The 59,636-nt window shown below is 63.8% G+C and overlaps 1 long non-coding RNA gene across 1 annotated transcript; it reads right to left on the reverse strand.

Moving 5' to 3' along the window:
- Positions 1-4,140: 4,140 nt before the first annotated feature.
- Positions 4,141-51,015, reverse strand: LOC132246508 (uncharacterized). Its single transcript, XR_009457833.1, has 4 exons — positions 50,210-51,015; positions 48,588-48,643; positions 26,396-26,934; positions 4,141-4,730 (listed from the first exon to the last, which is right to left on the reverse strand). It is a non-coding gene; the product is annotated as an uncharacterized LOC132246508 (long non-coding RNA).
- Positions 51,016-59,636: the final 8,621 nt, after the last annotated feature.

The raw sequence follows: 59,636 nt of genomic DNA on the forward strand, positions 1-59,636 counted from the left end.
CGGATTGTGCGCGGCCCCCTCCTCCCGCCACGCTCGGGAATTAGCCGCGGCCAAGGGAGTCGCCACAATGGCCCCTTGTCGGCGCCCTCGTAACTTATCCAGCGCCCGAGGGGGTCCCCGTCCCCGAGGGCGCGTGCGGCCAGGTGTCCGCGCCGGGGCCCGTCTGTGCCCGCCTGGTGCGGAGGGCACTGGCGTGGCCGTTTTGGGTAACCCTCAGCTCCTGCCTTTGGCCTCCAAGCCCGGGGTATGGCCGGGAGCTCCCTGGGGCGAGTGCAACACGAGCAGCCCCGTGATCCCAAAGGCGTCTCATTCCCCTGGGCTCCCTGCCAAGAGACGCCCTCCTGGCATTCACGTGTCACCCGTGCACCCAGGCCCTCACGGGGACCAGGCGGAGGAGGCACCGAGCCTCTTGCCCCCATTGCAGGGCCGGAGACCCCCCAGGTAGCAGTGCCATGCTTGGACGGACGTGTCTAGCGCGCCCAGGGCTCGGTGCCTCTCCAGCCAGCATCCCTGGGGGCAGCCGCAGCAGAGGTACCAAGGACCCTGCACCCCGCAGAGGAGCCAGCCTGGGGAGGTGGGTCAGGAGCACCCGGTTGGCTCTGCCACGGCCCTTTGCAGGGGCATCCCGGGCTGCCCGCCCTCCCTGCCCCTCTCCCCTCCTGCACCCGGCTCCGTCCCCAAGCCCCTGCACCTGGCGGGCTGAGCCAGCCTGTCCCCCTGGCCCATTCACCCAAAATAAGTTTCCCATTTTGCACAAAGGCCGGCCGGGGCTGCGCCTGGCATTGTTCCGCGCTGCATTACATTACCCAGGGCTCCCGAAGAAATCGCTTGTGTTTCACGCTCCGTCGAGCAGCTGGCTGTATATATTTTCTGTGTTGCACTTTTAGCATGACAAAGGGAGAGGGCCTGTGAACTCCTTGCTCTTCAGACCTCTCCAACATGTCCCCTGAATGGAACCCCCCTCGGTTAGCATAACAAACTGACACGCTCCGCCAAAGCCATGCTTGAACTCCCTCCCAACCCGCAATCAGCGTCATTTAATATATAGCTCAATATTTGGGCGTCTGGACGGTTCCCCCTTTCCCCGCCCCCCCGTCCCAGCCTGGAGTTCCCAGACAGGGCCGGGCGCGGGAGCACACGGTGGGCAGCGGGGCCGAGCGGCTCAGGGCCAGGCTGCTGGGACTCGAAGCGAGGGGAAACCTCCACCCGCCTCCCCGGGGCACGAGGGAGCTCTCCAGGCCTGCCGCTCCCCTGGGCGCAGAGGCCTCGCGCTCTCCCTCCAGCTGTGTGCGAGGCACAGAAGTGCGGTGACCCCCGTCGTGCAAACAGGCACCGATTGGTGAAGGTGGGGAGACCACATCTGGAGTCCTGTGTCCAGTTGTGGGTCCCGCCCCCCCATTACAGAAAGGATGTGGGCACGTTGGAGAGAGTCCAGCGAAGGGCAATGAAAATGGCTGGGGGACAGGACTGGGGAGGAGAGGCCGAGGGACCTGGGCTGATTGAGTCTGCAGAAGAGAAGACCGAGGGGGATTGAATAGCAGCTTTCACCTCCCTGCAGGGGGGCTGCACAGAGGATGGACTGGGCTGGTCTCAGTGGGGGCAGGTGACAGGACAAGGGGCAATGGGCTCACGTTGCAGCAAGGGAGGTTGAGGTTGGATATTAAGAAAAACTCTCCCAAGGAGGGTGGTGAAGCGCTGGAGCAGGATCCCCGAAGAGGTGGTGCAGTCTCCATCCTTGGAGGTGTTTCAGACTTGGGCACACAAAGCCTTGGCTGGGAGGATGGAGTTGGGGCTGGTCCTGCTTGGAGCAGGGGGATGAACTAGATGTGACCTTCCAACCCTCACGTCCTGCGATGCTATGAAGGGGTTTGCTCAAGGCCGTTCAGGAACTCTGTAGCAGAGCTGGGCATTGAATGCAGCCCCCCGCAAGCTCCTGTCCTTGCCAGCAGGCCTGCGCCCTTCCCTCAGCCTCTCCAAGGGGCAGTTTGGGGCGTTGGGTGCTCCCCTATGAAGCTGCAAGCGGCAGAGGGCCTGCCCGGCTGCAGACACCAAGCTTGGCCCTCGGTGCAAGTGTTTGCTGGTGGCACCGGGGCCCCCCCGGGACGAGGCACCCCCCACCCCTACGAGGGGACACAGCTATGCTGATAAAACCTGCCGCACGGAGACCCCTCTCCCGGTAGAGGGGGGCTGGGGTGACTGGAGGCCAGCAAGGCCCTGCACCTCGATGCCAGAGGAAAGGCAGCCGGTGCCACAGAGCTACGAGCCCGAGGGGGCTTTCTGGAGGGCGGGGGGAGGCACCCCAACATTTTGGGATTTGTTCCTTTTCAGGCCACAGTGCAGAGCGAGCAGGCGGGTTATCCCCCACCTATTGGCGCTCACGCTGGGGCAGGAGCAGCAGCAGGGCTGGGACTGGGAAGGCGGGGGGTAGCAATGGGTGGGGGGAGGCTTAGGGTAGTTCTCCCCAGCTCCTGCCCCAGCACGGCTACAAGCAAGGGGCAAGCGAAAGCTTGCAAACCTGCACAGGGCAGAAAGCCACCAGGCAAGGAGACTTCCTGGGGCGGGGACTGGTGGTCTTCTCTCCCAGCCCCGACCCAGACAAGTCCTCCCCGCAGGGCCTGGGGACCCCGGGCGTCCTCACCTCCAAGCCTGAGGTGCCAAGAGAAAGCAGCCTCCTGGCTCGCGGCTTTGCAAAGCCCCTCACCTGAGCGCCTGGCTGGTCCCCAAGCCCGAGCGGATCCCGTCCGAGGCGCAGAGGAGCAGAGGGCGCATTAGAGCCGGGGTCATGCCGTGACCTTCACCCTGCCCTAGTGATAAACAAGGCCCTCCTGGGGGAGCCGCCTGCCCCCCCTGCCCTCTGGTAATTGATTTAACTGATTGCCAATTAGGCACTTAGCAGTGCAGGCTGGGCCGGGCCCGGGCCGCCAGCAGCTGCCGGCGTTGCACGCAGGTGAAGCCCCTGCGCAGCTCCGGGGTTGCTGCCCGGCGCAGCCCCCCGGGGGCAGGGTCAGTCCTGCCTCCAAACAGCAGCCTGCTTGCGCCCTCGTCTTTGCTGCCGGGGTCCGAGCCCTGGGCAGCGCGTTTGGTTTGGGGCATTTCTCTGCAGCCACGAAGGCTTTAACGGAGCCTGAACAAGAGGCCAAGGCTCCTGTGGGATCCCGGGGACCCCAGTGCCAGCGGCTTAGACCTGGAGTGACGTTGGGGTGACCGACTGCCTGCTCCTCCTCCACCCCTCGCTGCGTGCCCTGAGCAGGACCCCGCTTCGGAGGCAGCTGCAGGTCCCATCCCGCTGCTGGGACCCAGCGGCTCTGCTCAAGCAACCTGGCAAGAAACCTAATCCAAGGTTGGGGAGAGAGAGGAGAGGAGAGGCGCGAGGGATGAGCTGTTGTCCCCGCGCCGCCCGGCCGAAGCGCCACTAAGCCCTAAGTCTCTTGTAAACTCTCTATGCGTTTTATACTATATCAAGGATATAGCATGGCTGAGTGCTCCCTCGGTGGGTGGTCTGCGGGCTGTGGGCTAAAGCTGGATTAGCTCAGGGGATGGTCATGCTCTTTACGCCTCCAGCCAGCCAAAAAAAAAGGGAAGGGGAAGAGTTTTCCTCCGGGGCTGGAGCCTTCCCTGCTCAAGACGCGTCCTTCGCTGGCCCGCTTTGTTCTTCTCACGTGCGCGTCACCCCGGAGGCAGGGGGAGCGGGGAGCCGCCCGTGCTGGGGACCCCTCGACCAGGGCAGGGGAAGGCTGCCAGGGCCACGCGGTGGGGGGGCGCACCTTGAACTCGGGCCCCCAGCTCTGCCCCAAAGAGCCCGCGGCACCTACTCTTCACGGGGAACAAAGTGGTCGAGGTGGCAAAGGTGCAAAGTGGCACGGCCTGGAGGCTGCTCCGTGCCTGCAGGCTGGGTGCCCCGGGGTGGGGACGGGGATGTGGTCTGGGCCCAATTGTGGAGGCCGATTGCTTCCCGAGAGCCCCCCGCTTTGGGGGTACGTGTGTGTGGGGTGGGGGAATATGTACGTGCACGTGTGCAGGTGCTGTCTCTAGTCTCTCTCCGCATCCTCCAGACCAAGCAAGCTCTGCTTTACACCCCGAGGGAAGGCGGCAAGATCCGTGCGAGAAGCTTCAGCCAAATAAATCAACAACGGAGTCCGGTCTCGCTGGCAAACTGCTGCTTTTAATGCATGGCCAAATGTCACCTCCTCCCACCCGTCGGCCGCCGGGACCCTCACAACCCGTGCAGCCGTTCGCATCGCTCGCTGCAACCAGCAAGGACGTGGGGGGGACTCGCTTCCTCCCACTCTGCCTCTGCGCCATGCACCCCGCTTGGAGGCCGGGGCTTTTGTCTGGCCCCCGGGAAAGGTCAACGAGCCCGTCGCTGTCACTGGAGCCCCGGCTGGCAGAGGCTCGGGCTGTTCCCCACGGGAGGCAGCGGATTCGAATCCTGCCAGCAGCCCTGCAAGGCTCGATGCCAGCGACGCGGGCAAGTGACGGACGGCCCCGTCTCCAGCGGGCAGGATCCCGCTCTCCCAATGCAGCCGCCGAAGCTCTGCGCACCACGTGCTCCGCTCAGGGGGACGTGCCACCGATCTGCCCGCTGCTGGCATGGCTTTTCCCCCTTCCCTGCCACCGCTTCACGTGCTGCCGACCCCTGGTTTTATTCGGGCAGTGACCGGCGGGTCTCGGCCCGGGGTTGTCCACTTGGCTTCCGGGGCAGCCAGCTCCATGGCTTCAGATCGCGGCACCTGCCAAGTAGAAGGAGAGAGTTCAGTGAGCCGGCCTGGCATGCGCACAGCCCTGTCGGCTGCGGGGCAAATCCTGGCCCCGCTGCCTGGAGTGGCCTAAACGTGGCTGTTGCATCCCTGCGTGGACCCGGGAGCTCGAGGTGCTCAGCCCCTGGGGACGCCGGCCCCTTCCTAACGCCCTTCGGAGCCAGCGCCCCGGTCTGACAGCCGGAGCCGTTACTCTAGCCAGCTCGAGGACGGCCTGTTTGCAATGCCGCAGGCTCCGGCTGTCTGGCCGGCTCGTCGGGGCAGAGCCTGCTTCAGGAAATGCCTGTACGAGGCCCAGACAAGGTTCCTGGGGTAAATGGGAGATCTTTTATTAGATGCAATAAATAGTTGGAAAAAACTGTTCTTTGCAAGCGCTGTACAAGGAGCAGGCTCAGGGTCTCAGCGGGGCATCCCGTGGCTGCCCGCCTCAAGCCGTGTGCCCCGGGGTTGTCTGGCTCCTCTCACGGCACCTTGTTGGCTGCTTTGCCCCCTGGGCAGGGTCGATGCCTGTGGTGCCATGCAGTTGCCCCCGCTCCTAGGGATGCTGCTGGCACAGGTGAGCTCACACAGACACAACCCCCATGACATGCTGGCGCAGGGGCCTGGCACGCTGCCGTTCACAGCTCCTTTCAGACATTGCAGGTCTCTCTGCCCTCCTCCCATGGCAAAAGCCCTGGGAGGACTCACCCTCCTCCCCTCCCTGCCCAGCCGAAATAGCAGAGGAATGAGCACGGCCCCGCCGCGCTGCAGCAAGCGGCTGGTGCAATCAGGCGCTTCTCCTCGGAGCCAGGCAGAGGAGAAGGAGCTGCTCATAATGGATTTTATGCTTTACCTTGAACTTGTGGGCCGGTGACGGAAATCCCCCTTTTATTAATTCGACTGATGGGAAATCGTCATTTACAAATGCACCGTTCACCCGGCGCAGGTGGCCGCGGGTCAGGTGTCGGCAGCGAGTGGGAAGAGTCAATGCATTAAGAGAGACTCTGCCGAGAGGGTGTTAACTGCTTGGCTGCTGACAGATATCCCCGGCGGAAGGCACACGCCTGGCAGAGGATGCGAGCGGCGTGCTGCAGCCCTCACTATGGCACAGGGCCTTGCAGGATGGCTGGGGCAGGCTTCCCTGCAGGATGCGGCTCTGGCCCCTTCAGAGCAGGGGAGCATCTGTCTAGCAGGTATTGCAGCTGTGCTGCCTTTGGGCAGGGTGCACGGGCAGAGCAAGGGCTGCGCAGAGGAGCAGGCAGCGAAATGGCCAACATCCCTGACACCGCAAGGGAAGGGAGCGTGTATGCACACGTGAGCATGCACATGCATGTGCCCTGTGTGCGCGTGTGAGTAGGGGGACAAGCTAAAGTCGCTGGAACATTTTGTTTCTGGACCCGTTGCCTGCTCAGCGTGCCCCGGGCAGGAACAGGACCCAGCCTCTGCCCCACCGCGGCGCGGGCTCCCTTCCTCTCCTCGAGTCCTGGCTGAGTTTCCTTCCGGCTTGTCCGCGCCATTCATTCTCCCACCTGACAATAACCCCTCTGAGGCTGTGCTTCAAGAGACCCTCAAAGGAGCCTTGTGCGGCGTAGACAGGGATGGACGTCATGGGGGGCCGGGGAGGACTGAACTGCTGATGTGGGAGGTGGGCTGGTTGCTCTATCTGTTACGGCCCTTCCCTTTACAGCGGGGTCCCTGCACCTGGCTAACAGCCGGCCAGGCCAGGCCAGGGCCAGGGCCAGGTGCGGGCGCTCACGTGGCCGGGCGGTGAGCGTCTGGCCTGGGCGAGGGGTCCGAAGGGGAGTTTGCTCTGTCCCCATAGCAGAGTAGGTGCACGTCCTGCACCTTGCCCAGGCGGGACATCTCAGCACTGCCCCGTGCCTGTGCCCACCTGCCCTGGCGCCACGGACATCATCCAGTTATGCATCAAGGAGCTTGTTCTGGCTCCTCCTGGACCACGCGTCCCAAATCGGGGAAGTCTGAAACCACGACAGTTTTCACACCCTGGCCATCCCGGGAAAGAAAAGCGGCAGCCGAACTGCTCGGGGGCTTGAAAGCCTCGTTTAAAAACTACATGAGCTCAAAGCCTTACACAAAAGGCTGCTTGGCGCAGGGACGGGGGGATCTGTCCTTCTGGAAATGTCCGAGCCAAACATGGGGGTCGTTTCCGACGTTCTCCAACATTGAGGGAAGCCGCTCTTCCCCGGGCAAGGCGTTGGGTGGGGCCAAGCCGCACCTTCCCACAGAAAGACGGTCCAACGATAAATTCCCGGCCGGATCCGACGATGCCGATGGTGACGACTCCTTCACGTGGGAATCCACCGACATGGCGGCAAAAGCTCGGGGCAGCGCCGCCTCCTCCACGCTCCTTTCTCCCTTCCTCTGGGCCTCCCTTTGCCATCTCCCCGGCCCCCGCCCCTCTCCAACGTGCGCTGGGAAAAGCTGGATGGAGAAACAGCTTGAGATCCAGCCGGGGAATTCATTTAAATAAATTTCCATGCGGATTAATTTCCCCTCCCTGCTCCCCCTCCCCGCTCGGCGGTGGGAACCGGAGTCTGTTACCAAGGCTGTGGGTTACCGCGTGAGCATGGGTGTGCGTGCGCGTGCGTGCACACGCGTGTGGCACGGCCATGGGAAGAACTGCTGGGCGGGAGGGAGCGGAGATGAATGGCCGGAGCCCTTTGAGAAGGTGGCTCGCCGGAGGGGGGGAGGGGGTGGGCGATGTGTCTGGGTTGGGTGTTTTGCATGAGAAAGGATGAATGCATTTTGCTGGGGGGCTGAGACTGGACGAGGGGGCCCCGGTCCTGGCCCCCGCTGTATTCATCTCTCACTTCCAAGGGGGGTATCCCCTTGCAGGCCCAAGGGAAGGTGGGGGCAGGGGCCAGATCCTGAGCTCCGCTCCCCTTCCCGTGCTGCTCGGACTGGGGTCGCTGCCCCAGCTGGGCCAAGCCCGCGCGTCCCTAATCCCACTTCTGGACTTCCAGGACCAGGATTCAGGCTCTTGGCATGACCCATGATAAAGATGGAGCATGTGGCCAGTCTGGATTGGGACTGGGATTGGGGTTGGGATCTTCCATCCCCTGCACCAGCCACCTGAGTTGGGGACTCGGCGACAAGGCTGCCGTCCCTGCCTGTCGATACCTACTGACAGGACGTGCTCCTTGCTGTTTTGTTGCATCAGGAAAAGAGCCCCCAAAGCTTCGGAGGTGTCCCAGCGCGTCAGCAACGGAGAACGGAGACGTGGGACCTTTTCTACCAGGCAGGGCGGGGAGAGGAGCTGTTTTAGGAGACGGGGAAGGGGATAAAGGGCAGATACCCTCCGCCTGGTGGGTGCTGCAAGGCCGGCGCGAGGCCGGGCAGTCGAACGCTTAGATCAAGGGGAGGCAGGTTGCTCGGGGTCCCGGCCCCAGCACCGGGACGGAGGGTGATGCAGAGCCCGGGGCAGGGGATGCCTGGCGTCCGGATCTGGGCTTCTCCTTTCTGCCTCTGCTGCTCGCCCAGCAGCGCGACCGCAGCCAAGTCACCTCACTTCACTGCGCCGGCCGGGCGAGAGCTCGGGGCGCCGGGCTCCCTGCAAGGCGCTGCCAGGTGTATCCCCAGCACCAAAGTGCCCACACGCCCACACCCAGCAATTGGGGGGGTCCCAAAGACCCCGCTAGCCACCCACCCGCACCTCTGGCACCCAAATGCCATTCAAGATCCCAAAGGCTGCAAAGGAAACTGAACCCGGGTCCCAAACTAGTCACCAGCAGCTGCATCTTAGTCTGACCCCATCCCCCTCCTTTACCTGGAGCCTGCTTCCATGCGAGGCAGCCGGAGAGGATTCCCAGGTGCGAGGCCGCGAGGACACATCCCTCCGTGGCCAGGGCTCGGTGCCCTACTCTGCCCTGGGGGTTTCTTTCACCCCCGTCTCCAGCCCCGAGAGCGCTCCTGGGTGGAGGATGCTTTACTTCCCCAGTGGGAATGTGGGGGCTGCCCCAGGCTCTGTGCTCGGGGCCCTTCGCTCACGGCTTTAGCTCCCGCGGCCAGAGCGGTCTCGGCAGGGCGGCGCGCACAACAGTGGGTGGCAGGAGAACAGGCCTGCTGCGAGGTGACAACGTCCCTGTAGGCTTAAGGGCTGGCGAGCCCAAGCCACTGGCCGGCGTGCTGGGAGGAACGGTCGAGCCGCTCCCACCCTGACCGCAACCATCAGCATCCAGCGATGCCGGGCAGTGCCAGCACCTGGAGCTGGGCCCAGCGGGTCTGGGCAGGCTGGCACCAGCACAGGAAATGATATATATATATTAAATAGATTTCATATCCCAGGTCAAATTAGCCAAATCGTATTGATCTGAGCAGAACTCAATCATTCTGAAAATCCTATCGACGGAGCAGGCAGAAAGTCAATCGTTCCAAGCACCGTGTGAGGCGCTACAACCGGCGAGCGTCCTCCAGCCCAGTCCCATCACCCCGGGGCTTCAGAGGCTCCCAAATCCGTTGGCGGGCATAAGCCTGAGCCTGGAGATCTTGGGGTCCGAATGCCCCCAGGCAAGCATCCTCCATCCCAGCAAGAGCTGCCATTTTCAGCACAAAAAAGTTTTTAAAAGTCCGGCAGTGCCGTCGCAGAACGCAGAGGGTGGCCGACGGGCAGCGTGAGGAACAGCCACGGGAAAGGAGCCGGCTGGGCCCTGTGATAATGCGGCCCCGTGGCGGCTGGGCATCATTACCCCGTTTCACAGGTGAGGACTGGAGGCCCAGCGAGGTTAACAGCCTTGCCCAAGGTCACAAAGAGGGTCTGTGGCAGAGCTGAGCCCAAACCAGCCACGTCCCAGCCCACTTCCACCAGCCCGGGAGCACCCTGGAAGAAGCCAGGAAGGGCCCGGTTCCCTGGACAAACGGGTCTTGTGTCACCCTCCCTCCACATGAGCCCAGGGTCGCTTTCCCTCCCCTTTTGCACCAGCGTCTGCCAGGGAGAGTGAATGTGACAGGTGGCGACACGCCTCGCCATCCCGTGCCCTTAGCGTGTGTGCACATGTATGTGCCAGGGCTGGTTTGCAGCTATTTTGTTGGCATCGTGAGGGGTTTCCACGCTCGCGCCGCGGCGGCGTTGCTGAGCCGCGAGTGGCCTCCACCAAAAGCCCCTCGGAGGGTCTCTGGCTAAATACGTCTGAGGGGGAGCGCGGGGGGAGCTTTTCACTGGAGCCAATGAAGCTCACACACAGATGAATAACGCCATCAAGCCGAGGTAAGAACACGGGGCCCACAGGGATATAATCAGGTCCTTTCACCACTAAATGCTCCATCATTGCTGAGTAATTTAGTCCACCGAGGGGGATGAGCACCACATCTTAAAGTGACAGCCCTGCTAATTTTCTGTTCAAACATCGTCACCGGCCGGCGTCGGGAGGCAGGGCTGGTTTTGCTTTGCGCCGGGCTGCGGGGCAGAGGGTGCGGGGCAGGGGGTGCCCGGGCTGGTCACCTCCGGGGGCTCGTTTAACCATCACTAGCCTCCTGTTGAGCTAAAAAAAAAGTCCTGGGGTGAGAGTCTTAAAAACCAGCATGAAGGACATTGGGGACCAGTGTCAGGGCCGGATGCTCTGCACAGAAATCCCCGTCCTCCCTCCCTCCCGCCTGCAGCCATGCCCGCACACAGCGTCTGCCCCTGCCCGTCCTGCCCACATCACCTCGGTCACCTGCCGCACTGCTCTCAGCGGCGGTTTCTGGAGGCCGATGCTAGGAGAGCAGAGGCAGCAAGGACAGGGCAGGCCGGGAGCCGACTCCCCTCGTCACGGGGCGCCGAGGACGCCTGCCAGCACAGGACAGGTCGGCCCATGAACCAGCCCCTGGCAGCAAAATGCATCCCTACAGCATCGTCTAACCCAGCCGGCTCCAGCGCGTGGGTTCAGAGTGCCCAGGGCGCCAGAAAAGGTCGAATTAAAAGGAGAAAACGAGAGGAAACCATACCAAGTGCGGTTCCCCCCTTGTTTGAAAAAGGCTTTCGGGGCAAGAAGTGCCGCAGGCACTGGCTGCACGGGCCTAGGAGAGGATGGACCCACTCCCTGCTCTTCCTCGAGGGGCAAGTGCAGATCGCTCCCCGCAGGTTATCCCTGCCCAGACCGGCTGCCCGGGCCCGGGCACCAGCACGGCAGTCCCCGCGCGCTCGCACGCCGACAATAACGCCGTGCCCGTCGGGGGGAAGGAGCCGGGGAGGGGGATTTATTTTGCATTCCTGCTTTCGGAAGAAGAGAAGCAAAGGGCTGGAAGAACAGCCCTTCAGTTCTGTGCGGCCAGCGCCTCATTATGAAACCTGTGACCAGAGGCTCCCATTCACCGCCCAGATGAAGGACAAGGCTCCTTTTAGAGCCGCTCGAGGCTCTTTTTCTACGAGATGTGAAGGCAAATTCCGCAGGACGGCAAATATTTTGATTATGAACTGAAAGAAAGCGCCGTTCCCACCCCCCGGCTCCCCCCCTTGCTTTTAAGCCAAGTGCAGGGGTGGCGGCAGGGAAGGAGCTGAAATCACATTGAATTCTGCCTGTCCTTGAACACAAGGAAGGGGACAGGCAATCGCTTTCTCGGTCTCTTTCTTTTAATTGCATTTTATGGGTGGCGAAGGTGCATTTAAGAATAACACTGCATTAAGTCTCGCGGCCTCTCAATCCCCGCGGCAGCTCGCTGACACAGGCTTCCCCTCGGGTTTCGTTGGCCACAGACAAGAAACCTCCAGAGCGGCTCTGCATACGTTAAAATAAAAATAAATATGAAATGAAAAGGAAAAAAATCCAGTTTTTGAGAAGCTCCAGAATTTGCTTGGAGTTTTTTGGGTAAAAAAAGAAAACCATTAAAAAAATCTTCCTGACCTGGCATCTTCCCTGCTGGCTGTTCCCAACCGGATGAGACCTCGCTATCCAAGAGGAAAAACTGCCCATGAGAAATATGCTGAATCGCTGCATCTCTGCGAGTGCTGGATGGAGCATCTCCACGGGCTGCCCCGTTCGCACATTCACATTTTTTGCTGCCTTCTGCAGCACCTGATGCACCGGGTCCAACCTGCTCGCAGCCCGGGGTGCTGCCGCAGCATAAGAGCATGCTAATGCAAACCAGAACCAGGTCACACGACACTCCCAGGCAGGAGCAGCCCCGCAGGCTTCAGTGGGACAGCTCGCACGCTTGAAGCTAAGCACACGCCAAAGCCTTTCTCAGCTGAGCAGTAGGGAAGTGGTTTTTACAGAGGGGCTGGTGCAATCAAGGCCAGGTGAGGGGCTGGTTTAGCAACCACTGCAGTGATTCTCAACCGGGGTGCCTTGAGATCCTTTCAAGGGTGTCGTGACATGTTAGCACGGCTAGGTGTGCAAACAGGATTCACGAGATAAACCCAGAGATCCCCCATAGGAATCCAGAGTGTTAAAAACACGCTGACCTGCTGCGGGCTTTCTGGGCTCTTTGTAATAGAAGAATTGCTCTAGTATTTTTCTGTTGTCAAAAAGCAAGGGAAAACGGTGAGCTGGCATTTTCCAAGGGGTGCCTGGAGTCTAAGGAGGGGTGCCCGTGTCTAGTGAAGGGTGCCTGAGTCTAAGGAGGGGCACCTGGAGCCTACCGAGGGGTGCTGAGAACCCGGCCCTAGTGCTTCCAGCACCGGGGGAAGTCAAAGCAAAGGACTGGCTCAGCCTGGACAGCGGCTTGTCAGCTGCAATTCTGCTCCTTGTCACTCTCCCAGCAGTTTCCGGCGCTGACTCTGGCACATTAATGCCCCAGTACAGGTGAGCCCTTGAGCGTGCGCTCAGCTTTAAGCATATGATTATGTCCCGTTGACTGAAGCAAGCGCTTGAAGTGCGGGGTCTCGCACAGCGCTCTGGCCCCCCGCCGCACCCTCTTCTCACGCCTCTGAGACCGCTGCAATCCCCCTCGGAGACGGCAGGCAAGGCTCTCGGGGCGGACGCGGTCTCTTTTACTAGGCCAACTGAACAGTTGGAAAAATTGTTCTCTGCAAGCTTTCGGGCACAAAGGCCCTTCTTCGGGCAAGGGGACTGTAAATGTAGACCCACCCTCCCGCCGGCCCTGGGGCAGCGCCGGTGCCTCGGCTGCGGGCTGCAGTTTGCAAGTCCGAGAGGAAGATGCCTGTGCACCGTGGGAGGAAGGGGCTGTCCTCGTTCCCTTGGGCAAGGGGAACCCGTGGGATTTGGGCACCTGGGGAAAGCCAAACTTCACAAGTCGCCTCTACGCCTGGCCGGTCATCCTCTGCTCCCCGGGCTCCTGCCTTCAGCCCAAGGAAGTGCAGCTCTTTGCACTTGTGGCAAGGTAGCGTGACCCAGTAGGCAGAGCAATAGGTTCTGGGCTGGGTCAACCTCGGGGGAGTCACCTCGCGCTCCGTGCCTCAATTTCCCCATCTGTGAAATGGGGCTAATGACACCCAGCCCTGAGTCATCTGCCTTCTCTTGAGGAGCAGCCCCAGATGGGAGCAAGGGCTGGCCTTGGCCTTGGCCTCGGCTCCTGGCGGATGTGACAGGCGACCAGCAGCCCACGTGCCTGCGAGCATGCGTGCCCGCGCACGCGCGCGGGGAGGAAACCTGCGCTTTTGTCAGCCCCAGCATCTCCCCCCCGGCTCTCGGGCCTCTGGCTCAGCTCAGGCAGCCAGTCGGTACGTTCGGCAGGGAACAGCGAGTTAACTTTATTAGTTTTATGGACAAAAGTGAAGGCGCTCGGCTGAATAATACATGAGGGGTTACCTCTGACCTTGAACCCATGGGTCCTCTCTCGCCCGCTGCGCAGCCCATTCACAACAGCTGGGCTGTCTAGCCACCGCCTGACAGCTCAATGCGAGCATTGTCTGGTCCCACCATCACCCGGCCCAGTCGAAAATGCAGAGAAGTTACACTATAATATTTATGGAGCGCGCTGTCACCGTCCCCCCGCCTCCGTCTCGTCTCCCCGTCCCCCACCTCTCGCCCTGGACGAAAAGCAGAATTTGCCCAATGCCCCCAGCGAGATCGGCCGAATTCACAAATTGATCGTTCGAAGACTTGCTGCTCTTTAGCCCGTCGACCCGCTGCGGCAGAGACCGAATTTCAGTGGAAACCCCCTCCGATAGCATTCGTTGGGGGTGAAGAGTGTGCCTCCGTTGAGCGTCTCCCACCAGTGACAGCTCGAGCTTGCTCCGTAAGAAAGGCAAGCTTTGAAAACAGCAATGACACATATACCCGGGCAGCTTTCCCTTGCAGCCCCTACATCCTGCAAGCTCCTTCCAAGAAAACCCGGAACAAGGACATTCTGCTTACGAGCGCGGCCTTGGAAGGGGATGCTCCTGATTTATTTTATTGCGTCTCCACTCCCTGCATAATTCCCCCATCAATTAAAACAAAAAATAAAGGGGAAGGAAAGCGCCGCTCCCCAGCCAGGCAGCAACAAGGACGATTTGAAGATTATTCTGCACCAGAGAATGGGGATGTGTGAAATCTGCTGGCCGGACTCCTTTTCAGACGTGGGAATTTGAGGTCTGTTCCAAAGCCCATTGACGTCGGTGGAAAGACGCCCATTGACTCCAACAGACACCAGCTCAGACTCTTTATGCTGGAGAGTCATTCATTCAGAATGAGGCCATCTAGGAGAATTTAACATTCAAAAAATAAAATAAAGTAGGGGGAGAATTTTAAAGGCACAGGCGACAACAAAACCCTAAATACCCCCCAGTCCGTTAGCTGGAATTCCCCCCGCACGGGCGAGGTGGTCAATGAAATGCAAACCAGGGGAGGAAGGGGAAAATTCAGCGCCAGCTTCTTAATTGGGAACAACCGCTGGAAGTGAGACTAAGGTCCCGGCTGCCCCTAACCAGGGTGACCCGGGGAGGGTTTGGAGAAAGACCAGCGGCTATATGTTGCCTTTCACCAAAGTAACCAGAAGGTACAAAGCATGACAATAAACCCTGGTGAGGGCGCCCGCGTCCGGTGAAAGGCAACCCGCTGAGGCCGAATGCTGAGACTAGGTGCACACGACAGGCACACGGCACCTCGAATGGGCCTCTCCCACGCCGTGGGCGGCTTGGGGCAGGGCGGGAGCTCCCAAAGGACTCCTGTCCTGGAAACCAGGGGGATTTGGGATACGATCCGAATGCAATGGTTTCTTTCAACCCTCCAATAACCAGCTTTACTCTGACCAGGAAAAACAGCCGAGACAAACCGGAGCGTGCGTCTACACCTGGTCGCACAACAACACGGCGCACAGATCATTTCGTTTGGTCCCTCCCATAAGAAGCGTGTGAAACAGCTCTGCCGGTTTTACGTCCTATTATCGCTGCCCAGGACAGTCGAGTGTCGCTTTCTGTCTCGCCTCCCTCTCATATTTTCATTGCCCAGGATAGTCTTTCTATCAACGCATCATTTGCAGTTCAATGAAAATCCCCAATTAAATGATGCTGTCTAAAAGACACATCGCCGGGATCAGCAATGCTGTGCAGTACATGGGAATCGGTGTAGGAGTCCGGCTATGTTCTGGGGCACGAGTCTCTTTGAACGGATCCTGATTTAAATCAGGAATAACCCGACCGAAATGTTAAGGGGAAATTTCAGAAGGGTTTAAGAGAAAAATCAGGCCTGGGTTCCCTGAAATGAATGCAGCCGTGGGCTCGGCGGGGCGCTCAGGTCTGGTCCCAGGCAGACGGACAATTTCCTACTGGGATGCCCCCTGGACAAATCACTGTTATCTCAATTGAAAAGGCATTTTATTTCTTTAAGGAAACCCCTCCCAGATGCTTATTGTTTAAAGTTTGGTCAGGGGAATGAAGGAAGGCAGGCAGGGCCAGCAGAAAGACCCAGGCCCTCACCAAGGGGAGATGTAAAAAAAAAAGCAAAACCGAAAAGTTGGCATTTTCCGAGGGTCGGCCAAGGGGTGCCCGGAGCCTAACAGTTGAGAGTCACCGGTTAGCTAAATGGGCGGAGGAAGACAGCCCGAGAGAGGTTTCCAGGCGGCGTCTCCTGCTTTTTCTCCATTTTTAAATGACCCGAAGCACTTCCACCGACTCCAGGGGCATTTGGATTTGGCCCACTTAAAGAGCCGTTCTGGACGCATCGTTCAGCTCCGTACCACTGTTATTCAAGCCCAGAGAAAATTCTGCACCGAATCCTTTTTATTTCAGCAATTCTAGCCTTGACTCCCTTCCAGGCTGTTTCATCCGATTGATTTATTTACTAGATTTCTCCTTCTTCTGTTTTATTTTAGTTTTTAATTTTTTTTTTTTAAACCAAAACTACCGGTGGAGAATAGTCCAATTTCAGTGTGGTTTGAAGTGGCAGCTGCTCGGCTGATTTAGGCAGCGGTGGCTCTGTTTGCTCCCTACCGGAGGAAGGGGTAGGTGCTTTCTGTCTGAACACCTGCATGCAAACCCAAGGAGCTAGATTTTCAGGACAGGGTCCACTATCTGGCAACAATTATTTTTCCCTATTAAAAAAAAAAAGCAATAACGGGCTTGGCTATTGTTGGGAAGCAAACCCGCCCCAGCAGGGTCCAGCCAAGCATCGCAAAGGGGCGAAGGCCTGGCACTGCACAACTCAGCCAGGAGGAGATGTACAACCTTGGATGGTGCAATCTAGCACAGGCCCACGGTAGACAGTGGAGCTGCACTAGGATCTTCGCACACCCGTGTCAGACACGTGGCGTGGATGAGGAGATGGAAACCCTGCTGCTTTGGTTAAACCAGTGGTTTTCAACCTTTTTTCATTTGCAGACCCCTTTGGAAATTTCGAGTGCAGGTGCGGACCCCTTTGAATTGCAAGTGTAGGTATTCATGTAATGTGACTGACTGCAGTCATCTTTCGCAGACCCCTTAGACATAGCGTGCGGACCCCCACGGAGGGGCTGCTATGCGGCACCTCCGCGACCACAGGTTGAAACCCGCTGGGTTAAATCAGACGGGACCTCGCACCAGCTTTCCGCGCGGGCCGTGGGATACAGCAGGCAGGACCTCGCCACCGCTTCTGCCACTTGGCTTTTATTCTGCATCTTGCAAAACGCAGCCGCTGATGTGCCGCACCAAGCAAATCATTCCTCAGACACGCCAGCTGGGATTTCCCCCTCCGCAGCAGGTCAAGAGATGAAGGTGAAAAGGGCATTCGGTCACTGCATGTTCGCATGCGTCCTGCCGCAGTGCTGCCAGGGAAAGGAAAGGCCCATTTGACCTATGCAGTGCCCTGGTCGAGGGTGTCTCTGCCCTAGAGCGGGGCTTTTCCCCAAGCAGCTGCCCCGTGGCTTCGGGAGGCTGGATGGCTTCACTGACGGGGCACGGCCATTGCCAGTTCAGATTGCAGCAAGTTGCCAAATGCAGCGCAGCACTGGCAGGCATCGCCATGACTTCTGCATACATGCTAAGCTTCCCGCGAGCGGACTTGCTCTTGCCGCCGTTCGGCAATGTGACGGGATCTGCAGGCTAACGACACGGCACAAAGGCTAATCAAATAATCAGCCGATAGCTGGAAAGCCAAGTGCATCGTGGATTGTACAGGGCGGCCTACTGGGTCATGGCCAAGAGGGAACGGAGTGAACGCAGGGGAAAGCAGGAGCATCTTGGCTGCGCGTGGGAACGTGATGGAGGGAGGACCTGAAAACCAGAGGTGCCGCTCGCGCCGGCACCCAACTGCAGGGATCAAGGCAGGCCCCGAAAGGACCTGGTGCGTTGACCCCTGCACCCCCGGTGCGGCGCTTCGATCGAGAGCACGAACTTTGGTACTTCCGCATCCCGATCGATCCCCCTCTCCTGTTATCCAGCACCTTGCATACAAGGCACAGCCGCATCCTCGCGGCGTTCAGGTCCGAAAGCACGGGTGGGAAGTCCCGCTCCTCCCGGCGCGTGGCAAGCGCCCGAAAAGGGAAATGCAATCCACTGGATGTGCCGTGTGACGCGCCGACCGGCACAGAAGAGAGCGAGACTCGTGCTGCTCCCCGGGACGCGAGGACGGCACGGGCACGTGCTTGCCGCATGGCTCCCGTGTGCCCGCACGCACGCTGCTGCAGAGATGCACGCCCAAGTCCCGGCTCTGTGATCATTCCCCATCCGGAGGGCTCCTTCAGAGAAATGCTGCATGACACGGACCCCCGAGCGCTGGCGTCTGGAGATATATTTGGACTGTCATCTCCTCCCACCCCCACAGCAGAAGACAGACGCAGCAGTCATTGCAAGGACTGAACAGAGAGCGAGGCCGGCCCTACCCCCACCCCAGGTCCCCCAAAGAGACACAAGGAAATCATACAGCCGCACAGACGGGGGGGAAGGCGCTGGGGATGGTCTGGGCACGGGAACACAAGCCTGGCTCTGTATCCAGCGCGGCAAGGCTCAAATCCCTCGTGCCAAGGCTCCAGCCCCCGGCAGCAGCAGGTTAACCTGGATAGCGGGAGGATGCTCTGCAGAGACGCCGCCGGCACCGTGGGCGTTGGTGGGGGGAGGTGAATGCCCGCTTTGACCCACCTGCCAAATTGTTTCTGCACCCAGAGCATGGGCAAACCCGAGAGCGAAAGGACTCGAGGCCTTCAGGGCAGGAAAGATGTGGCAAGAAGAGCCACGGGCAAACCCTCGTGCAACCTCCCGACGGAGCGAGTGGGCAGCGAGGTGGGAAGGGGCTACGGCGGGGCTGCGGTGCACTTAACATGGGGGAGGTGAAAGTGGTGGGCGATAAACTGGCGCGCGGCACGCTGCAGCTGGCAACGACCCCCCCCCACGAGCCGCACTCCCTCCTTGCACGCTCCCTCGCTAAGGGGAGGATTGCACGGAGGAAATAAGATGGCACCTTCTATCTAGCACATCCCTCCGGGGACGAGCTACCGGGGGGTGGGTTGGAGATGGAGGGTTGTTGTAACAAGCATCCTTCCCGGCTTGCTGAGCTAGGCATAATTGTTGCAAAACCGCTGTGCACATGCTGAGCTTCATAATTATCAAGCTTGTCTGCCAGCCTTTCCCTTCCCCCCAGCATAAATGCACATTTGATTATGATTATAGGGGCTAATTTTGTCTGGTGCATCCTAGGCATATGGGCCCCCACCTGCTCCGAATATGCAAACGACGGCTGATTTGCTTTTCCCCCGGACTGTCTGAGACAGGTCCATGGCCTATGGGCAGGCGGGGGCGGGGGAGAAACCTGGCCGCCATTTCGCTAACAAAGAGATCCCGAGCAGCAGGCATGGGCACAAAGAGCATCCGGTAATTGTCGCTGGCATCTGGAGCCGCACGAATGCGCATTGTGCCCGTTAATTAGGGACCCTAGCGACATGCAGCCCCCGCCCATTATACCAAATATCCCCTCCACCCAGATGCACGACAGCGCCTGACGCCAGGCGGCTGGGAGGCTGATTGCACATGCGCTCGGGCTCGGGCGTGTTTGTGTGCACAGAGGGAATATGCGCGTGCACGTCCCTGCATGCGCACGGAGCTGCGGGTCGTACACACACAAGACAAGGCACGTCCGCCCAGGCAGATACGCACACGCGTGCAACACCTTGCACTCATGTGCAGTGTACAGCACGTACAAAAGGCACGGGGCATCTACTCATGCAGACGGTCCATTATACACCCACAGCGCTGTACATCGACGCGCGTGCATGCGGGGACGTCGTGGCATCAAAGGCCGCCGGCGCTCAGGACGGCGCAGTACGTAGATACCACGGGCTGTGGTTACACACATCTGTGCCCACCTGCCTGGCAAAATTTCATCCTTCTACCACAATCCAGGTTTTTAATAAAATGTTCAAATACGGCGTTGTTAGCAAATTAGCCACAGGAATAAGCCTGTTGTGGAGACGGTCACGTGCAGGTGAGGGGTGTTATATCTGAGTCACTTGGACATTTTCAAGGCAAGGCACGATTGCCAGGACATACACCTGGCTGGGGTCGTCGGACCTCGGTCCTCTTTCCTGCAGGGGCAGGGGGTCGGACACGATGATCCGCTGGGTCCCTTCCGGCTCTAATCCATGAAATCGATGACTGTGCATAGCTGGATGCACAGAAAAGGATCCAGAGGTGGGTGGATAGATAGATAGATAGATAGATAGATAGATAGATAGATAGATACCTTTGGATCTAGGGAGAGCTCAACAGAGATGCTAATAATGCAAACCCAGCTGCCTCATGCAGCTACCCAAGTGCTGGACCCGTCCCTGCCCAATTCTGCTTTCTTGCCGGCGCGAGAGATGCTCTCTTTGAGCGAAGCTGCTTCCCATTTCGGCACAGGGGCTAGCGCAGGCTGTGCTGGGGCCTCGGGACTGCCTCGTGAATCAGTAAAAGGAAACGACATTTGTCAGAAGAGCTGGCGGGCGGGGGAGGGCAGGTTTCCGTGCAGCCTCCTCCGTTCAGCTTTCATTTCCCCCTCCTTGCTCTCCGGTGCCCACGTGCAGATGCACGACTGGTCTCTGTGTCGCCGGGGGGGCTGCCAGGGTCCGGCAAGGCCTCCTGCCCCAGGAGTGGCATCACACGCTGCCAAGGACACCAAGCGGGGCAGGGGCAGAGGCGGACGAGAGGCTGACCTGGCGTGCAGGGAAGGGCATGCTGCGTGTGTCTGGCTGCCCAGGAGGGCCAACCGAAGCTCTGACCACAGGTAGATCACTTGCAAATAGTCCTCAAAGCTAATTGCATCATTTGCATATAAATCACCTGTGGAGCAGGACCAAAATGGGCAGCTCTGGGCATGCAGCAGCTCTCCAGGTGCCCAGCACAGCTGGCATCAGTGCTGTGCCCCCAGGGGCAGTGGGGCAGGGCAGGGCACAGGAGGGTGCAGGAGGCAGCCGGGCACTCGACCCTCGCTCCCAGCAGCAGAAGCCACCATTCATTGATGGACTCTGCCACAGCTGGATCTCGTTCCCTCTTGCACACTGGGCGCCTCGGGATCTCGTGGCTCTGCGAATCCCAGCTCCCTGCACAAGCTCGCTGGGACCGTCCCCTCCATGGGCGCCTGGACCAGCCCCGGCTGCCATCCATCTGAGGTGCTCAGCCCCCCCCAGCGCACGTCAGCAAGCCAGGCCAGGGTTGTCTCTTTAAGTGGGTGTCAGAGGCAGCTCAGGTGGTCTTAGCCAGAGCCCGGCTATGTAGGTCACATCCAGCGCTGAGCTGGAAAGTCGGGGGCTTTCATCCCCCGAGATTAGTCAGGAGATAACCCCTCCCTCGGGGCCGGTGCCAGCTTGCATTAGAGGGCTGGACATCTTCTCTAGAGGCCAGAGCCCGCGCGCGCCACTGCAGCACGCAGCCGCTCGGTGCCGCACTGCAGCCAGGACGGACGGACGGACGGACGGACGGACGGACAGGGAAGCCCCTTCCAGGCCCTCCCCACTGGGCTCTTCAGACCCCCAGGTGGGGAAGGGGATGCACACCTCTGGGCTGCTACATAAGGGCCCAGGTGGAGACCCACCTCTGCCCTGTGGCCTTGGCACGTGGTGCACACAAGCGGTCGGCTAAGCCTCGGCACTCTGGGGGAGCAGTCGCCTCCTGCCCCCACGTTCCCCCGGCTCCCACCCCGGGCTTCCTGCTGCAGCCGCGGCTCTCCATGGGTTTGCTCCCTGGGGTGCGGCGCAAATATAGAAACCAGCTGCAGTCGCTGAGCGCTTGCCAGCCCGCGCCGTGCTGCAGAGCCGCAGGACTCGAGCTCCAGCGCACGGGCCTCTCGCAGCCGCGCCAGGACAATCCCTGTCGGAGGGGCGCGCTCTATGGTCTATGACACACACCTGTTCCCTTTGGCTTCCCTCCGCCGCCGGAGGGCATTGACACAGGCACACGCATGTGCAAGTGGGTGTGCACACCGTTACCTTCCTGGGTTCCCAGGGGGAGCTCTCCTTGTTTCACCACCACCCAATTGCAGTCCCGCATCTGCATCTAAGCACCCCTGCACTCTGGCCGGGACCCTGGCACGCACGAGGCACACTTGCCAGCAGGGGCAGGCCCCTGTGCCCTGCAGAGAGGCACGGAGCCAGCCCGGTTGCAGGCTTTTGGGCCAAGCCGCCTGCAGGTGCTCAAACAAAGCCACAAGCAGGCCTTGCTTTGCCCGGTACCAACACGGTCACAGATGCCAACGTGGCCTGGGAGCGACAGTGGAGGTCTTGGCAGCAGACGGATGCAGCGGGCCTGGAAGTAGACGGCTGAAAGACCAGTGAGTATTGAGAGGGGGAAACTGAGGCACAGGCTGGGAAAGGACCAGGGGGTCCGTGGCACAGCTAGGAATAAACCCCAGTCTCCTGGGCCCCAGGACAGTGCTCTGGTCAGCACCGGGCCGTCTCCTTGTGTGCTACCCCGTCACCTCCCAGCTCCCTCTCGAGCCCGCCCAAGCACCTGGGCTCGGGGCCAGCCCCGTTGTGCGTGGCAAGCACGTTCCTGGGCGGCGCGGCCGGGCCCTGCCTGCCTGGCGTCCTCCCGCGTCCCGCCACCAGGCACGGCGCTTCCCCGGAGCGGAGGGAAAACAAGTGACTCAGCCTCTCCTCCTCCGCCACCCCCGGCACCCGCCTCCAGCAAAGGGAGAGCATGACAGAGCGTCATCCCAGCACGGCCCAAAATAGCTGCCTGAGCACAGCCTGGCGGCACCGCCCGGGATCGTGACCGCCCTCGCCAAGGGCTGACAGCACTGCCTGCCCTGCGCCGCGCCACGCCGCGCCGCGCCGGCTCTCCTGGGGCTTCCTACCTGTCTTGGGGTCTTGCCCCAATTGCAGCCCCCTGAGACAACCTTTGCAGGCCTCGAGTGGAAGCTGCCGTGCCTGAGAGGTGGGAAGTCCCGGGTAGCCGGGACAAGGGCTCTGCGCGCCCACCTTGGTGCCAAGGTGGAAGGGAGAGAGGTGAGCGGCGAGGTTCGCTGGGCCCAGCCGCGTGCCCAGGTGACCTGCCTCCTCCGCAGTGCGGTGCGTGCACCGTCTTTCAGCCGCGGGAGGGCCCGTCCCTCCCCTCCTGTGATACCTGGTGGCGTTTCCTTCCCCACCTCTCCTCGAGCACCAAGGGGCTCAGAAGCGCTGCACTGACCACGGGGAGACTGAGGCCCGAGGGCTGCAGCACGGCCCCGGCACGAGCCCCTGAACTGGGGCAAATGACCTGTCCCGACCTCAGAACACCCCTGGGCGGCGGCAGGGTGAATTTGGGAAGAAAAGCTTGTTTCCATTGACAACTTTGTCCTAAAAGCTTCACGCCCCAAGGGACGGCAGTGCCCTGCTGTGCTCTCCCTCGTGCACCCACAAACGCCGGGTTGAGGAGACTTGGATCGAGACAATATTAGGAAAGGCGGGGAGAGGAAGGGTTTGGATCGTCCGTCCCCTGACTATAAAACATCTCGAGAGGGCTTCCCGCCGTTGCCTGCCGAGAACAACCCTGTCCTGGCTGACGTCCAGACCGACCTCCAACGCGGGGAGGGATTTCCCCAGGTCTCGCCCGGCTCCCAGGCCATCGCGCCCGACTGCTGCCCTGCTCGCGCCATTAAGCCACACAAAGGGGCACGTTTCGTCACGTGTACAAGCGCCCCAGAGCTAGGGACAGCTCCATCTCCCTCGCCAGGACTAACCGGGGAGAAAACCCAAGGAAAATGGGGCTGTTGGGGGCTCAAGGGAGAGATTTCCACTTTGCTTTGGACTGGGGGAAATAGAAGAGAAACCCCTTGTCCCACTCCAGCGCCAAAACCCGCGTTGCTGCCAACGCCGGCCTCCTCCTGCTTGCAGCTGCTGGCTCCGTCCGAGCGCACGTGCACACACAACCCGACGGGCAGCCACGGGACATCGAGCGCTTGGACTTACGGAGACCCCCGCTCGGACCTCGGTGGCCACCAACGAGCGTGCAAGCGCTGAAGCTGAGAGGGTCCCCCCAGCTCGAGCTCCTTCAAGACAGGCCATTCAGGACCGTTATTAATCCAGCGGATGAACCCGCTCACCAAAGGGTTTGCAACAAGCCGGGCGGGACTGTGAGCGTGGCACGTGGGGCGGGGGCAACGGGGGAGACGGGCAAGACGTGGCATTTCCCAGAGAAGTTGGCCCGAGGGAACGGCGTGGGGGTCCTTGAGACAGGACGGACCCCGTGAAGTGCTGCCCAGCCACGAGGAGGGAGGAGGCGACGTGTAATTAGGATGCAGGGAGGGTCCGTGGGGCGGGAGAGCGGGACGGGGGGAGGGGGGACCGGAGCGGAAAGAAAAGAACAAAACTCATCGTCTTGGAGAGCTGGCTGGCTTAATTACCATATTCAAATCTAATTAATTCCATTTTGCATAAAAAGGCCACGCGGGATGGGGGGCCAGCGTCGCAGATGGCGTCTCGCGCCCGCGCTCCACACCGGGGTGGGGCAGGCGGCCATTTTACAGCTTGCCGGGGAGGCATAAGATGGCTTCGCCCATCTCGTGCAGCCAACGAGCATCTGTTGCGGGCGCCCTACTTCCACCGGGCAGCCGGGAGCACGCTCAGCCCGCTCTAGCCCCCCGCCCCGGCCGTGCGGGACAACGGGGGGAGAAACCAGCCCCCTCTGCACGCCGGGAAAGAAGATCGCATTGGGGAAGGGGTGGTCGCTGGAAACGGACGTGCCAAAGCCAAGCCAACGGGACCGTGCAATTAAGGCGGTGGCATGACAACCCCTGGCAGCGGTGCCCCCTCCCCGGTCCGAGACCCACAGCCCAGCGTCCGGGGGAGCAGGGGTTGCGAGCGAACGTGGGATTAGTGGCTGCAGGCGAGGAGGGGCGGTGGGCTAGGGCACGGCAGACGCATGGGGGCGGGGGGCACAGCTGCCATATGGCAGGCTCCCACGAGACGTGCCCCGGGCTGGCTGGCTGCCCTCCTGGCCCGGCTCCGTGGCACGGCGCGGGTGCAGACCGACTGCAGGGCCATGCTGTGCCCTGGGACCCCCTTGCCCCAGCGGGGCCGGGTCCTGCGGGAACCCCCCTTTAACGCAGGGGCGGGCAAGTCTGCAGGAGAGGAGAGGAGGGGGCAGCAGGACCTTTCCCATGAACATGCAGGCGAACCCATACCGGGGTGGTATAACGAGGGCACGGGAGGGCACTCTGTACCCGAGCTTCATGACTCGCTGCGAGCCCACTCGGACACGGAGCCGGATTCCCGGCCGCGGCCGAGTGACGCCGCGACTTGCCGGGAGAGATCCCGGACTCGCCCCAGGGGAGCGTTCGGCTCCGGGGCCCGAAGTTAAGAAAAGGTGATCCAAGCCCCGTGTCCCCCCCCACTCCTTTGGAGAAAGGCCTGCCCCTGCCACTGGACCTCCGCTGAGCCAAACCAGCCTGGAAGGGCCCAGCTCACGAGCTGCTGGGTGTCCGTGAAAACCTGCAAAGTTCAGGGGTTTTCCCTGGACGTTGGGCCAACGGCTCCTGGCCCCTGCAGGACATCTCTCCTGAGCTTGGCATCACCTCCCCTGCAGGCGCAGCCCGTCCCAGCCACGGGATCCAGGCCCTTGGGACAGCCCCGTTCCCCCGCCCCGTCAGAGCAGGGATCCAGGCTCTCGGCTGCAGGAGCCACGTCCTGTGCCGCACAGCAAAGCCCGCTCCGATCAGGTCTCTCCTTCGCGGCTGCAGACACTGGATCCCCACCACGCGCCCGGCATCAGACCTCGCCCTGCCCAGAGACTCTTGCACGAGGACACGGACCCGCAACGCAGACAGGAAGGGTCTCACCCGGGGGCAGCGACAGCGCTGACCGGACCTGCAGGGCATTCCTCCAGGGCGGAGGGTAAAAGGGTGCCCGGCCCGAGAGTTTGACGTGGCTATCACCATCTGACAGCCACGGGGTGGCCAGAGCCCGGCGTGGTCTGTGTCCACCTCCCACAGCCCACTCGCCTCTTGCCTGCCATGGGGGCAAGCACTAGCTGGGCTGGGAAACCCGGTGGAGCTGCCACCGAAGCACTTGTGCCCCGGGGGCTTTTCCCCGCTCTTCCTCCAGCTCAAGGATGCCAAAGGACCCGAAGCAGCGTCAGTGCCCACCTCCCTTTGAAATGCATGAGGAACGGGCACCTCACCGTCCGCAGCTTATGGGAAAGCCCCACTCCGGTTTGAGCAGCGCTCGATTCAGACAAGCCCAGAATCAAGCCCCAAACCTTGGCCTGGACCTCAGGTCTGCCCCGACCCCTTGGGAAGCAAGTGATGCCACCCACAAAAGGCCAACCCAGGCAACTCCAGGAAGCCAAATTTCTGAGCGGGCGCCTTCGCCCCCTGTAAACCGCTGCCAAGCCCCGAACCGCTCTGGCTGCGCCGCTCACCGAGCTCCAGATGCCGGGTGGGCAGGAAACCCTCCCGGTTTGCTCAGACACCTCGCTACCCGTCTGCAGCCATCGCCTCCTGCCCTGTGCTCCGCCTGCCAGCCCTTCGGGGCAGGCACTTTCTCTCCGCGCTGCCTCTGAGCAGCCCCTAGCGCCGCGGGGCCGAGGCCCAAGACCGGAGCTTCCAGGCCCTCGGACAATGCAAGCGAGTCCTCTGTGCAGACACCCGCTGCAGCAAGGCATGGGCCCCTCTGAGCTAATCCTGCTTGCAGCCGTGGCCGGGACTCCCAGCATCCTTGGCTTCCCACAGGTGACGTTGGATCCCATGCTCCAGTCCGAGCCCAGGTCGCTCCCGTAAACTCCTCGTCCCCGGCCCGCGCCCCCCCGCAGCTGTCCATGTCCCCAGGGAGCAGCCCGAAGGGGGTTCAGCAACTCCCCGGCTTCGGACTCAGCCTTTGGTGGTGGGAGCACGTGAGCAGCAGTAAGAAAAGCCAGTGCTTACCTCTTCTGTGGGAGGCTCCCACGGCCTCTAGCATCCACGTGGACACGACTGGGAGCATCTTCCACCCCGGGCTCCCTCGGCCTTTCATCCTTGCCTTGGAGCCGCGCAGCCAAGCCGGCCAGTCCAAGCCTTGCAGGCAGAAGACAGCCTCTTCCTGAGCGGGCCATTGCCTCGGGGTGAGAATCGTTCAGCCTGCCCCCGGCCCGGGGAGGCATGACTTGTCTCTGCAAGCCAAGCCTTGCAAGGCTGGTGTCTGTCCCCGCGCCCCCTTGATTCCTGGTGAAGGCTGGATCGGGCATGCTTGCTGCCTGCACTCAGGCGTGTAGCCAGCTCTGATGTGCGTGCAGGGCGCTGGAGGTCACATCTCCTCCCGGAGGAGCACAATCCTCCCAGATACGTGCCCTTCAAAGCCTGTGCACTCCCGGGCTCGCTCTTTTCCCCCTTAGCAAGGCACGTGTCTTTCCATCCCGCTTCCCTGGCAGTGGCGGTGGCTGTGATGCATGGATTGGGAGGAGGGTTTTTCCCTTTTCTGCAAAAGACTAAAGGAAAAGAAAAAAGAGAGACTGTAAAGCAGCGTCCTGAAAGACAGCGTGCGGCCTCAGAGGTGCCATGGGCCCATCACTCACGTTCCCCCAGCACCCAAGGGCCCCCGCTGCCCGGCGCTGTACAGAGAGGGGCTATGCACGTGACGGATCACTCTGCCCCATGGCGCGGCAGGGCTAGATTAAGTGACATCAAAAATGAAACACGGGCAGAGCCGAAAACCGATCCCAGCTCTTCCAGCTTGGCCACGAAACTGCCCTTCCTCGCCAGGGTGCAAGAAAATTGCTGTAGGTTTACCTGCAAAACGGCCCCCAAGTGCTTGGCAGCCTCAGCTAAGGGTCCGGGCTGCACACACCACCCCGGGGCGAGGAAACCAGGCAGCTGGGCAAGAGCCTTCATGGCACCAGCTTGAAAACGAGCGAGTGCCGGGGCTGGGACCGAGCGCCGGAGCCCGGCCGGGACGTGGGGGCTAACGGGATACACCCAGCCCACATGGAAAGCAGTGATGAGCCCGGGGTCACAGAGCAGGCAAGAGGCAGAACCAGTCACCGAGACACCCCTGCCTCCCGCGAGCCGCGGCGTCCTAGCACATCGCACCGCAGCAGCACTCGGCCTTTCCTGCCCTTCTAAACTGGCGAGGATCACTCCACATTGCCAGTCTCATTCTGCAGACGGAGAAACTGAGGCACAGGGCAAGGAAGAGGTGATCTCCCATGACACAGGGCACCCAGGACTCCCGGGCTCCTCCCGTAGCCACCAAGATGCATTGTCCCTCCTGCTCCGTGCCCCCATCCTCTTCTGCTGCCCTTGGCCAGAGGCGCCGGCACGCCCCAGGGGGAAGCTGAACTCAAGCACCCCTCGGGCCGGGACAGGAAAGGTCGCCCTTCTTCCGACGCGACGGCCGGGAGCGGTTGGCCCCGAGCAGGCCGTCCCGGCGGCCCCGCGCGGCTGCGGTGGGCTGGGGCCGGGGGGAGGGAGCAGGCGGGAAGGTGGGTGCCCGGGAAGATGGAGGGCTCAGACACAATGATCCCATTCACAGGGGCCTAGACATGGGTCTCAGCCCTTCCTGACCAGACACAATAGGGGCTTCTCCGCTCGCCACTTGTGTGCATTGTCCGGAGACAGCCGTCCCCCCCGGGTCCTTTCTGTCCCCATCGGATAATGGCTCTGCATTGTGCGCTTGCCCGGACAGGGACTTTGTTTTGGAGAAAGAAACTGTGTTTGTCTGTCAGCAGAGATGGGGCAAGAAAGGCAGAAGGAGGGGCCGGGGCTGGGCCGGCTCCCCCCGCCCCCCAGCATTGGCCTTGTATGGCCCCGACGCCGCCATAAATATTCAAAGCCCTGCAGAGAGAAACTCCTCCCTGGGAACCGGCTCCCGCTTTGTCAGCCCCGTTTGTTGCGCGGGGCGTGGGGGAGACGTGCCCCATAAGTCAAACCGCGGGGCCACAAAAAGCCGCCGGGCCGACCTGAACTCCCCTTCCCCTCGGGCGCCCCCGCCCGCCCCATGCAAATGGGAGGCCAGAAGGCACCGCTGGGAGCACCGAGTCGGGAGGCGCGCCTGGACGTCTGCCCCGCTCCTTGCCGCCGGCAGCTGCACCGGTGTGAGGGCGGAGGGGGAAATGCCGCCATGGGCCCTTTGCACCGTTTCCGCAGGGGAACAGGGCGGCAGGCTGTGCCCGCACCGGGTCCGTCTCAGAGACAAATGCCACCACCCCGCTGGTGACCCTAGAAAGCCAGGAGCAGGCCCACGCGAAGTCCCTACAACCCCCAGCTCGCAGGCAGGACTCCCCAGACGCCAGCACGTGGGAGAGGGGAAGCAGGGCCCCGCTTTGCTTTGGGGCAGCAAGGGCAGGATCTTCCATGCTGGGCCCAACCACAAACCCCCGCCCCGGCTGGAAGCGGGACCCCAGTCAGCAGAGCTCTGCGCTTCCCGGGCACAAGGCACGTGCCGGGGAGAACCGGCCTCCCGGGATGAAAACCGCGTTCCTCATGCCCACAAATCCAGCCTGAGCTGAACCTGCCCGCGAGCATCTGCGCCAGGCCTGGAGCACGGAGCAGCTCCTGCCTGGCTCCAGCTGCCAGAAGAAGCGGAGCGAGCGCTCATCATCTGCGGCCGGCAGTGCCCGCGAGCACCACGCATGAATCACAGAGTCACCGAACACGAGGGCTGGAGGGGTGAAGGGGGTCGCATCCAGTCCAACCGCCTGCTCCAAGCAGGACCAGCCCCAGCTACATCCTCCCGGCCAGGGCTTTGTCTACCCAGGGCTTCAACACCTCCCAGGATGGAGGGTCCACAGCCCCTGGGCAGCCTGCTCCAGTGCTTTAGGTGAGAAGGTCTTTCCTAATATCCAACCTCAACTTCCCTTCCTGCAACTAGAGACCAGTGCTTGAGACAAGATGCTGAGCTGCGAGACCCCAGCTGGGCAGTCCCTTTGGGAGAAGGCAGGAGCCAGCTCCTTTTGCAGGCCTGAGCCCAGGGTAGATTTGCACCATAGAGACTAACCAAAGCAGACACACATGGGCATGGCACAAGTGTTGGTGAACTGAAGCTCATTTCCTCATCTGCGTGTGATGAAGCGAGCTTCAGCCCAGGAAAGCTCATGCTATATATCTGCTTTGGTTAGTCTCTAAGGTGCAAATCTGTCCCCTCTTCTTGACTTCAGAGGAGCACAGTGAACTACGTCTGTCCATGTGGGAATCGGGGCCCCCGCCGCCCGCGGCTGCTTGGGGAAATTCACCCCCACGTGCCGTGCCCACCCCCAAATCATCAGCAGCGTCCGGCACAGCTCCCGACTCAAGAGCGCGGGGCACTTGTCTGCGCCCGCTCTGCCCACCCCGACCCTCTCAAGTCCAAGGCCCTCAGCTGGCATGAGGCCTGGGAGCTGGGCCCTCACCTCACGGGGAGAACATGGGACTTGCCCAAGGTCACACAGGTAGTCGGTGATGGAGCAGGGACTCAAGCCACCATTCACCCAGCCTTAGGCCGGTGCTTCGCCCACGACACTGCCCTGCCTCGCGACCCACCACGACGGACCCGCTTCACTCCTGGGGCTTCACGGGTGCCATGGGGCTGGGCAGCAGGGGCTGGCCGCGTCGCGGCTCCCAGCAGCAGGGTCTCTCCGCAGGGCATGTCACCGTCCCCCTGCCCCCTCCCCTCCGAGCGGCGGCAGAGCCTGGGCGCGCAGCTGCCATACATTTTTAAATAAATGAATAATACATGGAAGGGTGATAAATAAATCACGGCTGCACATTTGAACTTAGCCTCTGAGAAAATCCTTTTAGTTCAAAAGGACTGGGCGCCCGGAAGGGGCTGCCATGCATTTTGAATGGGCTGCCATCAAGTGTCAGGGCTTGGCAAGAGACACGGGGGAGGGAAGATGTGGGGGAGGTGGAAAACCAGCTCCGATGCAAAAACCCAGGAGAGGCGGCTTCGGCCGCCGCATGCACGTGACCCGGGTGGGTCCGGCGCAGGGGTGGGACGGCTGCCACGAGGCTCCCGGCACTGGCTGTGAGGTCGCGTGGAGCTTGTCCAGAGGGCCACATCGCAGGCATGAGCCATCTTCCTATTCCAGGTGTGTCCTGAGCTTCGCCACCGAGTCTGACCGCAGCTTTCACCAGAGGAACGGCCCCGTTCTACAGAGGGGGCGACTGAGGCACGGGGAAGGCACATCACACAGCCCACGAGGAGCCAAGCTGGCGACAGGAGCTCCGAGCTCTTGGCTCTGGGGAGCGGAGACATAATGCCGGGGCACAAGCAGGTGGGAGACGCCGTCTGGCACCGCTTGGTCCCCTTACATTGGGTAACGACTGTGCAAGGTGCAGGGCACGGAGAACAGGGCCAGGCTTTGAGGGCCAGGCTGGGCTGGTTAAAGCGGACAGGTCTAAGGAGGAGCCGAGTTTAGCATAGCAAAGGGAGTGTTTGCTTAAGGCAGCCCATAAAGAGGTGGGTGGCCCTGCGGGACTGGGGCAGAGCGGAGCTGGGGAGAGGCGGGCAGGGAGCAGTAATTGGCTCGAGTGGGGCCAGGCCCATCCAGGAGGGGCCCAGCCCCAGACGGGGAGACAAAAGGGCTCCTTGGCCAGAGCAGGCGCTCGGGGCGGGGAGGGGACGGGGACGAAAGAGCAGCCCCAGCCGTCTCCCTTTTGAGGGGAAATCTAGTGGAAAACAATGTACACAAGGAGCCTGGCGAGCTGGGATCAGCCCCGACATCCCACGGCTGGCTGCCTCTGCGTGTCCGTGCCTACGGGCACGCTCGGCCATGCCTGCCCACGCACACGCACGTGCACACGCACACGCATGGCCCTGGTGGGATAGCGCCTGTTCGCAGGCCGCTTGCCAGGGACCCCATCCCTCGTCCCGCACGTGGGCCGAGGGGCATGGAGCAGGCTGCGCAGGCACCGATTTACTAGCCTGGGGCAGGGGGGTTAAAAATGAGCCCTCTGCCCTGGCCGGGCACGGCCATAAACGGCCCCTTCAAGCACTGCCCGCGTCGGAGGCTCCCAGAGCCGGACGCTGCCCCGGGGTAGGCTGTACTCGCTGCCGCTCCCCCAGGGCCCTGCTCACACCGCCCCGCACATCGGGGTGCTGGGGGGACCAAGGCACCTTGCAGCGAGTGTCTGTGCCAGGGGCAGGGCACTCGCGAGACCCCATGCCAGCGCTCACAAACTCCAAGTCCGTGGCTCCCAGACACACCAACCGCCTCCCTCCCCTGCCCAGACCAGCTCCGGGTACGTGGGATCCAACACCACGGAAGGGCTGAGCTGCAAGCGCCTGCCCAGGTGCGAGGAGAAGGGGATGCTCTCTGCAGAGCCGGATTCAATCTCCCTGGGGAAAGCCAAGAGTCCCTGCCAGACCCTGCCTCCACGGGCCAGCTGCAGGACAGGGCCCCTGGGTGCATGGGCGCCTGCCCTTGCCCGGTGGTGCTGGGGCGGCACAGGCCCTTTGGGCACCCAGAGCCCGGGGCAGGGAGCGGGCGACCCCAGGTGCGCTGCGTGGCAGGGTGGCCGTGTCGGCGCCCAGTGTGTATGTGACGGGAGCTGACCCCGCGGGGAGGGCTCCCTCGCTCGCTCCGCTCCTCTGGGCGTGGGAAAAAGGCCTGGGCTCCTTTCACAGCTGTTCTCGCGGCCGCGCTGAACTCATGGAGGGCCTGCTCCGGCTCCCTCTCCCCCCGGCTGCTTTTCAGCCATCCCCAAGCCCCCCTTTCACAGCCCCTTAAAAAACACACCTCATTGTTCCCGCCTGGTTTGCATTGAAATGCCACCAGCCCCGTCTCCTAGAGAAGCCGCCCGCTCGCTCTCGGCCAGGCCCTTGCTCCAATCAATCTCCAGACAGAGGAGCCGGTGCTCCAGCCAGGGGCCGGCCGGCGGGGGATTACAGCTCCACCGCTCTCCCCACCCCCACAGCACCCTGGGCGGCAGCGGGGCACACCAGCCCTACGGCAGGGTGCAGCACAGCGCCTGGACAAGGGGCAGTTTTGGACACACGGCCGCCCCCGGTGAGGGGCAGGTCCAGCCTGGTTCAGGGTCTCAGCCCCACACGCACGGGCTGGTGGAGCCGGGCGTAAGGGAAGAAGCCCCCCACCTCCCTACCCAGCCTGTACGCCAAAGCCCAACATCCAGGGGTGCAGCATCCCACAAGAGACTGCAGAGCAGCCCAGGGGGCCGTGAGGGAGCCCCTTCCTCTGCCCTGCACATGCGTACCCCTGGTCTGGTTCGGCACATGGCACCGTCTCCTTCCCTGCAAGCAGACGGCACTCAGGACAGCGAGCGGGTCCATACCGGCGCAGGGCAGGGCCCGGACCAGGACAGTCGCCCGACCCCCGGCACGGGCAGGACACAGACCGGCTTGGCCAAGCCTGTGCTCAGTCGGCCTCCTGGGCTCAAACCAGCTCCAACGCAGGGAACAGCCCATCCACTCTCCCGTGGGGAGGCAAAGTCTCAGATCCCCCCCCCGAGACCCATCTCCCCACTCGCTGGCAGCGCCCTGCAAACTCCAAATTCAAGCAGCCCCCGCAAGACCCCCCACCCCAAGAGGATCCCTTCCAGCACAGCCTCCCCGGGCACCCAACCTGGCAGCTGGCGACCCCAGCAGTGCCGTCGAGGCTGGGGGAGCAATCCCAGACCGGGCAGCAGCTTGCTAGGCGCAGAAGGCGGGCGTCCCAGCCGTGGCATTGCCGACATGAAGCCAAGCGCTACGTGGGTCCCTGCCTTGGCCTGCTGAACCCTTGATGGGGCTGGGTCGATGCGCTGGAAGTCTTTGCCCTCCTCTCCCCATCCCAGCCCTGCTACGGGGAGTCAACCCAGCCCCGGGGTGTCAGTGGAGCCTCTCAGGCCTAGAGGGGACACAACAGGAGAGGCCCTTCCCCAAAGCAGGGGGGCGAGGCAGGAGGAGAAGGCTCTCCTGTGCACACCCCCATGCCAGGTCGGTCCGGGGAGTGAATGCCACCCATCCCAGGGGAGATCGGAGCAGCAAGAGGGACCCGCTGGCCCGGGAAGAGCCAGCCACGGCCTGGCCAGCCGGGTTCCCACGCAGGAGGGAGCTGCTTGGCGGCTGGGGGAGGCCGTGCCGTGCTGCCCCCGGCCGCTGCTGCCTGCTTTTCCCCCTGACCTTTCCCCGCTGCGGTGATAGATACTTTCTGACAAAAGCGGGGCCGCCGCACACCTTCGCTCCTCTGGTCTGTGGCTAATGCGGGGATGTAGCCGCTGGCGAGAGGCTGTCACTGGGCATTAGGGGGAGAAGGTCTTTGCCAACACGATGCTCCTTCTGCATGAGCACTTCCCGCGAGCAGAGCACACTCCCGCCTCCCCGCCTCCAACCCCGCGGCCCTCATCCTCCAAGAGGGGCGGGGGCCACGCACGGTCCCAGGAGGACAATTCTGGCACGCACTGGGTTGAGACCCCCCCCCCCCATCACTGCCCATCTCTGCCCCTTGCCCTGATGCTGTCTGTGCACGCAGCACTCAACTGGCACGGCACGGCACGGCACGGCACGGCACCCGGCTGCCCCCTCCCCAGCACGACACCGAGGGCCCTCGCTCGCTGCCTCTTGGGCTTTGGGCAGGGAAGGACGCTGAGCCCCCGCCACCACTAAAACCCGACGGGCTGCCCTGTGCTCCTCTGCTGCCTCTGCCCCTTGAAGCCAGGGCACACGTGCAATATCTCACGTGCGTGTCTGCACCCTCGGTTTACGTGTATGGCTCCGCGCTCTAAACAGGATTAAAGACACAGCGTGCACACACGTGGCACATGCACACATACACAAGCATGCACACACACATGCACCCACATGCACATGCGCACACACACATGCACGTATATACATGTACACACACACATGCATGTACAGGCACACACCCAGCAGAGCAGGCCATGCCGTTTGCTGCAAAGGGGCCCAGCGCTTTTCTTCGCGGGAGCTTGTACCTTGGCCACTCCTTGGCGTGACGCTCCAGGCGGGGGCCTGAGCCAGGCTGGATCTCAGGGCAAGGGGAAGGAGATGCAGCACGACCGGGTCAGCCTGTGTCCAGAACGGGAGCAGAGACCAGCACATCTCTGGCCATGCTGTGCTGCTCTCGCCACGGTCAATGAAAGCAAACCGGCAGGGAGCTCCTGCAGGCAGCCAGGCAGTCACCTCTGGGAGCAGCGTGCCCACACACACTTACTGCGGAGCAGTGAATGCCACACTTCCCCTTCCCCTTCTCCTTGGCTTTTATCTGGAGGTAAATTACAGCCAAGCCCTGGTGCAAATTGTGTGCACGTGCCCTGGAGACGTTTGTTAGCATTCAGCAGCTGAGCTGCCCGGAGAGCCCCTCTGCACGGAGCACCCTCCCTCCCTCCCGGCCCGGCCCGGCCCGGCCCCCGGGCTGACCAGACCGCACGTGCCCCATTGAGTGCCTCGTTGCCCATGCCCCCTCCCAATCTTGCACCAGACCAGGTGGGGTGGCTGGGGGAAGAGCCCTTGCCTTCACCCCGTCCTGCCCCATGCGCTGAATGAGGCAGGGTCCTGCAGGGAAGGGCAGGAGGACGGTGCTGCAGCCACCCTTGTGCCGGGGCCTCCAGGTTTTCAAGGCCTGACTCTGCAGCCTGGTCTTTCCATGGGTTCTGGACTGAGCTTACTGCGAACCTGGGGCTGGGCCTTTGGGGGTCTCTCCCAAGATGAGGGGGCTTAGGACCAAGCTCAGTGTGAGTACCTGGATGCATCTCACGCTGCTCTGACAAAGGACATGGCCACATGCGTCTGCACACCCAGAAGCAAGACACATCAACTGCCAGCTCCGCTCGCCCCTCCTCAGCCCCGTGGAGCTTTCCTCGCACACCAGCCGCGAGCTGGCTCGGCCGGCCACGGGGTGGGCAGATCACACCGGGCCCCCGCTTTCCACGAGGCAGATCCCCCCCCGCCACTCCCCCTCCGTCATACGCCGCCATTTCCCCAGCTGGTAGGGATGTTTCCACCCAGTGCAGGCCCGGAGTTTCCATAGAAACATGAAGATATTAAACTGTAAATAATAATTTCTCCATAAAAAAGGCTCCTGCACATCATGCTTTGCTGCCAGGCTTTCAAGTCACCAGCCCTGCTATGCCCACACACTCCTGCCTTCCCCTCTCTCCATGCCAGGGCTGGGGCTGGGAGCGCTGCTGCCCCTGCGCAGGCTGACAGCCCTGGGGCCCGCGTCCCTGCAGCCAGGGGGGCGGTGTGTACCCAGGGGGACATCAAGGGGCTGAGATACAGCCAGAGGCACAGAGCCAGCTCCTGGCTCTGCACAGTGCAGCCCCAGAGCTCAGTACCTCGGGCACCAGCACTTGGTAGCGGGCCTGAGCCCCGCACGGACCCGCAGCCAGGAGCCAAGGCTGTTCAGTGCTCTGGCATTTCAAGCTAAGTCACCCCTGCCACCCTCTGCCCTTAGCTAGCACCTCCCACAGGGGCAGCTCCAGGTACGTGCACACGTGCATGTTCCCTGGGCATGCGTGTCTCCTCAGGACTTCATGGGCACACCTGCATGGGTGTGCGTGGTGTGCCACTGCAGGCGTGGGATGCACAGGTCCATGACTGTGAACCCATGTGCACGTGTGCATGGGAAGCAGCATGCAGGTCCACGTGGACCTCTGTGTTCACCCACACGCCTGCTGTGCCAAGGCACGTGCAAGGTGGCACACGTGTAAGCGTGCACGCTCGAAGCCGTGCGCAGCCCTGGCTGCCAGGGCAGAGGCGTCCCCCCGGTGATGAAGGACAGCTGAGGGATGCTCACAATGCTTCCTTCCCCTCCGGCCGCTGATTTATCCAGGTTGGAGACTTGAGCATGACATCTATAAAAATTAGCAGCTCAGGAGCTTGCCAGGGCTGCCTTTGCCGGCTGGGGGGCTGAGCAGGAGCTGGCAGCCACGGCGACACATCGCTCATTAGAAGAAGAGGTTATTTACTGGGGCCTGCTCCGTGGTTATTCTTAAATGGCCCAAAGTTAAACGCATCCGCGTGGTTCATTTTCTCCTGCTTGGGGATACGTTGCTGTCTGGGGCTTCTCCCGTTCTGTCTCTTTAAGTGATGCTTTTCATCACGAGCCACTTTCCTCTTTTAATCGAGTGCGAGGCCTGGCTGGGAAATCACCTGCATCCCCCCCAGCTCACCAGCCAGAGCAGGTACCAGCCTGCAAGGTCAGGGGGGGAGCCTTCCTCCTCCTCTGCGTGTGCCGGGGCTCGGGGCCTGCCCTGGGGAGCTCCAACCCCCCCACGGACCCCTCCGTACAGCCGGGCTTGGCTTTGTTTCTATTTTAAATTTGGGACAGTTTGGGGAACAACTACTTTTTTGAAAGCAGCGTCAGGTTCTGCCCTGATGTGCCAGCACCTGCTCCACCCCGCAGCCGCCAGCCTGGCACGCTCGGACGCCAGAAAGCCCGGGCCTGCACCTTGGGCCACACTGAATGTCCCACCCGCAGCCCTGGAACGGGACCCAGCGGCCCGGATGTGCGGTGAAAGGGCCTGGAGCGGAGCCGCGGGTGGCACAGTCCCTTTCCCCGCTTCCTTCCTGCCGGTCGGTGCCAGGATGCCTTGCACAATAGGCGGCGAAGCCAGGGGACAGGAAGGCCCTTTCAGGCCCTCGCCTGCTGCCAGGGGGCCGTGGGGCCGAGCTGACAGCAGCTGGCTGGCCCTGCATTTCCTGCCCCCCTCCACCCCCAGGGTGTTTCACAGGACCAGCCAGACCCCGCTGGGAGGAACAGAGCAAACTGCGTGGGAACGGCCCGGAGCTGGGGATGCTGCCCCTGCCCAAGCACCAGCCCTGGCGCAAACTGGGCTCACAGCTGGCAAAGAGCCTTCGCAGCAGTTCAGACGCAAGGAGATGGAGGCACCGGGCGAGGGGAAGCCGCCAGCCCCGCGGTCGCAGCAGGGAAGAGGGCCCTGGCAGGGCAGGAAAGTTTGCCTGGGCTGCAGAGCAGGGGTCGAGCGGCCTGTGTGCAGGATGCTGACATCTGTGGCCCATGGGAGACTGCGGGAGGTCACCTGCCCACGGCCCCCACGCCTGCCCAGGACCCTCACATGAGCCAAGCTCTGGCTCTCCGAGCCAGGGTGGGAGGGATGGGGCAACGAGACAGCCGCCCCCATTGCCACGGGGTTTCCTCCCGGGAAGCAGCTGGTCCCAGCCCTGGCTGGAGACAGGACACTGAAGCAGATGGCCAGACCCAGCCTCGCGGCCCCGTGCACTCCCTGCAAAGACGGACGATCAAGTGGCTTCCACATGAATTGTTGCTCCCGTGATTTATTCCGGCTGCGCTGAACCAGAATTCGGGCGGCAGCGAGAGCCGAGACACCCAGAACGAGGGGCCCTACGGAGGAGGGGGCCTGGGGGAAACCACCAGCCCCCCCGCGCTCGGGGGGAACAGCGAGCAAGGGAGCGAGATCCTCAACATTCAAACTTCGCTTGCTGTGACACATGCCCGGAATAAACCCGCACAGCTCCTTTCTCTTGCCTTCGGTTGCACACAACGCGCGCTCCCATTGGCTGATTTCCTGGAATAGATTCAGTTGCTATGATACCAAGTTTGCTTTTAACAAACCCCAGAAAATTAATGGCATTCAGCAGATAAGTCCTTAAAGTGGAACCTATTTTAAGAAATTCTTTCTGACTGGTTTACAAGTAGTCTGAAGGCAAGAGAAAGCTCCAAGGAACCCACGCGCTCCCTGGTGGGCCTCAGCCCGGCTCCTCTCTGCAAGCCACGGACGAGCATCGCGGGGAAAAGACACCCTGCCGCGGTCCAGCGTGGGCCCAGGTGCCTGCAGCACAGGGGCAGGGTTTTAAATGGAAGCATCTGCTGGGCCGCAGCAGTGCTTCGAAGCTGGGCAAAGCACGGGTCTGCCTTGCCGGCAGTGCAAATGCCGCACAAACACGGCCCAGCTTTCGCTGCTCCGAGCCTCACGGTGCATCGTTAGTGCTTGTCTAGGCAGGAGCGGTGCCCCGTTAGCTCCATGTACAGAATGCATGGCTCTCCGGAGCGACCCTGCGTACAGGCACGTCTCCGCGGACGGGTCCTGGGCACGCTGCAGCAGAATCTAGCAGGCGACGTACACTAAGGTAGCAAGAAATGCAGCGGGGGGATCTTTCATGAGATTTGCTGAGGCCCGGGAGAGGGGCACAGCAACCGGGGAGCTTGGCCAGGACTGGCACTGACCCTGTAGCGGCCAGAAAGGCTTGCAATGACCCAAGAGGATTAGGCACCTCGGTCCCATTGCTGTTTGAGTGGAGGTGAGCATCTACCCCTCCTGTGAGCATTGCAGCCTCAGCTCCCTGGGAAGTCGGTGGAAGATTTGCCCCTGCCAAGGACTCCAGGGCTCAGCTCATGGGAACGAATGGGTGCCGACTGGGGGGGTCTGACACCAGCTCAGCACAGCAAGAGAGAAAACCCACCTGGCACAGCCTGCTTCTCAGAGGCACAACCGGACGCACGTTCGGTAAACAGGCCCAGCCTGACTTGCCAAGAACAAATCCGAGGGTATATTCTCTACGTGAAAGGCGCTGGAACGCCTGCTTCTCCGAGCGGGGCCCAGCACCCCCTTCCCCCTCATCCCATTGAGCTCGTTCTCTATGGGGTCCTTGAAGACCTCCGCGTCCAAGCGTGGTCAATTCATCTGGCTGTGAAAGCGGAGTGCGAGGTGAAGGCCACGCGCTCGCGGCGGATCAATGGGGCGCTTTTCTTCCCCGAGTACCTGTGGATGAAAGGCCAACTAATGACATAAGTTGCCTGCCTTCCATTCGAGTCCCAGCTGGACAAAGGGCCTCACGATACAACGGCTCCATGGCCAGCGCTTTCAGCTCGGCTTTACAGACTTTCCCCCACAATCCCGTGCTGCCGGGTGGCTGAAGAAAAGCCCCCGCTGTCCCCCCAGCCCCACTCGCCCCACCCCTGCCCCTCCGTGAATGCCGAGGTGGGTCCATGGGCACAGGCGGGCGTCTGTCCCTCCGCGCCTCCCGCACCGTGGGCTCTCCATCTGCCTGTGTGCTGGGACAGTGCCACCTGCCAAGGCCCCAAACCAACCCCCAAATGCACCACACCACCACCAGCTGCTAGCAAAGCCTTTGGCCAGGCAGCACCCTGGAGGGTGAGATTTCAGCCCCTGGCGCACAAGAGGCACCAGTTCAGGGAAAGGCAAACCCAGAGCAGGGAGGTGTTCGGCCAAGGCCTGGAGAGGGGGAGCGACTTTGAAGGAAGCAGAAGAGAGGAGGCACGAACCCCCAAAACGTGACAACCTGGGCCCAAGCCTGCCCCCCCTTGCTCCTTAGAGTAGTGCCCTGCTCATGTCGACTTCAACAGGACCACGCACAGCAACACAGGCACGAGAGGGGCATGGCCACGGCCACGGACAGGAGCACCAGAGCCTAAGCCCATTAAAAATGCCTTGCTGGGCTCCTTGCTCACCCCGTGCTGCTCATGCAGAGCCCTGCTGTCCCCTGGGACATGCAGAGGTCCCGAAGCCCTGCGCACGGCCGGCCCGACGAGCTGCTCCGAGCTCAGATACGCTGCCCCACCGACACCACAGAGGCGCAGGAATGACGGCACTGCTCGCTACCCAGCCACGTCCTGGTGCTGGGCACGTGTTACGTGACCCCAACGCACAAGCACACAAGCAGGTCTCGTCTCTGTGTAAGAGCTGCTCACAGGCCCACAGAACGTGGGGCCCCGGCACATCTGCCCACAGCTGCTCACGGCCCCAGTCCCACAGACCGATGGGGTCCCTCCTCAGCCTCTCCCCACAACCCCGCAGCTGGCACCCAGGCTTTGCAGGCTCCAGCAAGGTGGGCTTGAAAAGGTGGAGATGGAGCTTCCCTATTCCAGCAGCTGCGGAGGAAAAAGGTACTGGCTGGGCTTGGAGGGACAGCGGTTTCTAGTGGGATTCTTTTTTTACTTAAATATTTGCCTTGCCTCCTCGTTACTGCTTGGTTAAAAACTGTGCTGAGAAAGCACCCACTCGGGCCCCTTGGTTGAGATGGTGCGGGGGCTAGGGCCTGTGGCCACGCTGCCCGGCTCACGCTAGCACTTGAAGCCACCACACTAGGCCCTGATCCTGGAGCACCTCCTGCAGACAGTACCCATTATGCCCAGGCCAACTTCTCCTGGGGAAGCTGGGATGGCACAGAGGCGTACGTGATGCCAGGGTCTCTACAACCACATGGCTGCAAGGCAAACCATAAATACTGCACGCCTGTGGCTTCAGGGCCTGGAAGCCCTCCCTGGCCTCCGCTCCCAGACCATGTCCTGTGCACTGTGGTGGACAAGAGGAGGCCCGGAGCCCACGTGCAGATTTGTCCGTGTCCCCTTCCTTCCCCCTGCAAGATTTCCAGAAGTCACCAGTGACCATACTGCATTCACAGCTGCTGCTCAGGGCCCCTTCCCTGCTTCAATTGTCAGCGAGCCGGCCCTGATCCTGCAAGCTTTCTGCCTGGGGAACTCCGGCTGCAGCCAGCGAGATTCTGCACAGGGGGATTTGCAAGACCCGCAGTCCTTGCATGAGTGAGGGTTGCTGGAGTTTTCCCTGCACCGGGGACTGCGGGATCAGACTCGGGAACACTAACCCCAGCATGGTGCATGCTGTGCAGAGAGCAACCCGGACAGCCCAAAGCTCTAGCTGTACTCAAGCCAGAGCGGTAGCAGGCAGGGGAGGGACCAGAGAAGTAGATAAAGGCGGAGGTCAGACCCGGAGACGAGGAGCCTTTTTCACCCTTCAGGTCTAGCCCTGCTGCGAGCAATATTGCATACCCCACGACACACAAGCAAGTGACTAGAGGAGCTGACTTGTGCTTCTCCCCCACCACTTCGGCCATCTCTCCATGCAGACAGCCTCCAACCTGGAACTCCCGCACCGTGACACCGTGAAGCCACTTTCCACCTGGCCACAAACCCGAGGGGTCTTTTCAAGCAGGCCCTGCCATCCTGGTCCCCAAACACAAGCGGCGACATTTAATACCCGATGTGAAAATGAAAGCCAAGGAGGACAAATAACAAGTGTCTGGGTCTGTAGCTGGCCCAGGGAGCACCGGAGCTGGAGGTAAACGATCACCTAGCTAGGCACAGGCACTGGCTTCGGGCCTCTGGAAACGCCGACTCAAGGCCACACGCCCCCCACCCCCGAAATGCCTGCTCCACAGGCACGGCGCGTTTCACTTTAAATCTCCCTGCCTTTGTGCAGATGCAGGCAGGTCCTTTGCAGAGCGGTCAGTGATTCAGAGAGGTGGGTGGCGGGCAGAAATCCGCTCTCCCCCGGGGCGCCAGGAGAGCTCTCTGCCGATGGGGAGTCGCGGAGAGGAGCGAGCCGGTTTTTACATTCGGTTGTCTAGCTTTATGATATCACATACACTCATACAGCTAGATAACCAAAGACAAAAACCCACCCAGGTCTTTGGAAACAGGCCTCGGCCACCCTGCAGCAAGCGCCCTCCTGCCCTGCTTGCCTCTGCTTAGCTTCTCTCCTTCCACCAAGCCTGCCCTGCGCAAAATGAAACCCTGGGATTGGTCTCCAGAGCGGCTCCCTGCCTCCCCGGACTTCAACAAGAAAACTAAGAAGCCTCAATATCTGAAGGAAGAGCACAGGCATCCGCTCTGCCTCCTAGGGCAACACAGGCCAGTACCAAAGCAACACGCGGTTCCCGCATCCTAGTGCAATACTGGCAGGAGCGGGGCAGGACACACACAAGACACAGGTGCACACCAGGAGTGTGCCGCTGCGGGGGCTTGCATCTGGAGAGGGGCAGCGCTGCCCAGCCGCCCTTGCTCCCTAGGGCTCTTTCTCCCCTCCCACAGCCCAAATCTGCCCCGCAGCCCCTCTCCGGCGCGGGGCTCCCCTCCCTCCTGCCTGGAAATTCCTGGCACCAGAAAAGCTGAGTCATGAGACTCCAAGGATGGGGGAAAAAAAAGTATTCGTCTTAAAGGAGCCTCCCCGGGGTTTCCAGGCACCTCGCGGGCCCTCCCGGGAGCCGAGCACCGGGCCGGCCGCCCGCTCCAATGACACCCCGGGCCCGCAGCCCGCCGCCGTCCCGCGTGGGGGCAGCTCGGGCCCGGGGGCGGCCGCTCGGCACAGCCCGGCTCCCGGGGCCCCGGAGCGAGGGGAGCCCACCGTACCTGCCGGGCGCCCGCCGCTCCTCCGCCGCCCGCAGCGGGTCGCGCACGTGCGCCGGAGCCGCTCGCCCCGCACCTGCCCGCAGCGCCGCCGGGACGCGGAGCTCTGCCCCTCAACTTGATCCGCGGGCCGCGGCCGCCGGGGGCGGGGCGGGAGCCGGGGCCGGGCTGGGGGAGGGGGCGAGGCGGCCCCGGGGGACAAAGCCGGGACGACCCGACCCGGGGGCGGAGGTCAGCGCCCTTCCGCGCCGTCCTGGCCCGGCCCCCGGGGGCTGGCACCGCCCCGGCGCCGAGCAGTGCGGACGGGCCCGGCCCGGGGCAAAGAGCCCACGTGCAGCCGGCCCGGCGCCTCGTCCTTCCCCTTGCCGCTGCCCCGGGCCGGGGGAGACACTTGGGGCCGGCGAGAGCCCGCCCCGCCCGGGTCCTCCCCGCCGCCACCGCTCCCCGGAGCCCCCGGCCCTGGCGCGGGGCCCGTGAGCACCGGGGCGCCTGTGCCAGGCACCCAGCCCTGGGAGCCGAGAGCGGGGAGGGCGAGGGCTGCGGGCCGAGCCGCCCCGGTCACGAGTGGGGAGCCCCGGCAGTGCGTGGGAGAGCCCTGGGCATGCGTGCCGCGGCCCTAGTCCCGCGTGGGGCGGCCCCGCTGGGAAGGCGGCGACTGCAGACGTCCCTTGCCCCGTTCGCGCGTGGGCCGGGACCCCCGGGATGTGCCCCGCGGCGTGTGCCCTCCCGCCGGCCTCTGCCGCTCCCGTGCTCTCCCGACGTTTCTTTTCCTTGTCCCTGGCGGCTGCTTATTCATTTGTCTTGAAGAGCGACGGAGCGAAGGGCGCCCGGGTCCCGCCGCAGCCGCCCACGTGCGCCCGGGGTGCCGAGGAGAGGGCGGGCGGTCCCGGCGGGAGGTGCTGGGGCTGCCCGGGAACGCGGCTCCCACCGGCCGCGCTGCAAACGACCCAGCAGCCACGGCCCGAGCGAGAGCAGCGCCCGGGCGGCTTCGTTAACGAGAGAAAACCCAGGGAAAAGAAGGAAAGAGAAATACCCCGCGAGAAAGAACCGTCCGTGGCCGGCGCCGGTGCGGGGCTGCAGCTGCCCCTCGCGCCTTTCCCCTGCCCGCAGCGTGGGGGCGAGGCGGGGGGGCCCGGGCGTGTCAGCGCCCACGCTGCAGGAGACGCGGCTGGGCTGGGCTGGGGGAGAAGCCGGGCAGGCCGGGCCGGGGCCGTGGGGGCAGCCCCCGGCCGAGCACGGGACAGCACGTCGGCCCGCAACCAGGCCTATCCCTCGGGCGGCCGCCGAGAACCGGGCGCTGGTGCGCGGGGAGCCGCGGGAATGGGCGCGGGGGCTGCAGCCCCCGGGGGAGCGGGGCCCAGAGCCCAGCGGGGCGGGGGGGACGGGCGGCACAAGACGACTCCCTGCTCCGTGTAGAGGAGGCGCCGGTGCGGAGCTCCCACCGCAGCCCCTCGGTCCAGCCGGAGCTCCCCGCACCGCCAAGCCGCCCCCAGGCCTCCCCTCCCCGACCTCCGCGGAGCTTGAGGGCAGCGGGAGGCAGGCGGGTCAGCGCACTGCCCGCCGCCCTGGGGCCCGCAGACCCTCCCAGCCCGGGGGCTCGGACTCCAGCCCTGGCTGCAGGCTCCCAGGTCGTGCCGGCTCCAGCACAGGCCGCAGGGACCAGCCCCGATGCTATCTCTGCCGAGGTTTCTCGGCCAGAGCTGCACGGTGCCAGATGCAAGGGAGAGCAGGAGGGGAAGGGGGGGCATCCCACCAGCCCCCTGCCCTAGAAGACCCTTCAGCACACGGGAGCAGACCCCCGGCATCAGCCCTGCACTGGGCCCTGCAAAGCACCTTGCAGAGCCCCCTGCCATCCACGGCCCCGGGGGAGCCGAGCGGTGACCTGACGGACCCGATCCCACCCCCGCGGAAGGCAGATCTGCACCCCCGGAGACTTGCAATGCAGAGAAGAGGCTGCCAGGCTAGCCCTGCCCTCGGGCCCGGCTGCCCCAGTGCCCAGCCCCCCCGGGGATGTCGGATGCTCCTGGCAGAGCAGCCCTGACGCTACTGCCGCTGCCCCGACGGGTGCCACAGCCTCCTGCAGTGCACAGGCCAGCCCCCCGCCAGGATAGCCCCCCGGGGTGCTTCTGAACGGACACCGGTGGCAGCGATGAGCCCAGCAGGGGTTTACCCATGTCTCTGCCCCCTCCGCAGCCCGTAGACGAAAGGAAGGGGGAAGCAAGGGCAGCCCCTGGGGCACCGGGCACCTCCCGGACAGTGTGGTCGCCACCCTGCCACCTCGGAGCAGGGGCAGCCCTCGATCGGGACGGGGCCAGGCCCTGCACAGAGCCTCGCCGCCCCCGAGAGCCTGTCTCTGGCGAGGGGAAGGAGGACGCCCCGTCAACCCAGGCCCTGGACAGGCGGGAATAGGAGGGAGGCCTGGCCAGTCTGCGGCTGGGGCTAGCTGCAGCGGGGTCTCCCACGGGCGGGGGGCGGGGAGGGTGGGAACAGGCCCGGGGGCGGCATTGCTGCCCCTCTCCCTGGGCTCCCCGCGGGGCAGCAGAGCACGGGCGGAGCGCAGCGCCACCCGCCCCGGGCCCAGCCCGACCCCGCGCCCTCCCGGTGAGAACCGGGCCCCTCCCAGCCGGCCCTGGTGGGTTTGAGGCCCCAGGAACGACCCCCACCCGCGGCCGGGCCCTGACCTCAGCCCCCGCCTCGACGCCCGGCTCCGGGCAGGCCGAAGGCCGCCGCCACGGTCGGCGCCCGGGGCCCAGGCTCGGCCTCGCCCGAGCCGGGAGGTGCGAAGCCCCGGGACTTCGGACTGTCCCCTCCCGCCGCCAGCGGGCTGCGGGGTCCAGTGGGGTCCAGCGGGGATGGGGCAGCCGCACCCGCGGGAGGGGAGGCCGGGACCCTCCCGCTCCCGATGCCGGCTCTGGCACAGCTCGGCCAGGACCCGGGACGGGGGCTCCGAAATCGCTGTCCACGGCGTCCACAGGGAACGGGGGTCACCTTCCGCCACCGCCCGGCCCTGGGCCCGCAGCCGCCGCGGGTCTCCCCCGGTCGGGCACGCGTGGATCCCCCGGCCCAGCCCTCCCGGGTGGGCATCGCCCCGGGCAAACAAGCCCCAATTGGAAGCAGCGCGGGAGTGAAGCGTGTCCCCCCGGCAGCGCCCTCCCCGCATGTCCGTGACCCGCAGCGCGGGGCGGGGGCGCGGGGCCGGTTGCGGCGGGTGGCGGCCGCTGTCCGCGGTGCTGAACACACCGGCGGGCCCGGCGGAGGCGGTGGGCACGGGCACGCGTGCGCGGGGGGGGTACGTGCTGCGCACACGCGTGCCGACGCTGCACACGCACACTGTGCACATACACACAGTGTACACACGCACACACACACTGTACCCACGTACGCATTATAGACACGCACATGATACCAACATACTGTACACACACAGTCATTACATATGCATATATACACCCACGTACACGCTGTACCAACACACTGCATACATGTACACACACGCTGTACACACATACTGTACCAACACAGTGTGTACATATACACGCACTGTACACGCACGCACACTGTAACCACACACAGACACACACGGTACATACTGTACCAACATATTGTGCACACGCACTGTAACAACACACTGTACACATACGCACACACGCACCGTACACACGCACTGCCCCGTACACACTGTACACGCACACGCCCTGCACACACACCCCGCGGCCTCCCATGTACCACCCCGGGGGACAGAGGCAGCGGGTCCCAGCCTCCCGGCCCAGCCCGGCCCGGCGCGGATGTGCCCTCGCTTCGCTCCACTGGGGAAGGGGCGTCTCTAGTAGGTTTTACTCCCTCCCCCCCTTATCATCGCAACTGCGCCTCAGGTGCGCGATTGTTGCCCAGGTAACGAAGGATCTAATTAGCTGGTCCCGCCCTCCCCCCCCCCACGGGCGGGACCAGGTCAAGTCTCCCGCGTGTGCGAGGCTCATGGGCCCCACGCGTCCTTCCTGGTCCCGAGCTCGGGAAAAGCCAGTCCTGGCCGCGGCCCGAGAAGCGAGCAGGGCACAGCCAAGCGCCCGGCCCGCACCCCGCAACGCACCCCGAGCAACCACCGAGGAGGGGCCGCACACACCGCCCAGGCCGAGGCCCCGCACCCGATCGCGCTCTGCGCCGGCATCGAAATGTCCTTCTCGCGTCCCCCGGCTCGGCCCAGCTCCCTCCACGGCTCCGGGGGCACCCGGCTCCCTTCCCTCGATCGCGCGTGGGGAAGGAGCTCCGCGCCTGGACGTCGATTCGCCCCCTCCAACACGCCGCGCTGTGCCGGGCCCGGCTCCCGGCCTCGGAGACCCGAGCCTGGAATACAGGGGAGGCTCGCGTGTATTTGTCCCCGCCTGTGTACACGCCGTCCACGGGCACGCCGCCCTGCAAACGCCTCCGCAGCGTGATCCCGGCGCCACGCACGCACCCGACACGCGCACGGCCCGGGCCCCGTGCGTGCACCGCAACGCTACGGGCCCCGCGTGCAACATCCGTGCGTGCCAAGGGGACGCGACCCGAGCCCACCACTGCCAGGACGGCGGGGGACGAGGGGCCGGCGAGCGGGGAGGCCTCCCGCAACCCCCCGCAACTCCCCAAGCCCTTATTTTTCCTGCATTCGTTTCTTCTGCTCCTTCGAGCGCATTTCCCGTCTCGGCTGCGGCGTGCTCCCGGCCGGCCGGGTTTGTTCCCGTGTCAACCGGCTTTCAACCCTCCCGCGCCGGGCCTGGGCTGGGGACAGAGAGGGCAGGGTGGGGTCTCCCACCGAAACCCTCCTGGAGGGGCTCCGCTGACACCCCCGCTCCGTCCCCAGGGCTCCCAGGGCCGGTGGAGACGGGCCCCGTCGGTGCGGGCACACGGGTCACACGGAGCCGCCTTCGCAACCGGAGCAGGGAAGTGCCAGGCCCCGCCTCGACGGCTCCTCCCGGGGCAAACTGCCCCGGCCCAGCGGGCGCCGTCGGGCTAGGACCGGCCCGGGAGCGTCCGCCACCCTCCAGCAGCCGCGGCGATAGCGAGAGCAACGAGGAAAGCCGCCCGCATCGTGCGCCCCGCGCGCGGCCCAGCCCCCCGCCTGGACGGCGGGCACGGGCGAGCCACCCACGGAGCGTCTCGGTTGCAGCCCCGCGCCCGCAGAGCCGCTCTCCCCGCGTCCCGGGGCCTGGGGGACCCGCGGCGGGGGACGCCTGCTCTTTCCCCCGGGTACAGCGCCCCGCTCCCCTCCGCAGGGGCTGGGGAGGTGAGAGGCAGGAGAGCGAAGCCCGACCCCGGCGGAGGCGCCCGCACGTGGCCGGGGCAGAGGGGGAGCCGCAAGAGCTGCCCCCTCCCACGCGTGCCCTGGCTCCCTCCCCCGGGGGTTATTTGTGTCCGCACCCCGCGGGCACCTACCTCGGCGCTGCCCCCTGCCCCAGCTCCAGCTCCGTCCCGCGGGCCCGGGCGGCCTCGAGTCCTGACACGGCGCCTCGCGTGGCTCCGAGCGCCTCGGCCACGGCCACGGCCACGGCCAAGGCAGCCATGTTGGGGTGGCGTAGCCGCAGCCAGGCCCAGGGCCGCCGGGCAGCGGGCAGAGAGAGGCCGCCCGCGCGGGGCGGCGCGGACACGCGTGCGGGGCGCGGCGCGCTTCTCCTGGGACGTGTCTGCTCCTTGTGGGCGGCCAGGCACGTCCGCGGGCCCACGGCGCCATGTCACAAGCGCGGGCCCGGTTCCGAGCACGCCCCCGAGCCCCGGCGGAGACCCTTTCTCCCCCGGCATGGTTTGCGGACAGCCCGTGCCCGCCTGTCTCGGAACCGCGGGCTCCGTTGCTCCCCGCGCACCCACACAAGCACCTGGCCCCGGGCGGTGCCACCGCGCGGCCCCGGCCCGCCGCTCTCCTGCCCGGCCGCCGGCTTGCACATGGGTACAATCAGAAATGCAAATCTCCAAACTTTCAGTCACCCCCGCGAGGTGCCCACAATCTCCCGCTCTCCTCACACTCACACACCCGGGCAGCACGGACCCCGCTCGCTGCCCCAAGGGGAGAAATCGCGTTTGGAAATTACCTTCTCGCCCGACCTGCCAGCGCCGCGGAGCCGGCTCCTTCTCCCGGGGCCTGGGCCTGGAAAGAGCGAGAGAGAGAGAGGGCATGACACCCCTGAAGCAGCCAGGGAGCCCCATGGCGCCAGGCGGCCGGCTTTCCCCGCAGCTGCGGGCTCCCGAGGCCGGCGGAAGGCAGCGCGGAGTAGCCGTGGCACTGCCAGGGCGGCTCGCTGCGAATCCCCGCCTGCAGCGCCGGGCTCCGCGGCGCGGGGGAGAGAGCCGGGCACCCCCTGCCCGGACCCGGGGCCGCCTGGCACCGCCTGGAGCCGAGCCGGGGACCTTCCCCGCCCGGAATCAGTCCCTTCCGGAGGGCAGAGCCGGGAGACGGCACCTGCCACCGGGGAGAGCAGCCAACCCCGACATGCCCCGTGCAACGCGAAAAAACCCCCAGCGCTGCGGCGAGCGGCCTGTGGCCTGCGGGGCGGCAGGAGGGCAGGGCGGCTGGCCGGGACCCGCATTTCTCCGCCAACGGCGGCTCTCCGTGCGCCAGGCTCGGGGAGAAGCGCGGAGGCAGAGAAGGGCCGAGGCGCGGTGCGGCCTCCCGGCGCCCCGCGGGGCCCCACGGCCGGTGCCCGCAAGCCGCCCCCATTGTAGCGGGCCCACGCGGGAGGGGGGGACCCTGCTCCGCCCAGCCCCCCAGGGCACCGGCCCGCAGCTCCCCGCTCCCGGGCCGCCGGCGCCTCGGCTCAGCTGCGGGGGAAAGGCGCGGTGGCCCGGGCGCTGCCGGGGCGGCTGATTTGGGGGAGGATGGAGCATTATTTGGATGTCAAGGTGCGTGTCTAGGGAGGGGGGGGGGGTCCCTCCGTGCCGCCCCCTCAGAGCTGTGTCGGGCAGGTTTCGGGAGAGCGGCCTGCGCTGCCCCGGGGCCTGGAAACAACGAAACGGGGACAACCAGCGAGCGGCAGCGAGCTGTCTGCTCCGCCGGCCCCGCAGGCATTTGCAGCCCCTCGCAGCCGCCCGCTGCGGGGCCTTGGGGCAGGATCCCGAGCGCGGCGGCCCTGCCCGGGCCGGCCCGGCCCGGCCCGGGGGAAAGTTTCTCGGGCTCCGGCTGCGGGCAATGCGGGCGGGAGGGCGACCCCGCACGACCCCGGAGAGCCGCCACCGCCGCGCTCCGCCGCTGCCACCCGGAGCCCCGCGCCCCTTACCCGCAGCCGGGCCGGGCCTTCATCCCCCGCGGGCCGCGGGGCCTTTGTAAGTTGGGCAGAGCCGCTGCCTTTGTGCCTCCCGCCCGCCCGAGCGCCAGAGGCCCGGAGTAATTAATTTCACACTGCAGCCCCGGAGAGCATTTTCCCACAAACCCGCGGCCGGGAGGACACGGAGCCCCAAAGAAAAGGAGTCAACATCAAGTTCAACAGCATGCGGGCAGGCCATTAGCATCACAATGCCGTCTGCGCGGGCAGGGGGCTCCGGCACAGAGCGCCTGGCGTCGCCGCGCCCCCAGCCCCGCGCCCGCCGCCGTTCCCAGGCTGCGAACAATCGCCGCCTGTGTCTCGCCCAGGCCGGCGTTGGGGCCGGGCCCGGCAGCGGCAGCGCGGAGCGGAGCGGGGGCACCAGCCCGGGACAGACCCCGCACGCGCGCACGCACCTGTTCTGCCGCAGCCGCAGCTCGCACGCACCGGCCAGGGACCCGCGGGCTGACTTGTTGCTTCACGCTGGTCCCGAGCAGAGCCCCGGGCAGCGGAGGGGGCAGGCGGGGGCTCCCTCCCCGGGCGGCGCCTTCTTCAGCCCCGGCGCTCCAGAGCCTTCATGCCCCCGCGGGCCCGGGGGGCGTCCCTCGTGGGGGTCGCTCCCCGCCAGCCCCCGTTGCCTCCCCGCCCGGGCGGGCGTCGCCGAGCTCCATTGTTCCGAGCCGGGCGCGGGGGCAGGGAGGGCAGCGCCGGGTTTTTCCCGCCCGGGGCTGGACGGGGCGGGGGCCCGGCGGGGCCCGGCCGCACTTGCCGGAACTTGGGAACCAACTTGCGAGAGGCGCGGGGCTGCCGGGCCGGGGTGTCTCCGTGCCGGCTGCTGCCCGCTCCTTCCACGTGCGAGCTCGGCTGGCGCTGGGCTCCGCGCGTGTCCGCGTCCCCGCCCCTCCGAGGCTCACGCCGAGTCCCGGCGGCCGAGGCGAGGCGAGGCGAGGCGGGGGGCGGCCGGCGGAGCAGGGGAGCGGGGCGCCACGGCCCGGCGCCCCCCGCCCCGCATCCCGGAGCTGCGCCGGCGCGGGGGGCCGGGGCAGGATCCAGCCCGGAGAAGCAGGTCCGGGAGCTGCCTCTGCCCAGGAGCGGACGGCAAGAGCAGGGAGATGGGAAGCGGAGCCCGGGTGATCACGTTGCCTTTACGTGGGGTTAAACAGACACGTCTGCTGCCGCCCCCCGGGTCCCCGCTCCCCCTGGCCGGCCCGCCCTGCCCTGCCCTGCCCTGCCCTGCCTGCCGGGGGCGGCTGAGGCCGGCGCAGGCACCTGGGCAGGACCGGGCGCTTACATCCATTTTGGCCATTTTGGAAATGGAGCTGGAGCCGGGAGGGAAAATTGCTTTTTTTTTTTTTTTTTTTTTTTTTTTTTTTGCTTTCTCCATATTTTACTACGTAAAGCATGACGTCCTGACGTTGGGGAGCAGGATAGGTCCGCGCCGCCCCTGTCTAATGGCCCGGCGGGGGGCGGGGCGGGGGCGGGGGCCGCGGCACTGCTCCTGGCCAGGAAAAAACTAAAAAGGGGGGGAAAATGGAGATTTTTTTTTTCTTTTTTTGAATGCAAACCCGCGGCCTCGCCCGGCCCGGGCAAGACAGGAGCGGGTCCGGCCGCGGAGCCGCTGCTGCCCGCTCCCCTCCTCGCCGGCTGCGCGGCTCGCCAGCAGCGAGCTCCGGAGAGAGCAGCAGCCCCGCGCACGCTGCGGGCTCGGAGAGCGCCTGTGCGGCCGCCTGGCACCCACGCGTGTGCCCATGCTCGGGGGGCGCCGCGCGGAGGACGGGGCAGCGGGGGGCAGCAGGACGGGGCTGCCCCGTGGGTGCCCCCCGAGCCGTGGGTTTTCACCGCCGCTAGTGCGCTCTTCCCCGCTGGCCGGGGACAAAACCGGCCCTGGGCGTTGCTGCGGGTTCACACGCGCGCACGGGGTGCCCACGCGAGTGTGGAGCGGACAGGTAGAAACAGGAGGGACCCGTGGCTGTGCGCCTCGAGCGTGGGCCAGCGCATGTCTGCGTGCCCCGGGTGTACCGCGGGTGGAAGGGGCTGTGCGCTACAGCGTGTGTATGGAAGACATGTGCACGCGGCTACGTGCTGCAGACCACATGTGTCGTCTGGGTTTCTCTCGTGAATCGTGCTCGCACCCGCCGTGCTGACATGGTCTGGCGCGTCCTGACACCCTGGAGAGTATCTCCAGGCACGCGGGCTAAAGATCACCGGCGTATCTTGTGTGTCTAGTGATTGCACTATACACACCCTGCCTTGCATGAACGCATGTGTCTATACACACCTAGTGCACAGGGTCTGCGTATTTACACACTCATACACCTTATATGGCTCTCTCTCTCTCTCTATCTGTCTATCATATACGGCATTATATAGATTATGTAACGTGAATATATATATATATGTGTGTGTGTGTGTCTGTGTAATATATACACACACATATTTACACACATACACGCTATATAACTATATCTATTTGTCCATCTAGCTATCTATCATGTAGGGTGTTACATAGACCATTATATAACGTGTATATATGTGTGTGTCATATATACACACACACACATACGTATATATTCACACACACATTATATAGCTCTATCAATCTATCACATACGGGATTATATAGATCATATAATGCGTGTGTGTATGTGTGTGTGTGTGTGTGTGTGTGTGTGTGTATAATGTATCCATTCTGTGTGCGTCTGAATAACACGTGGATCTCTAGATACATATATATGTAGTGTGCATATAAATATAGACGTGTGTAGATGTGTATGTATATATGTGTGCGTGTGTAATCTATACACACACATATATCTATAACACATACATATACACGTCTATATTTATACACACACACACTATATATAGATAGATCCACGTTTTATTCACACACACACAGTATGGATACATTATGTATATATTTATTATAATAGACACATGCCTTATCTGTGTACATTCATATATTTTAATATTCATATACACACACAAGTAGTGTGTATGTTTGTGTGTACACATGACGTATAGTGTATATGTAGGAATATAATGCATATGCACTATGTATAATATAATATAATATAATATAATATAATATAATATAATATAAACGGCGGGTGTGTTTGCAGAAGCACGACGGATGCATACACGCGCACACATGCACACGCCGTGTACACGGCTACGCTGCACACGCATTCCCACGAGCCGTGACCCAGCCCTTGCCCCGGCAGCCCCGCCGCTGCCCCCAGCCCGCACGCCTGGTCTGGCGCACGGGGCAATTCCCGCCCCACCCGCCCCAGCGCCCGCAGCACGTTTGGCAGCTCCTTCCCGACCCGTGCGGCCGGCGCCCCCGCCACGGAGCAGCTCGGGCCCTCGCAGCCCGCCCGCCCCTCACCAGCCGGGCAGCACCGCAGCGCGGAGCCCCACCGGCCCCACGCAGGGGTCAGGGGCACCCACGCGCGGGGTCCGCCTGGTCCCTCTCACGTCGTGGGGGGATCCTCGGGGCCGGAGCCGGGAAGGGGCCGTTCCCAGCACGGACTGTGCCGTCTTGGGGCCCCGCGCGACGTGGGCCTAGTGCCTGCGGGGCGCGGAAGGGCCCTCCTAGCCCGGGGGCAGATCCTCCCCGAGGATCCGCTGCCCGGACCCGCACCCCACGGCCCGTGACCGTCGGACGTGGCTTCGCCCAGCTCCGGGCCCCCGCCTCGGCCCGCAGCGCGCGGCTCGGGGCAGCCGGGCGGGCCGCGGGAGCTCGGCAACGAATGTGGCCCCAAGCCGCGGGCCAGGGGCCCGGGCCGGAGCCTCCGGAGAGCGGGGTCCTCTCGCAGCCCGACGGGGCAGCGAGCGCCTCCTGCCCCGGAGCGGCGAGAGGCTGCCCCGTGCCCGCCCGGGCTCCGCCGTCGGGGGCGCCCCCAAGCCCCGCACAGCCCAGCCCGGGGCCCCCGCACGAGCCCCTCGCACCGCCCGGCCCCGCTGCTGCCGGCCCCAGCGGTGCGGCCCCGGGGCGGCTCGGGGGCCCGGCCCGGATGGCGGCACCACGCGGGACCGTGCGGGGAGGCGTCTGGGTGCAGAGCCCAGGAGAAGCGCCGAGGCCCGTCCCACGCGGGAAGGGGGCGCGGACGGGGCCCAGCCACATCCATCCCCGCTACCCCGCGGCGCTGGAGCCGGCCTCGCCCAGCAGCCGGGCAGGGCAGGGCAGGGCAGCGGCCCCGGGGCTACTTGCTCACCACGGGGGCAAGGGGCTGTGTCCCTGCCGCCACGGCCCTGGTCTGGCCGCCTGCACCGAGCACCTGACACCTGCGAGCGCGGGGCCCTGGGGCTCCCCGTCCTCTGGCTCAGCCAGGGCGGCTCTGCCCAGCGAGCCCAGCCCAGAGGCAGCTAGAGAGGGAAGGAGATGTATGTCGTGTGGGGACCCGCAGAGCCCCCTCCCTCCCCAGGGGTGGACAGAGGCAGCTCCAGGGTCGAGCTGCAGGCAGCAGCTTGGAGAAGGATGCCCTGTCCTGGGCACAGGGACCAGAACAGCTCCAGGAAAGCTCACCCACCCAGATGCTGCAGGTGGACAGGGGTCTCCCACAGGAAGCCAACCAGGCTGTCCCATTGCAGGAGGAGCTGGCAGGGCTGCCAGCCTCTTTCTCCCTCCCTCCCTCCCCTGGGTAGTTTGGCCGTTTGGCTTCTTGCCTCCAGGCACCTGGAGGGGTCCGAGCCGTCTGGGCCCCGAATGACCTGGGAGCCCCATCCCCACAGCCCCTCGCACCGCTGACCCTCCCAGATGTGTTTGGAGAGGCGGTGTCCAGGGACCCCCCCACAGGTCCCACAAAGATGCCTGGAAGTGAGCACCCACCCCCGCAAAACTGGGCCTGGGTGGAAAACCGTTGTGCCCACCGCACTCCGGCTGGGAGAAGCTACTGGCCCTGGGAGCACATGCCTGTGTGCACACATTCTGCTGCCTAGCTGCAGCTCTCTGGGGGTGGGGGACACTGGTGCCTCCAGACCTGCTGTAGCCCCTGAGCTCTGGGCCCAGTGGGAGGAGCAGACAGGGTGCTGGGATCCCAGAGAGGCCTTCGTGCCAACCACAGGGGAGCTTCCCACCAGCACAGTGCAGATCCCACCACAGTTTCCAAGGCTTCATGGCCACCGTTTTGCCCTGGGTAGGAAAGGCTCTGCTGAGCCTAGTACTCACCCCTCAAACCTTGCCCCGCAGGAGGCCTGGTGCAGGGGAGCCAGTGCTGTGCACCACGTCCACCCTCGCTGGATGCCCCCTGCACGCTCACTGCTGCGATAAGCAAGCACCCTTTCTCCCTGCGTGCTCCTTCAGAGGAAGCTTGTCCTCGGGGGCATCAAGGTGACCGCAAGGAATGGGGAAGAGAGGTGACGCTGTGCCAGGGGCCCTCAGCCTGGTCCTTTCTCCTTTCACACCATGCCCCATTCCCCGCTCAGACCCGTTTTATGCCCAGGCAACACCACTGGCACAGGATCAGGCCCGCAGGCCTTATGGCATCCCCTTGCTAAGGGCACACTGGAGCTCACCTCCAGCTCCCACCAGAGCCGTGATGAAGCCCTCTTACGGGTGCAGGGTGGTGGCCCTGCTGCCTGCCAGCGAAGGGGCCCAGCTTCTGCCGAGACTGCAGCTGCCTCCCGCCTCCCAGCGCCTGGGCCAAGCCCGCCATGCACGAGGGGAGCCAGGAGCCAACGCCACCCCTGGAAACGGCGCCTTCCAGGCCCCCGCAGCTGACGCATCCTTATTGCACGGTGCAGCTGCTCCCCTCCCCCTCCGGATTACGCACCTTTTTGCAACCAGGATCCGTCTCCCAGAGCTGAATATTCATGCAAGAACAGAAGCCCAGGAGGGGCTGTGGCCCTGCGTCAACCCCCCGCTCAGCACCCTGTGTTTCTGAAACCCACCATTCCTATTCCACCCATTTTATGTGGACCCCCCCACCCCGGTGCCCTCCCCCCAGACGCCCCCTGTCCACGTTCACCTCTTTCTGACATTTCCTGGCATTCATTCCATGCCAGCAGGTTGCCATAGCAAATTTAAATCTCACAAACAAAATGAGGAGAAAAGCCTTATTAGCATATATTCAAATGAGCCATGCAATAATGCAAACCATAAATCATGCAGTCATTGCTATTCAATCAGTGTCGCACAATTCACCCCTCCTCCTTTCCCCAGCCCCCACGCTTTCCCTGGGCATCTCAGCCTGCCTGCTCGCCCTCCTACATCTATGGCTGGCTGGGGAGCAGCTTTCCAGGGCGGGCCTGCCGCAGCCCAGGGACTCCTGCTCCATTAGGCTTGGCTGCTCTTCTCCGCCACAGTCTGGGGCTAGAACCACCATCGCCATCTGCAAAGACCCCAGCTGCTCTTGCACCCCGGCAGGCTTCAGCCATTGGCTTGCCCTGTGCAAAGCCAGTCCACCTCACCTCAAGCCAAGGGCTCCCTTGGCCCCTGCTCTTCAGTAGGACATTAGGGGTTACATGACAGCTGGTGAAGGCACACACCGAGGACCTGGAGCCTGCCACAGGCCTCCATCCAGCCTCCACTGCTGGAACATCTGAGCAGCTGGCACCCCACAGCGTGGCAGGTCCCGATGGGGACAGGCAGAGAGATGTCCTCAAGGCATTCACGTGCCCAGCTCCCCAGCTTGCCTCAGGCCCCACAGGGCAGGGCCCCGAGTTGGGACCTCCCCAGCCTCCTACCCCGTCACCCCGTACCCACTCCCCTTCTAACCTGCACAGCTCCTTCAGGCACAGGCTTGTCCCCCAGTGCTGGCACAGGGAGCCTGGGTACGTGGGGTCTGAGACCCTGAGCTCCCGCCCCCCTGCTCTCCCTGGGCCAGGCCCCCACTGCTGCTCATTGGCGTGGCCAAGGCAGACCCCACCTCCTGGCTCGGGGCTGTCCTGGAGACATCCAAAGCCGCAGCCTCGAGCACCCGTGCCCCTCCCCATGAGGCGCGTCCCCCTGGGGAAGCAGGCACTAGGCCCAGGCTGGGCTGGCAGGGTCCTGGCACACGGGGAGGAGCAGGGCACAGGACAGGACTCCCTTCCAGAGATGCCCTCATCTGCTGGCTGGGTTGGGAACCAGGGTCCCATATCCTCCCCCTCCCCAGCCTCTTCACCGGGCATCCTTTGTGGCTGGTTCTTGGTCCAGAGTCCATCCTGCCTCCGCCCCGCACTCCCAGGTCCCTTCTCTACCTTGGGCAGCCTCTCTGCCCCGCTCACTGCACCTGCAACAGGCTTCTTGCCGTTGGCAGCCCTGGCTTGCGAGTGAGGGGTGGGTGGACTCCTCTTCGGGGGTCCCTCTAGGCACAGAAGAAGGCAGCGCCGGCCCACTGAGGACTTGGTCTGGGGTTCCCTGTTCAGACCACCCGGGATCCTCACCCTCTGAGACATCACCCAAGCTCCCGGCCGGAGCATTTATGTCAATCCTTGGGGTTGTATTAAATGCCACAAACTCTTCCCAGGATTAATTCCTCTCCTCTGGTTTAATCTCCTGGTCCCGTGGGCAGCAGCCACCCAGCAGACTGCTGAGGGCAGGCACCAAGCCCAAGGGCCACGTGGGGCAGCCGGTCCAGGAGGCAGGGCTGGCCGTGGGGCTGTGGGGGGAAGCCGCACCACCCACCCCGATATAAATGCTGCAGCAAGCACAAGAGCCCCAGGCTCTGGATTGGAGGCCAGCAGCTTCCAGCACAGCCCAGCTCTGCCACTGACCTGTTGTGCGACCTTGCCTTTTGGGGTCTCATCTTGCTCTGCCTTGCAGGGCCATGAGCACCCAGAAACGTGAACCGCCCCCAGTCATGCAACGACATGGAGCGAGATGGGCCCTGTCCTGAAAAGCCTGCGGTTTGGGCAGGCAGGGAGGACGAGGGAGCGGCTTGCACGGGAAGGACTCTGCTGCCCAGGAACAGACAGGGGAGCATCACGGGAGGCCCGACCTGCCCAGCACGATGCTCCCTCCGGTGTCACGCACCCACAGCCAGGCTGGAAGCAACCCAGCAATCGGAAAGACTCGGTGCTCAGCTCCGGCCCCACAAAACATTGCATGCCAGCCGGAGGAGAGGATGGGCAGACCCTGCTCCCTCTGGGCCCTGCCAGACCCCAGCCAGGCGACTACAGGTGTGGGCAACAGCTCCATTCCCCACGCACCACGGTGCGTGGTTGCCACTCCCTGCCCCTGGGCATGCCGGGAGCTTGATGGTGCCTCGAGGGACTGCAGATGTGTGGGAGCAGGTTCAGCTCAGTCCTACAGAGTGTGGAGATGCCTCCGGATGCTGAGATCTGGGGCCCAAACACATCGCTTCACCTGAGAAACTGCAACTCTCCCAGGTGTGTGGGGGGACACATTCACAAGCCTGCGGGTTTTCCAGCTGTGACTTCAGGTTGAGAAAGAAATAAAAGGGGCAGAGGCCAAAGGAAGCCGGGCTGAAACATTGGGAGAAGTGGGGCAAGGGCTCAGGGCTGTGGGGCAGGCAAGGCAAGGGAACGGCGTCCTCCCCCCAGGCCCCGGCACAGGTCCACAGTGCTCATGAAGAAGCCCCACCCGGACATACCCAGAAGACCCCCAAGCCTGTGCGTGCATGTGTGTGCATGTGCACACGTGTGTGTGTGGTTGGGGATTAAGCCTCGGCAGAGGGCGACATCTAGGGGGCATCGTGTGGTACTGAAGCTCCCCCCCCCCCCCCCCAACAAGCCCCCATTGAGCTCGCGAGGTCACGGCTCCAGACGTCCCATTCAGCTCCAGACACCCAGCGGGACAATGGGAACAGGCTCATTTTCATTAATCCCAGACTGCGGCCGGGGCTGTGTTATGCACCCGCTGATGTCCCCCCTCCCCACCTGTGCTCGCCGCTGACGGCGCAGGGGCCCTGCCGCCGCCTGACCAGCTGCAGGAGGGCCAGGCCCTCCCCGCCCAACCAGCCTGCCAGGGGAGACTTCTGGGGGGCTGAGTGGCATGGCCCAAGCCTGCTCAATGTGTTGTCCCAGCGCCTGAGGCTCTAGCTCTTTGCAACAGCCCAGACCCCTTGCAGACAGGGTCAAAGCAGCCAGGGCAGGAGGAGGCTGGGGGTCAGGACGCCTGGGCTCCAGGCCCAGCTCCAAGGGGGAAGTGGGGTGCAAGCAGCCAGTGCAGGAAGGGCTGGGAGCCCAGGCCCCCGCTTCCACTCCCATCCCTGCCCCTGCATTAGTGGGTAAACTCACCGTGCTGCTTCCGGGGCCAGCGCCGGCCCAGCTGCCTGGTCCTGCAGGCAGGGTGCCAGCCAGGTCTCAGTGCCCAAGGACCAGGGACTCCCCAGCCCTCTGCCAGGCCCCTCGCTAGGCCTTTGGCGACCCCCGGGCCTTGTGGAGAGGCAGCCTCGGCTCTCTACAGCCTGAGCCTGCCCCAGGCTGAGAACAGGGGACACCAGGCCTGGGTCAACCCCACCCCAGGGACTTTGCTCCCAGCTCGATGCCTCAGGCAGCACCCAATGCTCCCCTGCCTGATGGGGCTGCACCACGGACAGAAGCACCCACAAGAGACAGATGCCAGGCTTAGCAGAGACCCCATCTCGCCCCCCCTCAGCACCGCTCTGGAAGCAGGCAGAGCCCAGCCTGCCCACGCTGGAGCTAATCAGGGGGTGGTGAGAGGGTGGCAACACACATGCACACCTGCCCTCCATCATGGCGCCAAGGGCTTTAAAGGTGCAGAGCATCTTTCTCCTCCCTTCCTTGCTCCTGGAGCACCCTGACTGTCCCCCGCTCTGGGACCCAAGCCAAGATGCTCTCCAGGACGACAGCTCCCCCACGTGCCCTTACTGAACAGGGGAGGGTGCTGCGTGGGAACGGCCCGTGCCCTGCTCCTACCATGTGGCACATGGGAGC

This window comes from Alligator mississippiensis, chromosome 16, assembly GCF_030867095.1.
Source record: "Alligator mississippiensis isolate rAllMis1 chromosome 16, rAllMis1, whole genome shotgun sequence".
Classification (NCBI taxonomy): Eukaryota; Metazoa; Chordata; order Crocodylia; family Alligatoridae; genus Alligator; species Alligator mississippiensis.